This window comes from Colletotrichum navitas, assembly GCF_030913465.1.
Source record: "Colletotrichum navitas strain CBS 125086 chromosome Unknown LY79scaffold_116, whole genome shotgun sequence".
NCBI lineage: Eukaryota > Fungi > Ascomycota > Sordariomycetes > Glomerellales > Glomerellaceae > Colletotrichum > Colletotrichum navitas.
This window is the reverse complement of record NW_026850662.1, coordinates 43,694-109,587: the sequence shown is the minus strand read 5'-3', so window position 1 is coordinate 109,587 and position 65,894 is coordinate 43,694. Positions and strand designations below refer to the sequence as shown.

At 51.0% G+C, this 65,894-nt stretch overlaps 20 protein-coding genes across 20 annotated transcripts; 10 read left to right on the top strand and 10 right to left on the bottom strand.

The window, feature by feature from the left end:
• Nucleotides 1–1,968: 1,968 nt before the first annotated feature.
• On the bottom strand, nucleotides 1,969–4,122 carry LY79DRAFT_674303 (uncharacterized protein; the record flags this gene model as incomplete). Its single annotated transcript, XM_060564278.1, has 4 exons — nucleotides 1,969–2,079; nucleotides 3,648–3,746; nucleotides 3,805–3,967; nucleotides 4,040–4,122. The coding sequence occupies 4 exons, from the start codon at nucleotides 4,120–4,122 to the stop codon at nucleotides 1,969–1,971; spliced, it is 456 nt and encodes a 151-aa protein (XP_060408198.1).
• Nucleotides 4,123–9,109: 4,987 nt separating this feature from the next.
• LY79DRAFT_678574 (uncharacterized protein) lies at nucleotides 9,110–9,931 on the top strand (the record flags this gene model as incomplete). The annotated part of the gene is made up of 3 exons (XM_060564504.1): nucleotides 9,110–9,228; nucleotides 9,316–9,703; nucleotides 9,878–9,931. 3 exons carry the CDS (start codon nucleotides 9,110–9,112, stop codon nucleotides 9,929–9,931), a joined length of 561 nt encoding a protein of 186 aa, XP_060408197.1.
• A 417-nt stretch (nucleotides 9,932–10,348) lies between these two features.
• Nucleotides 10,349–11,115, top strand: LY79DRAFT_643021 (uncharacterized protein; the record flags this gene model as incomplete). The annotated part of the gene is made up of 2 exons (XM_060562390.1): nucleotides 10,349–10,363; nucleotides 10,436–11,115. Coding segments are annotated over 2 exons (314 nt in total), but the record flags the coding sequence as incomplete, so codon positions are not given.
• Nucleotides 11,116–13,902: 2,787 nt separating this feature from the next.
• On the top strand, nucleotides 13,903–15,621 carry LY79DRAFT_527676 (uncharacterized protein; the record flags this gene model as incomplete). Its single annotated transcript, XM_060555952.1, has 3 exons — nucleotides 13,903–14,613; nucleotides 14,717–14,985; nucleotides 15,090–15,621. The coding sequence occupies 3 exons, from the start codon at nucleotides 13,903–13,905 to the stop codon at nucleotides 15,619–15,621; spliced, it is 1,512 nt and encodes a 503-aa protein (XP_060408195.1).
• A 904-nt stretch (nucleotides 15,622–16,525) lies between these two features.
• On the bottom strand, nucleotides 16,526–18,972 carry LY79DRAFT_674300 (uncharacterized protein; the record flags this gene model as incomplete). Its single annotated transcript, XM_060564277.1, has 5 exons — nucleotides 16,526–17,025; nucleotides 17,269–17,387; nucleotides 17,455–17,618; nucleotides 18,205–18,591; nucleotides 18,649–18,972. The coding sequence occupies 5 exons, from the start codon at nucleotides 18,970–18,972 to the stop codon at nucleotides 16,526–16,528; spliced, it is 1,494 nt and encodes a 497-aa protein (XP_060408194.1).
• A 5,228-nt stretch (nucleotides 18,973–24,200) lies between these two features.
• On the bottom strand, nucleotides 24,201–25,772 carry LY79DRAFT_584334 (uncharacterized protein; the record flags this gene model as incomplete). Its single annotated transcript, XM_060560394.1, has 1 exon — nucleotides 24,201–25,772. One exon carries the CDS (start codon nucleotides 25,770–25,772, stop codon nucleotides 24,201–24,203), a length of 1,572 nt encoding a protein of 523 aa, XP_060408193.1.
• A 699-nt stretch (nucleotides 25,773–26,471) lies between these two features.
• Nucleotides 26,472–27,299, top strand: LY79DRAFT_527692 (uncharacterized protein; the record flags this gene model as incomplete). The annotated part of the gene is made up of 1 exon (XM_060555954.1): nucleotides 26,472–27,299. The coding sequence occupies one exon, from the start codon at nucleotides 26,472–26,474 to the stop codon at nucleotides 27,297–27,299; it is 828 nt and encodes a 275-aa protein (XP_060408192.1).
• A 490-nt stretch (nucleotides 27,300–27,789) lies between these two features.
• LY79DRAFT_56015 (uncharacterized protein) lies at nucleotides 27,790–29,757 on the bottom strand. Its single transcript, XM_060558307.1, has 3 exons — nucleotides 29,506–29,757; nucleotides 29,129–29,421; nucleotides 27,790–29,056 (listed from the first exon to the last, which is right to left on the bottom strand). The coding sequence occupies exons 1-3, from the start codon at nucleotides 29,542–29,544 to the stop codon at nucleotides 28,009–28,011; spliced, it is 1,380 nt and encodes a 459-aa protein (XP_060408191.1). The 5' UTR covers nucleotides 29,545–29,757; the 3' UTR covers nucleotides 27,790–28,008.
• A 214-nt stretch (nucleotides 29,758–29,971) lies between these two features.
• LY79DRAFT_674296 (uncharacterized protein) lies at nucleotides 29,972–31,003 on the bottom strand (the record flags this gene model as incomplete). The annotated part of the gene is made up of 1 exon (XM_060564276.1): nucleotides 29,972–31,003. One exon carries the CDS (start codon nucleotides 31,001–31,003, stop codon nucleotides 29,972–29,974), a length of 1,032 nt encoding a protein of 343 aa, XP_060408190.1.
• Nucleotides 31,004–31,553: 550 nt separating this feature from the next.
• Nucleotides 31,554–32,596, bottom strand: LY79DRAFT_570683 (uncharacterized protein). The gene is made up of 2 exons (XM_060559180.1): nucleotides 32,161–32,596; nucleotides 31,554–32,070 (listed from the first exon to the last, which is right to left on the bottom strand). Exons 1-2 carry the CDS (start codon nucleotides 32,394–32,396, stop codon nucleotides 31,869–31,871), a joined length of 438 nt encoding a protein of 145 aa, XP_060408189.1. The 5' UTR covers nucleotides 32,397–32,596; the 3' UTR covers nucleotides 31,554–31,868.
• Nucleotides 32,597–34,014: 1,418 nt separating this feature from the next.
• Nucleotides 34,015–35,489, top strand: LY79DRAFT_570679 (uncharacterized protein). Its single transcript, XM_060559179.1, has 2 exons — nucleotides 34,015–34,031; nucleotides 34,082–35,489. Exon 2 carries the CDS (start codon nucleotides 34,088–34,090, stop codon nucleotides 35,255–35,257), a length of 1,170 nt encoding a protein of 389 aa, XP_060408188.1. The 5' UTR covers nucleotides 34,015–34,031; nucleotides 34,082–34,087; the 3' UTR covers nucleotides 35,258–35,489.
• Nucleotides 35,490–35,929: 440 nt separating this feature from the next.
• On the bottom strand, nucleotides 35,930–37,320 carry LY79DRAFT_594563 (uncharacterized protein; the record flags this gene model as incomplete). The annotated part of the gene is given in 3 exon segments (XM_060561701.1): nucleotides 35,930–36,016; nucleotides 36,193–37,273; nucleotides 37,283–37,320. Coding segments are annotated over 3 exon segments (1,206 nt in total).
• Nucleotides 37,321–37,563: 243 nt separating this feature from the next.
• On the top strand, nucleotides 37,564–38,447 carry LY79DRAFT_570670 (uncharacterized protein; the record flags this gene model as incomplete). Its single annotated transcript, XM_060559178.1, has 2 exons — nucleotides 37,564–38,023; nucleotides 38,103–38,447. A coding segment is annotated over exon 1 (398 nt), but the record flags the coding sequence as incomplete, so codon positions are not given.
• Nucleotides 38,448–39,993: 1,546 nt separating this feature from the next.
• LY79DRAFT_584330 (uncharacterized protein) lies at nucleotides 39,994–41,736 on the top strand (the record flags this gene model as incomplete). The annotated part of the gene is made up of 3 exons (XM_060560393.1): nucleotides 39,994–40,033; nucleotides 40,799–40,978; nucleotides 41,585–41,736. 3 exons carry the CDS (start codon nucleotides 39,994–39,996, stop codon nucleotides 41,734–41,736), a joined length of 372 nt encoding a protein of 123 aa, XP_060408185.1.
• A 6,379-nt stretch (nucleotides 41,737–48,115) lies between these two features.
• Nucleotides 48,116–48,638, bottom strand: LY79DRAFT_527696 (uncharacterized protein; the record flags this gene model as incomplete). Its single annotated transcript, XM_060555956.1, has 2 exons — nucleotides 48,116–48,432; nucleotides 48,530–48,638. 2 exons carry the CDS (start codon nucleotides 48,636–48,638, stop codon nucleotides 48,116–48,118), a joined length of 426 nt encoding a protein of 141 aa, XP_060408184.1.
• A 478-nt stretch (nucleotides 48,639–49,116) lies between these two features.
• On the top strand, nucleotides 49,117–50,812 carry LY79DRAFT_707666 (uncharacterized protein). Its single transcript, XM_060565059.1, has 2 exons — nucleotides 49,117–49,362; nucleotides 49,533–50,812. The coding sequence occupies exons 1-2, from the start codon at nucleotides 49,300–49,302 to the stop codon at nucleotides 50,691–50,693; spliced, it is 1,224 nt and encodes a 407-aa protein (XP_060408183.1). The 5' UTR covers nucleotides 49,117–49,299; the 3' UTR covers nucleotides 50,694–50,812.
• A 971-nt stretch (nucleotides 50,813–51,783) lies between these two features.
• On the bottom strand, nucleotides 51,784–52,926 carry LY79DRAFT_643012 (uncharacterized protein; the record flags this gene model as incomplete). Its single annotated transcript, XM_060562389.1, has 2 exons — nucleotides 52,835–52,926; nucleotides 51,784–52,762 (listed from the first exon to the last, which is right to left on the bottom strand). Exon 2 carries the CDS (start codon nucleotides 52,657–52,659, stop codon nucleotides 51,784–51,786), a length of 876 nt encoding a protein of 291 aa, XP_060408182.1. The 5' UTR covers nucleotides 52,660–52,762; nucleotides 52,835–52,926.
• Nucleotides 52,831–53,166, bottom strand: LY79DRAFT_527695 (uncharacterized protein; the record flags this gene model as incomplete). The annotated part of the gene is made up of 1 exon (XM_060555955.1): nucleotides 52,831–53,166. The coding sequence occupies one exon, from the start codon at nucleotides 53,164–53,166 to the stop codon at nucleotides 52,831–52,833; it is 336 nt and encodes a 111-aa protein (XP_060408181.1).
• A 992-nt stretch (nucleotides 53,167–54,158) lies between these two features.
• LY79DRAFT_527677 (uncharacterized protein) lies at nucleotides 54,159–55,229 on the top strand (the record flags this gene model as incomplete). The annotated part of the gene is made up of 4 exons (XM_060555953.1): nucleotides 54,159–54,261; nucleotides 54,366–54,415; nucleotides 54,493–55,014; nucleotides 55,080–55,229. The coding sequence occupies 4 exons, from the start codon at nucleotides 54,159–54,161 to the stop codon at nucleotides 55,227–55,229; spliced, it is 825 nt and encodes a 274-aa protein (XP_060408180.1).
• A 4,550-nt stretch (nucleotides 55,230–59,779) lies between these two features.
• LY79DRAFT_584326 (uncharacterized protein) lies at nucleotides 59,780–61,484 on the top strand (the record flags this gene model as incomplete). Its single annotated transcript, XM_060560392.1, has 6 exons — nucleotides 59,780–59,806; nucleotides 60,036–60,146; nucleotides 60,306–60,336; nucleotides 60,800–60,905; nucleotides 61,140–61,162; nucleotides 61,474–61,484. The coding sequence occupies 6 exons, from the start codon at nucleotides 59,780–59,782 to the stop codon at nucleotides 61,482–61,484; spliced, it is 309 nt and encodes a 102-aa protein (XP_060408179.1).
• Between the last annotated feature and the right edge of the window lie 4,410 nt (nucleotides 61,485–65,894).

The following is a 65,894-nucleotide window of genomic DNA, read 5'->3' as shown; positions in this document are numbered from 1 at the left end:
ATTAGAACTTAGAATCGAGGCTGTAGCGGTAACTAATGCTTCAGCTAGAGCCATATATATACTATATAGTATTGGAGGAATAGGCCTCTGCACTTGGGTGAGTCTAGGCCTCGTCAACGCGATCCTGGTAGCTATTAAGCACGACTTTCGCGTCCTGATCAGCACTAGCAAAGATTTATTTATTTTAGTTCTCTTAGTTAAGGAAATGATTGTTGCCGGTACACGCGCAATCAACAGCGCGCAGGAACAGCTCAAGAGGTTACAAGGCTACAACCGCCAGGTCGAAGGCATCGTCTGCAAGACGCAAGAGCGGCTTGCCAGGTTCTAGACATTCAACTCGTCCCTATCTATAGACATTGCTACTGCTAAGGAGCTCAGGCTGAGGGGCGAGCGTCGAGGCATACAGAAGCTCGGGGCTTAGTAGAATAATTCAGGCAAGGAGCAGGAAAGCCACAGCGAGATCTAGCGCGGTATTATCTTGGACAGGGTCACTGCACTTCTAGAGCTGCTGCAGACTCACCAGGCTTCCCTTACCTTACTTATCTAAGACAACAAGACCTAGAACTAGTTAGTAACCTTATATATTAATTGTCTTACTTCTGACCTGTGCCTCTTGTCTACGAAGCTAGCAAAACAACGTAATCTTTTACACAGGGACTAATATGAATCTCTCCTTATTGACAGAGAACTGCCAATGGCTAACGAGGCTGAGAATGATGAGAGGCAAGAAGCGGAGACAGCTAAGTAAGAGACAGCAACAGCCTCTGTATCCAGGCTCTGCGTCATCTGTGACACAATGCGTATAGTAAAACAGAACTATGAGAACTATGAGGAGCTTATAAAAGCGATGAAGACAGTTTGTCTTGTTCCTAAGGCTGGTTGTTCCCCAGCTTCCTGGTCCGCACTGAACATTTTTTGCTGACACATGGGTGTTTCTGTATAGAACATCTATAAAGTGGATGAGGTCTGGAACGTCGAAGTGAATTATATTCGAGTCGCTATAGAACAGAAGCTCGACGTGACACTGGAGAGCTCTGAGGAGTGGAACTAACAACTGATTGACATTGCTTGGGATTACTTAAGGGGGCCTGAACAGTATTCTGAGAGAAGAGGCGTGGCGCCCCCTATTTTATAGGTTGGACTTCAACTTGGGCGTTGCTTTTATCGACCTATTGATCTATAGGAAGAGCACAATGCTGCATGGGTGTTGGCGGAGGTCTAAAGATATCACGATTACTAAGATATCACTCATTACTTGCAACATTGCCATTCTAAAAGGGCATATCTTTCATACCTTTCTATTCATAGAATCAAGCATCCTTTACTTAAACCCCTATATGCCATGCTATGTGCCCTAACCTGTGACAAAAAGTGACTATAGTTAATAAGAAGACTTCCTAGGACCTAGATAAGAAAGTAACACAGGTTAAAAAGCCCCTAGAAGCAATCTTATGACCTAGCAGAAAGTATTACTTAAGCAAATACTAAGCTATTAATGTTAAACCTAGTGGAGATAATGAAAAGCAAGATAAGATAAAGCTATTAAATACGAAGCAGTGGAAGATAAAGATATTAGATGTGGGCCAGGGAGATAAGGCTAGACACATTCAAGCTAGGTTAACTCTACCTCCCTCAGACAAGTGGTAGGTTGGGCATGTTGGTGTCGGTAGCTGGCGGCCCTGTAAGTTTCGGATCATATGCCTTGATACAAAACGGTGGTATTTATCGGCAGCCACCCAATGAAGTGGCAGCACTGGTGATAAGTGTGCACAGTTGCAAGCGTGTTCCCTTGCTATGCCGAATTGCCCTAGAGGCTTAACCACCCTGCGAGCCTGAGACTACCGGCGGTGAGGTGCTTGTAGTGGACGGAGCTCTATGTGTGGTTGGATGGACATGGTGCAGGTGGATTAGACGGGGTCCGAGACGAGCATAGGTGGACAGTACCCCATGATGTGGTTTTTCTATGACTTAGATGTTTAGCGGATGCCTGCGCTTGTACGAGCACAGGTTCATGCAGGCACGCAGCCCACCATGGAGCGGTTCGTCCATGAACTCCTCGTGGTTCATGGGATGCGTGCGCTTGTGTTGGGGTGCGTTGACAAATACTATGCATTACCTCTCTCTTAGAGCCCTGTGTCTCCTGGCTTCCTTCTCCTACTAGGTCGTAGTATGGCACTCCTATCCTGCTCTAGTTCTAGAGCGACTTTTGTGTTGCTTCCCCTCGTGTAGACAGACGACTTTGATGTTTTCAACGCCCACATGATGACTTTAATGTCATCTCTAGTTCACCATCATATCCGACACCTCCAACAGTTTAATACCAGTCGAAGGGATGCTTAAGCTTCAAATAATGTCCACGTTCGACTGTCCCCGGCAGCCCTTGGTGAGTAGCGCCGGTCTGACGCCCTGAGCTTGCCATCTTTCCGACGGCCTAAAATTATGCTAAGCAAAGGTAATGGCAATGCCATCGACATATTATATTTGCCTGAAGCCTAAACATCTGCAACGGTTCCTGTTGAACATGTGATTTGCTCCCTTGACAGGCTTGACACCTCAGCGCTTGGTGTATACCGGCGTTGCTCTTTGTGACTTGGATGCTAAGTCTTTGTATCCTTAAGCTGTTAAAGGTCAGTATGTGGTGGGTGACAAGCCGACTTGTGAAAGCGGTTGTGTCCTCCTTACTTGACAGGATTTCTTACTTTATCTTAGAGCTTGCACTTCCGATGGGTCGTATTCAAGGAGCAATGTAATTTCTGATTCTTTTACGGTTTCCACTATTCCTAACATATGACAGGAACACTTATACATTTAATACGTTAGGATGTGGTGCAGTAGCACTCATGTTTGTCTCTCCTTGGGCGGTTATGTTACAAACAGCGTAGTGTAGGCTAAGAGCTTACAGGGATAGTGACGGCAAAATCAGCTGAAAGCCGTCAAGTCCAGAGCGCGACGTGGACCTCCAAGATTGGGGCTGAAGATGAAGAAAGAGCACCAAGGACTATTCAGAAATCACGCAGACGGCATAATGATGTGCGAGTGTTAGAGTAGTGTTCGATGCCAGAGGACGGCGCCAAACAGCCGCAGATATAATCGTATATAATCAACATGAAAGCAAAACAATGTGGCATCGCGCCACGGGGTATCATAAAATCAACAACGCAACAGCCAAAACACTAAACGTTCTCGCATGGAAAGAAACAAAAAATACTGATCGAGTTTCCACACAGCATGACGACGATCATTGCGAAAGTCCCTGGCAAACAGCAGACGACATGGAATAACACACCAGAATCACCCCCTACGCTTTCGAGGACGGTCCTCGTTCCCATCCTCCTCTGCATGCGTCCGTTTGGGCTTTGGTGGGGGCATAACCTCTGACAGACGCTGCCGAAACGCTGTATGTGGTTCGTAGGCGATGGAAACTGTAGAAATCTAAAAGGTTGCGGTTGGCGAGGGCCGATCTTGAGGACAGGAGAGTTTGTCAAGTAAAGTTTTGGGAATATTAGCAGTGTAGACCAGCAGATAGACTTATTCTGGACACCACTGAGGAGGACATGGACCTGTGAGACCTGTTATCGCGGGTTGCTTCGCAACGAGCATACGGCAGGCAATCGCAACCTGACGGCATTTGCCTAAGGGTCGCGTACCTTGAGGCTAGATGTAGTCGCGGCCGCGGACTCGCTTAGCTGCCGGTGCTGTGCCAGCGCAATCAACACAGCGAATATGTAAGGATCGTCCGTGCCTGGCTTGGGGATCAAGCGGGCTAAACGAGTGGTATAGATAGCGTGTGTTGCCCCAGCAGACCAACTCCAGATACTTTTCCCGGGCCGATTGGATCTTGGAGGCATCCAAGTATGCCTTGTGGATGGCGTCGGATGGTGCGTGTTGAGCGACATGGGCGACAGAGACCAGTACGGGGCAGGGGAGGTGGACTTTATGGGTTTCGAAGCGGAGGGTGCAGAATTTACTGTTGGGCGAACAAGTTAGTACGTGTCATCCTTAGAACTGCACTGGAAGAAGACTGGGAAGAAAAACGAACCTTGACTTCGCCTTGACGAAGTTTTCGGATATCAAGGCGGCGATAGCAGCCTCCTTTTGTAGCCTCCTTTGCAGCAACGACATAGCTTTGAGATAGAGTCCTAACTAATAAGTGTTGACTGCAGCTAGGGGCTGGTGGTGGGGTTGACGCATGAGTCTGCAGCTTTGACCAGGGAAATGCAGGGGTGTGAGAGACGTCGTGCAAGTCGGCAACGGCATCGGTGAAAACTGCTCAAGCGTCGCCAGTTTGCTAGCCACCGAGAGCCGACCGGTGACATAGTGGAGAGCACTGCTGCTGCTTTGCCATTCTTCGCGTTGGTACCGTGTTTCTGGTTTCTCGGAAGTCTCGCCAGTCATCTTAGAGTGGCACCTTGGGGTCAAGGGGCCGCGATGCGGAGGGCTGGTGGGCGGGATAGTCAAGACGTTGCGACCGTAAGAATTGAGGACTGCCTTGTGCAGATAAAGCGTTCATGGAAAGATACCGACAGGTGTTGGTGACAGACAGATTGTAGAAAAGCGACAAGATTGATGACGAGTTTGGCCCCGGGAGAGAAATAAAAAAGTTGGTGACAGAACTTTCCCTGTTGTTCAGTGGCTTGATGGTTCTGTCTGGATAATCGGGACTTTTGCTACTCCACTGGACACACAATGGAATGAGGGGAGCTGACGGAGGCGGGGGTTAAGATGGTGAAGTAAGTTATAGCGATCTTACTGTGTTTGGGACTGCAGACACAGAACGGGGATATTAGATTCCATAGAAACAGTGCCACACTGCTTTGGAGTAGGCGAATTGTAGTAAAAACGCTGACAATCGTCTGTGCATGCTAGACAGAGACGTAAGGTGTCCTAAGGTTGCTGTCCACTGTCATAGCCACAGGGGCCCTGCGCTGGGTCGGCATGAGAGTTGGTCAATCTTGGCAACATAGATCAAGCAGTCTTTAACAGGTCTGCTGTCCAGCAACGTGAACTGAGTCCAATGGCCAAGCAACTTTTGTGTAATACGCTGGGCTGTAAATGAACTAGCTGTCCCCTTCAAAGAGATGATGATTGTAAATGAGTGTGTAAGTATGCAAGACAACTATCATCATGGGTCCTTGATGAGCAAATGGGTGATTGTAGGTGGGAAGGGGAGGTATCTGAAGATTGACTGAAAGTTGGCTCATTGCTGCAAAGGTTTCAAGAGCCATTTCAAAGCTAAATGATGACGAAGGAGGGCATTAAGGACAATGCCTGCCTTATGAGAGGACTACTACTTAATCGATTCATCTTTCTGCATTTGTAAGGAGCTCGAAAGCAACATGGGTTGGGAGGGCAAACAAAAAGTAGACTTTCTAAAAGCGATGGCTAGAAGGGTGCATTCCTTGATGCGGGCCCGTGTAGGGAGCAAACATGAAGTGCCGAGAGTATTGATTTGGGTTATTGACGTTCTTAAGGGGAGACATTGATTCTTAACCCGTTCCTGCGCAGGGGAAAGGTATGTGTCGAGGACAGCAACAGGCCGTGGACTCTTTCGATTTCGAGACATCGGGTCTGGGCTCTGACTCGTCTCGGGGGAAGGAGTGAATGTCGAGGGTATAACATTGAATTATTAAACGCTCTCGATGGGGTTATCTAGTCTTGACCCGATCTCGTACACAGGGAGGAGTGGAGGGGAGTGTCGAAAGTATTGGATCGAATTGTCGAGGACATAGCATCGAGCTGTTGACTGTTTCACAGGGGAGACATCGGTTCTTGACCTGTGATGGGTTAGGAAAGGAGGAGTTGTTGAGAGAATTGATTTAGGTGCCAAAATACCTGTTACTGGTAGCAGTGTTAGTAAATAGAAAATAATAAAGAGCAAGCAGAAGACAAGTGCCTTGGGACACGGCCATGATAGATGTCAAATGCGGTTTGGAGGGCAGAGGTTTGGGGAGACGGAGAATCGGAGCATAGATTAGTAGGGACTTAGATAGATTTCAGTGTCCCTCGACTTACATTGAAGTAAAACTGAAGGACAAGCAGGGACTGCTGACGAAAGGGGTCAGTGGAACATGTCCGGAAGGTGTCAGCGGTGTCAGGCAGATACCGACCTTGTCTTGGTTCCGTTGCCTGGTTTTATACCCAAAGGAGTGCGGAACACAGGAGCAGTATCAAGCTAAAGCAAAAAGGTTGATTTAGATCAACACAGATAGTTCACGCCGTCAAAGGCATCGTGAGAAGAGGCAAGCTGCGCCGGACAGGCAGGATGGACGGACAAAGCTGGAACTTGGACGTGTAAGCCCCCAGTGACGTGACCAGTTGACGTGCTTCAACTGGATCCCGGGCAACATCGCAGGAATCGAGAAATGCTGTTGCCATGTGGCTATCTGCTACCATTAATCGTTGCGCATCCATTGCCCACACTGACAGAACAAGGTGTTGTCAGGCAAGGGATCAGTCTGCACTAGCGCGTGGAGGGGAGATAATAAAGTTGTGGCGGTGTGATGGTAAATTTCAGGGACTTCCCGGCCTATGTAATTAGTTCCCCTGTAGTAGGGGCTACGCTTAGGGTACTTGACATTAGGTGGTAATGCATGCTAAACACAAGACCGCAGCTGCAGCGGACGACATTCGCACCGTTCGCCAACTACTCCTCCATCATGTTCTCGTTGATGCCATGGCCTTTAGAAGCTGTCTATGTCCTTCTCGCTATATTGACATGCTGACGTATCCCGATTACGAAAACTAGTCAGTGGTATATGAGATGCCTTTGGTAACACCCCTACACTCTGCTATTGCCCATGGCTCAAGTGAAGATGTTATCCTTCTTCTTATCGACCAAGGTGCCGTTTGTGATCTCCCCCTCGTCTATTCCCACGGCGTCACCGCCCTCCATATGATGGCTGCCAACGGCCGCACAAGCCTCCTCTATAAGATGGCCGCCTGCGCCCTCAGCGGACGTGAACTGACCAGGTCATCGAGTACTGCACTATGCTGCCTTGTCCTCTACAGCCAACGTCGAAGCAGCATCAGAGCTTGCCAAGGCGCTTATCTGCGTAGGCGTAAGACGTATGTATCTGTTGTTGGCTCTAAGCCTATGAGCTTCGGATGTTCTGGGGGCATAGACTGGCGAAGCCTCTTCATTCTTTGGAGGATAGCCGTATCCATACATTTTGCGTCAGGAGAAAAGAAGAAGAAAAAAAAAAAAAAAAAAAAAAAGAGGATGTCGTGGATCGCCTTACTGAAAGGTGGAATGCCCACTGCCTTGATGAATGCCGTATCTGCCATTGTTAGATGGCGATGCGCGGTAGCCCCACAGAACCACCTGAACGACAGACAGACAGACAGCATGACCATAAGATGAGCAGAGAATCACGTCGCATGGCGTCTTCAGTAGGGGATTCACTCGGACTATGACACAATGGTCCTTCAACCGGCCACACCATGTCCACGTGCTGGCTGGGAACGGAACGCCGACGCCGAGAGCACCCAAAGCATGTGCAATCCAAAGATTGCTCGTAAATACCCGTGAATCATTCTCAAAACTCATTTTATAGCAATCCCCAAGCCTGTGTGCTACTGGTTGATATTCCACAACACACTAAACACTGCAACAAGCCTATGTTTATTTCCTACAATCTTCAGCTAGTAACCTGCTCGCTCAGCTAATTCCCCTTCAATTAAGCCGCCAACTTGTTTCTTGCGTCCAACAGTTCCAACTTCCGCTGTGAGATGCGATGCAGCATCAAGATCCAGATAGCATTCGTGCCCCACAGCTAGTCAACGTAGGCTTCTTGTTCACAGATAAAGGACCAGCCACAGCCAGAAACCACAAGATTAGAAGCCATGTCTATGCACACCAGTGTATTATAGAAAGGAATCAATTCTACAATATTAGGGTTTTTATAGCAGATCACAACGTATTCCAATAGTGTCTTAAGGATGCTCTTATTCGCAAAAGTGGCCTCGTGTAGCTCCAAGACACACCTCACCCACTGCAGGTGGCCTTCAAGTATTGTCACAATTGAGTCTTCGCATTGCTGGATCCCCAGGGAGAGAACCTTACGCTTGATCAAATGCTCGGGTGGTGCCCCCAAGATCCCGGTCGCTGCGCTGGAACAGCAGATCATCCTGATGCCTGCAATTCGCAACAAGGTTTCGCTTGCTATAATGCGTAGTTCTAATAGCTTCTAGATAACACACGACTTTGTGACCAGCTACTGCTTCATTCTTCAACATAAATCTCTACCATCAACAACAGCCAGCAGCTCAGCCCCCTTAGCAAGCATAATAGCAAACTCGACGACGTAGACACCACAGTCCCACGTGCTGGGTTGCCTCAGGCACCGCACTCTCACCACCTCTTTGAAAGGCATCTGCAGCCTTTGCAGGAGCCAGCCAAGGAACAAGACAACTCATTGCACTAGACGGCCCAAACCCTCAGTCACCTCTCCGAGAGGATCATAAGCTTCGAGGCAACAATCCTGACGACCCCAGCAGAAGAGCACCTAATACTTCCGCTGACGATCGCATGCCGGGATCATCACCATGTCACAGTCGCCTAGTGAGGTTAGAATATTTTGCCACATCCTGTCAGTCTTACTGTACGACTTAAACAACACTGGATATACAAGCTACTGTGACTAAGCGCAGGCGGCTAACCAAGGCGTTAACGACGACTTCATTCAGCCATCGCTCACTGTCTAGTGTGCCCAGACTATTCACAACCTGAACAAGAGAGCTCCCATGGTGAGTTGCCCGGTTGGCTGCTGTTGTTTGACGATTTCTTTTGTTTGGTCGGTCGGCATGCTTTTCTGGTAGGGTGACAGAGGCTGACGTTTATTCTCCGGGGAATGCCGTCAAGTGACGCCGTTTGGTCAGCGGGACCGGAGCCAAAGGCATATTCATGGGATTGGCTTGAGCCACGGGTTGTAGTGTTGATTCGGAAGTAACTGAAAGACCAAGGGGGGTTTCGTTGTCGTCTTTTTTGTTCTCCTAGTATGAAGCGTCAAATAATGGCGAGATGGAAGGGTTGGGAGAGCTAGAAGGAGGAGTACGACAACGGGGGACATTTGGCGTCTCGGGGACGGGGGTGGTGGGAGTAGTTGTAGCCATGGCGGGAGTTGGCAGAGGAGGGACGGGATGGTCGCGTATCGACTCTGCAGCGGCCGAGGCTCGGGTTCGTTTCGATGACCAGATGTCTTCACTGGATGGAGGGCGCAGAGGCCGTCAGTAAGTACGTAACAAAGTGAAGCAGAGGGGTAGGGCAGAGCGAAGGGCGCAAGCAAACGGCGTTGACTTACCCCCACTGACGTATAGTATCACGACGGATGGAGACTTTGGTATCGGAAGATGCTTGGCAGGCGATGTAAAGGCGCATAGCAAGCTCAATCAATGTGGGTGGTGGTTAGCAGCGCGTGAAGAGACGGCTCAGGGCGTCAAGCAAAACGCGGCTTACGACGCCGTCCCAAAGGACAAAGTAGAGAACGGGAGGCGTTATACTAAAGGCTTTGGCAACGTAATGGCTGGGTTTTTTGACGTCGGAGGACTGGCCAGTGTCTCAGAGTTCACGGTCGTATCGAAGCTTGTAGGCAGCAGCAAGAACACCAGGGCTGACTTTTCTGAGGGCCAAACTGGCGAGATGGAGCTCAACCTCATCGGTCCTTGGGCAGGATTAGGCTCCGCGGAAAGAGGTATAGTCAGTAAGGTAATACTGTACCAAACGATCCCATAAGGAAACAAGGTGAACAGTTGCGTTCGTAGAGAGATCTTCCAAAGACGCGTTATTGATTGCATCCACGATGCTGTCAACTAGCATTACTTTGAAGAAAAGGGAAACGCATGCGCGAACGAGGCGGGTGAGGCGTGGGCGTGTGTGTAGTGTATTACTTTGGAAGAGAATCGGGGAGAACTGGCCAAGGGTCCCCCCAAGTAGAAGCTGTCGGGGTGTTCGTTATCACAGACGGATATACCACGGAGTATCCGTACACACAACTGGAAGTTCTTATGGTCCCGAGAATGACGTCATTTGTCGCTTATTCAGCTGAGTCAAGGCATGTTACGTATCGTTCTTGCTGTGGTCAAACGAGCTGCTCCATCACCTTTCGCAGACCAACTAAAATTCTCCAGCGCCAGTTCATCTATTGTATGTACAATACTGCTAGCAGACTGCTGTTAGCATTAATAACATTAGTTAATTTGGGTGGGGGGGGCGCGCCCACGTGGCAGGTGGGGCACAATTTTCTAGGTGTGGTTATCCGTACATTTTCCAGGTTGGGCGAATTTTCTGCTATAATCCTAGCAGCTTTCTAGTGTATGTACCTACACCACGCGGGGCATAGCTTCTGTGACAGCTTTTCTACACTAGGTGAGGATCCCCTCGCCCCCGCCCAACAGACTTTTGATAGGAAGGAAGTGGGATAGATAACCCAATTGATAGATGGCAATGGCATTCTCTGCCCAAATCTGGGTGCTCGTTTGCGATTCCAAAACTTCCAAACAGCGATCATCACAAAGCTGAGAGAGCAGGTGTCAGCGTCCACGCTCAACCCCACCAACCACAGCGACTATCGCAAAATCAAGAAAGGGTTGCCGCTTAACCAAAAAATTGAATACGCAGACGCCTGGTCGGTGGTATTCCGGATCTGTTGCGATCAACGTACCTTTTTCAAGGACGACCGAAACGGCGGCAATTGCGCGCAACGTCGCCAAGGACAAGCAACTGGCGAGTGCATATAATGACGCTCTGCACCACGGAGATATTCACGGATTTCAAGCCACCTCACCCGCCCCTCCCGCCGCCAGAAGGTAATCCCCCCTCCGTATCCAGGTCCGCTACCGGACACGGACGCAGGCCCATTGCAAACGCCGCAGGTACACTGCAGGATCTCAGCGCGTCGCAGAACCGGATGGGGATCAAGCTCGTTACATGAATTTCTTGCACGGTTCCAGTCAGACAGAGATGGCGCTTTCAGGACCCGCCCGGCTGATATCAGCGAATAATACAGAGTGGAAGTCAATCGGTCCAAAGGGAAAAGCAACTATGATGCTCAGCATCAACCAGCAGAGCGGTCTTTTGCAGGTGCATGCATCATTATAGGGGACCACGTCAGGAATAGGATCAAGAAATTCTTACTGCTACTTTTATACAAATTTCCCGAATCGACTGGGGCATGCGTAGCCATGAAATGTGCGCTCTGCTCGGGCATACCGTCAGCGAAATATTACTTATTGCCTGGGTTGTCGCATCGTAGCAGATAGATCAGCGCCACACACAGAGAAGCTGCCACTGAAAAGCCGCCATACAAAAGCCGCCACAGAACACCTGCCACAAAACTTCCACCTCTTTGAATGCCACACCTGTGTGGTCTTTCCAGCAGACGTCATGCGTAAAGACCATTTTGGTCTTTACGCCCCACCGAAATACGAGTGGCCAGGGAATGAACGAGACATGCTTAGTTTGATGACGAGGAAAAAAGACGTGTGTGTTTGCCATCTGCTCACACATGTTCGCCCAGTGGCTCACTCCTGTGCGCTTTAGTTATCTACGCCCAACAAACACATTACTCCCAAACGCCAAGTCGTTATCAACACTGGTATCATCGGGCCAGGTCGGGTCCTAACACGTAAAAGTACAACGCCCTAGGCAAAGCATTCCCTAATCGTAAAACCAAACGCAACGTCGACGAGCAAGCAAGCACGCATCCCAATACCCATTCAGCTGTCATGACTGCCTGTGGAGCAAGCCTGGAGGGAAGGAGGAGAAGCAAAGTGTGTGGCTTGGGTATTGCGGGAGCATTCGCTGAAGACGGAGCCCAGCTCCTCGGAAATTGTCTTAAATCCTTGTGTTTGGTGACCATGAGGTTGCAGTTGCTGCTGGTATTGCGGTTTGGTTTGTAGACTAGGTTGCGTCAGGCGAAAGCAGACCCCAGAAACAACCTGCAGCCATTTTTTATAGCCATCATGGTCAGAAGATATCTCGTCCAAGCGCAGCTCGAAGCGCGTAACGAGGTGGATCGTGGGGTAACCGGGGTCTTGGCTGTTGATGTACATTTGAGAGACTCAAGCCGTGCCGCTTGTGAACATGATGACGGTAGATTGTGACCAGGATAGGGTCAGTTGAAGATCAGGCAACAAGAAGATGGAAGGGGATTGCTCAATTTACGGCGACATGGGTATTGGCAGGGTTCTTGCTCAGCTCGCGAGCGGTGAGGGCAAGGTGGCAGAGCAGCTCGCCCCGGCCGTAGACATCCTTAGGGAGAGGTTCGTAGGAGTTGTCGGCAGCGATGCACCCAACAGCCTCGCCGCCATCGGAGGCGTTTTTGGCCAGGAGAAGCGTCAGTCTGTGTCGGAGACGGGATGCGCCAGGGTAGCTGTCCGTCCCGTTTGTGTAGATACCGAGCGTCTTCAGCGTCTGTTCGTCAAGCAGAATATCATGTTGGAGGATGGTCACCAGAGCGGCCAGGACCTTCCTTGTGATGGTGTCAAAGGGGACGGCAGCAGATCCGTCCATGGCGAGTGCGACAGTTCCTTTTCGCGGCTTTGTTGTAACTGTCACTGGTGTGCACTTTGGTGTTGCAAGTGCGTGGATTTCTCGTCGGTCGGTCGGTCGGTCGGGTGGTGTCGCCCAAGGAAGCAAGTGATGGTGTGTGTGTTTGTGGCAGCCTTTGTTTGTTTTTTTGGTTGGTTGGGGCATCTTGTTACATTTCGTATTGTACTTTGACATCATCGTCGTCGAACTCGCTCTCCATTTCCGCTCGCAATAACTCTAGTCCCGAGGCAGGTCCTCGTAGATGTCAGTCAGTGGCTTGCATGTGTTAACAATATTCTGTCGTTTAACAACCTCGGCACCATCGGGTCGTGTGATCAGTACCGGTGAGTCAACGGCAGTCTATAGTTGATCTATTATGTCAAGGAGTTACCCTGCAGTACTGAGGGCATCCTACACGTTCTACGCCAGTCTGGGCCAAGCGTCACTACTGCAATACCTGCCCTGATACCGAGCCCCGACAGCAACAAACCAAGATAGGCCAATACTTACAGCCCTAACACCCTCATTATCCAGCCCATATATATTCAACAATCAAGAAGCTTTCTATTGTTACTAGTCTTGTCGTACGATTCCTCCTTGTTAGTATTGTCTAAGGGTTTCTGCGGCGGGCGAGGCGAACTCACACGTAGGTAATTCAAGCCGTTTTCTCATGAATTTTCCCACCTCAAAAAGTTCCACGCAACACTTTAGACGTGTGCACTTCTGCCTCGCGGGTAGTGTCAACCATTGCGTCCTCTGTTGTCATGGCAAGTTAGATGGCGTGAGTTATTATAAAACCGATGTGCACACAAGCTGTTACTGGACAAAAGCTCTAGCAAACCTGGAGATACCGGGATAATAGAAGGCCCTGGCAAAGTATGTAAGTATCTATTACATCTCTCAGCCCATGTTGTCTCCGTCTTCACTTTTAAGCCTTGTGGTTCATATTCCATTGTCTTACAGCTCCCATAATGTGTGTTAGTGTGTTAGGTCCTGGTATTTTCTCCTTAGAATCTAGTCTTCTTTTAAAAAGATACGACAACGTGACAACCAGTACAGTGGTTGTAGTATAGAGGCCTATTGGAGAAAATCTGGGCATCTGCGATGCCTCGCATTGCTACCTATTCTTCTTTGCATATCTAGATTACGTAAGTGCTTGGCCTCTTGGTCTGTGCTGTGTGGCCGTGGGGCGTTGCAGGGGCTCCTTTCCGTGGCGTAGTGTGGCGCAGTGTGGCTTGTGCTTACAGCATCCTCGCGTTACCGGGCAACGAGATTGTGGCAAACCACTGCGGCCATGGGAAATCCGTCCGTCTTCTCCAACATATCGAAACTTCTTGTCCCGATCCCAATACCGTCGCCCCTTCTGCCATGATAGGATGGCCGCCAGCGACTATCGACTGTCAATCCTCGACTGGCTCACATCGATTGAACCCCTACGCCCCGATTCGACCGACAACATCGTCGCCGCCGCCGACGGTCACGTCTCGGCTTCATCATCATCGTCGTCGTCGTCGTCTTCTTCTTCGCCGCGCGACTACTCCCGCAAGCGCCGGCGAACCGGTCCCTGTCGAAACTCCTGCCGAAACTCCTGCCGCAACGACTGCTCTGTGCTCGGCCAGCAGCCTCCCCAGTTCCTCCCGTCTCCATCCATCTCTTCGGGTCGCTGCTCCAAGTCCAACCCGCGCCCGCCGGCCTCCTTGATGGAGGTACGAAACACTCCTACACGTGCGAGGAAGCGCCCACATCGGGACGGTGACAACAGTGACGACAACGTCTTCGGCGGAGATGACTTGCTGGGTGGTCTCGAAGAGGCGTCTTACGACTCGGACATGGTCACACCGAGGGCAAAACTGACTTCGCGCGCAAGCTTGTCCTCGGCTTCTGTGCAGTCTGGTAGCACCAACAAGTCCGGTAATCAGTCTCCCACAAAGCAACTCAAGGGTGCTGCGCTAGACCAAACCGGCTTTGTGGTCAAGAGCTTCCTCGACACGTCTATCCCCTTGCCGGCCTCGCTCTCGGGGTTGAAGCAGGACTTGGACAAGATCAGATTCGGCATTGACCTGTTACCAGCCCGATATCGCTCTGAGGTATGCGGGCACCACATCACACAAACCCCCCTATACTCTCCCACTTCAAGCAACACAACGGACGGACCGTAACTAACTGCGGCTGCTCTTGGCTTCATCGTAGCTCCATCATCTTGTCTTCCCCAACGAACGATCCTCAATCCCCCCGTACGCTTTTCGCAGCGACACCGCTCCGAATGTACCCTCGGCCACAGGCGCTGGTGACTGGCGTATTCCGTCCCTTGCCTGGGTCAACAAGACGGTCAAGGAGGCTGCCAAGTGCGAGGCACTCCTCGAGGCAGAGGCTGCCTGGAACAACAAGGTTCATGATCGGATACTTTCCTGGCTCTTCCGAGCCGACGATGCCGAAGATCTGCTGGACTATGCCTACTGGTGAGGCCCCTCCTGCTACCTCCTTGTTCCTCTCACCTGGTACTTTGCTGCTGCTTCCCTTTCGTCCGGATTGAACGCGCCGCTGATCAAGCCATGGTTCCCAGCCCCTCGTCTCAGATTCTCAAAAGGTTCAAGCCCTTGTCGGCCCCTTCCAAGATGATTGACTACTGCTTCATCCTCCGACCCGATTGCGATACCCCAGACTACAGCAGGCCCGTGGACGTCATCCGCGACCGCCGTGCCGGCAGGTCCATCAACCACACCGACCTGGGGGAGCTGGACCGGAGCCCAATAGCACTCTCGATCGAGACTAAGCGTTCCCGAGAGGAGTGGGATAAGGCCACCCTGCAGCTCGGCACGTGGCTTTCGGCGCAGTGGAGGAACCTTGACGATCTCGGGTGGAAGCCGACGTCGGCAATCCAATTCCTCCCAGGCATCATCGTTCAGGGCCATCACTGGCATTTTGTAGCGGCTCTGCGATGCCACTCGCAGGTGATCCTACTAAGCGACGTTTATATCGGTAGCACCGCAGACCACTACGGTGTATACCAGATTGTCGCTTCCCTCCAGGTCCTCGCCTGTTGGTCTCGTGAAGTATACTGGCCGGCCTTCAAAGCAGAACTGCTTCCCTCGTGAGGCATCACTAGAGCTCTCTCGCCTAGTTGACATGTCCTTCCGCACCGAACCTGGCGGTGCCTCATTGTCCCTTTTTCCATCGATTCGAAGACCACAAGGACGGCGCTGATACGACCTCGTGTACTTCCTTACAGCTTCACCACTCAGACATGGCCCCGCTACTCCGCTGACTAGGACGGCGTATACATGAGAAAGGATCGATGGCTGGCCGCTAGGCTAGAGATGTACCGTTTCCTGTGGCCCAAGAAGTCCAAGAAGTCAGGATCCAGGACCATGCAAGCAATATCCAAAAGACCTATACAGCTATGTAGTAGGTATTTGTGGCTGTTGCCTTTGCAAGAGTATGGAAGATGGTACAGGAACAAGAGGCTAGGCAGGGGGGGCAGAGCATATATCATCAACGTCAGTCACAGATATCTAGAGTACGTGACGAGATGAATGAATGCCGAATAGCCCCACGTGCACAAGGATGAGTTAGTCCTAGTCACAGCCATTAAGAGGTGGCCAACAAAACCAAACGCGGCATTCAAAATAAAGGGACAACAAGCAATCCTAGCAGCCTAGCCAGCGTCTCTTTCCTGCTTTTAGGATCTATAGGTTACCCTAACCTTCATTGGTCAGCCTCAGTCTTCTTCCTGATCTGTTTGCCAGACCAGCTCCACTAGCAGACTTCAGGTAGCTGTTGGCGCTAATCATCTAGCGCCAGCTATTTCTTAATGCCTATTCCCGTCCAAGGGGAGACCCCTAATTGCTAATCTGCCAAGAAAATTCAAAGCTCCCAAGAAAGCGCCTAGCTATGCCATGCCTTCAAAATGTGTCATACCAGCTTCAGAAAAGATGTTTCCCCATGAATCCGCCATCAAGTAGTCAGTCACCTCGTCAACTTGGTGTGGCATCTCCTGCCTTAGCCGTCATACCTGTGGATGCCCTCACCGTCGCCCCCACCTTGGCTAATGGACACCAGCATGGCCATTTGCTCTTTTTCCTCCTCCAAGCGGACACGGCGCTCCGTTTCTACCAATGCACCTTTGATTCTCTCCACCTCCGCCTTGCAGTCACTGGCACTCGTTCGAGCTGCCGTAGTCATGTCGTGTGCCACGACCATCTCTTGGCTCGTTTTCACCGTCGTCATCCTTTGAAACTTGGTCCTTAACAGCATTGTCTTCTGCATCTTAGTGATTGCCTCCTTGGCCACGTCCGTATTCTCTTGCGCTTCTGTAAAGGTCGCGTTGAACGTTGTCGCTACGTCAAGGAGTGATTTGAGCCGGGCCTCTTCCACCTTTGCTGCGGACTTGACTTTGGCTTCGACTGACTCTAGCTTCCAAACGTCGTCTCGTCGGCGCTGTAGCTGTGTCTCCGCCTCTCGAAGCTGAGCTCGCTCCGTTGTCATTCGCTTCTGCACCTCTTTGAATTCGCTTGCGGTAGCAGGTGGGTGTCGCGCAAGCAGGGCGGCGCATTACCCAATGACATTTCGTGTTGCCTCTTGCTCGTCTTGTAACGCGAGAGGGCTATCGGCCGTTGTAGCTGTCGCATGATGTATCTTGTGCCCCCATCGCGCATCCGTCTGTGTCTGATTGGATTTGTATGCTTTGGCGGGTCGCGTGCGGTCGTCGTGTCCTTCAACGTGTTGCCATTCCTCGGTTGTACTGAAGCGTTGCTTCTGGACGGTCGAGTCGTGTGCACATATCCTCGCCTTTTCGGCCATGTGACTCGAGTCTGACATATTGTTCTGGGCGGATTGCGCCTCTGCAACGCTGGCGACTTTCCTGCCACAATTTGTTAGCCTAGAGCCCGCGATTGCCAGGTGAGAGAGGCATTAAGGATTCAACGTACCAGGGAAACTTGGCGTCGATGTATTCTGCAGCCTTTTGGGCCAGTGCTTCGCGCGTGATAGTTCCAGCGGCCGAGAAGTCGATGGGATCGCGCACTAGAAGACACTCGAGAGCTGCTACAACGAAGGCGCCGCAGCTGCTTGCGTCTTCTTGCACGGGTCCATCCTGTTACACGGAGTATCAGCCAGCCGCATGCCACGAAATGATAGTCAAGAGATGACAGATGGTTGACCAAGCGCTTTATAGAGAATGTCACCCCAGTTTGCTGTTGGATCCACGGTCGAATGTGCGACCAAGTCTCTTTGAACCTGTGCTCGACGGGCAGGGGATCGTAGTGTTCGCATACGGACGCGATAAAATCAAACCTGACTAGCGACCAGTGTTCCTCCCTATGGTGGAGCATGGCGCAAAGGACGTTGAATGCCGCAGACCTTTTGGGCAATCTCTCTGGCAGTTGATTGGCGATCTCCAACCAGCAGGGGTCGACAACGAGAGATTGGCCGACTGTTGACAACGGGTGGTTGGACGCGTGGTGAATAGCGACGGTCTGTAGGGCCTCGATCGAGGTAGACGTTAATCGCCGTTTGGGATCGCGAAGTGTCAAGATTGCTTCTTGGATATTTTCAAATTGGGCTCGTCATCTGGCGGGCTCGGAACAATCAAGAATCACATGTCGGACAGGGCTTGAGCGTGGTTTGGAAACGCCGGCATCCTACTCAGCGGCTCTTTAGGTAGCTTCCCCGTTGTGTACCCCATTCGTGATCATCTTGCCGCGAACGCTATGGGCGTGGATGATGTCCAGGTCGTCGTGGTTTGTAGGGACGTCAAGGTCTTTAGTGCTCTCGGGAGCGAGCCAGTTTTGGGGCAACGCGACAGGGCTATCCGGCACAGGCGAGAAGTCTATTACTGGCTGCTTTGCGAGAGAGATGGGGCTTGCGGGGTCAAAGAGAGGTGACGCAAGACTTGTTACCCGCGCGTTCTCTGGCGACTCATAGTTTAGGCTGTCGGCGGCATCCGACTTGTGGCAGTCAGGGTTCTTGATTCTGTCGATTTCCGAGTCAGACCCAAGTGACGAAGAATCCTGGTCTTGCTGACCATCTTCTTGTTCCAATTGGTCGTGCAGCAGGCTGAGGGCAGCCTAGGACGTTCCTGTAGTCCAGACACAGGGATTTCCTGTCATAGCATCGAAGAGCACGCCGCCAGGCTGCCAGAGCGAGGGGAGGTCAATGCCGTGTTTGAGAGCGATATCGGTAATGCTGCAGATGTAGTGGAGGTCTTTGAAGCCCTTGCCCTGACTCCTGCTGTTGGAACAGAATAGCTCCGGCAACATCCAGCCATCGCCATGCCAAGCCTCCTCCAGGCAACGGAGGTACTGTGCGTGCCGGTTGCTTAGCTCCTGCTTTCTTCTCTCGGCGGCGGCTGTCTTGCTCGCCCCTTTGGCCGCGTTCCTGAGGAGAGGAACTTGTTCGTTGAGCTTTTCGGCGATGGGGTGCTTCTTAGCGTCGGGGTACGCTGCCATGATGGAACAGACACGTCGAGCGAGAGGCGATCCGGGTTCTGGGACGTGGTGGCGATGGATGCCACAAGGTCGAGGTACTGCAGGCTCGAATTAGGACAATCTCCCTTGCTCTCTGATTGTGAGCGAATTGGTGACGGGTCAAATGGCAATTGATGGGGGGCTTAATAATAGGCTTACAACGCACTAGATCGTTGGTGGTTGAGTTGGTGACGCCTTGTCGAATGTGGCGGGGGAGGGGGATAAGAGGTTGGGCGGTCCTAAGTCTAGCTTGGCGGACCATCCTTGGACTGCAATAAGAGAGAAGGAAGGAAGGATGGGGTGGATGCCGAGGTATTCTCACGTTCTTGGTGCGCCGAAACAAGGTATTACATCCCGTACCTTGAACACGGTTGTTGAAATGATTGACGTGAGATTGAGGAACGTCAGCGTAGGTGGGCGTGGCATGTCTTTCTTCCAAGTTCCGTGTCGCAAGGCGTTGATAGTGGTAGCTCCTGCCTTATGTAAGCAAATACTCCTCTGTTATCTAGGTACGGTATGTATCTAGCGCGATCTAATAGGGCTGACAACGATCTGAACCAAAACCCCTGGCAGTTCGCAACCTTAATAGGTGGAGTAGGCGGAGGAGGTACTACCTTCCCGCGGCATGGCATGTACGATGTACCTGTATATTTATCGGTACATCTACGGCGTCGCGAACCAAGGTACTTCCTCAAGATGCTTGTCTTATGTCATCAGCTGCTGAATTGCACCACAAATTGTGGTGCATTTTGGCTGCCGCCTTACCTACCAGGCCACCAACACACCTGTGCATGTGGCAAGATGCATTCAATACGCAGCGATTCACGTCCGGGGCAATGATTTTATCTGACGAACAGTGACGGATGTGCGCACAGTCGGGAGAGCCACAGACCAGCAATTGCCAAGACCAACCACGACCACGAGAAATGGCCGGCGGGGCAATTTGGAGCACGAGGGCTTGGCTATGGATCTGCGGGAGGCAAGCTATTCCGGCAGGGAGGACGGTCCCGATTTCGAAAAGCTCGTCAAGAAATGGAGAATTCTTTTGGTACAGGGCGCTAGTCGGGGTCGTTGACGATGTTGACGTGGACAACAGAGAGGATGTTGATTCAAGTTAGAGTTGCTGATTGGGTAGAAAGGCTGTATCGAAAGAATTCAATCATTTATGCACCTTGACGGTGTTGATTGAGACTATCGCGTGAGAACATACCAGAGGGACTTGAGAATCCGAGTCATATAGGCGGTGATTGAGGATTTGGACCTGTTCCAAGTGTCTTGGGTGTATCAATGGATGTAAGGCACGGTACCTCTGAGCGCGCTTGACAACCGGGAGAGCCTTGAAATAATGATCCGAGATGGAAACTTGGAAGTAAGTAGCTGGGAGTGATGAAGAAAAATGTGTGTCCTTGGCTGACGGGGCGGTGTGGTGTTCTTCCAAGGTTCAATTGCAACCTGTAGGTTGTCAGCCTTTGGAGGGCAGGTTGCGTCACGCTTCGCTTCTTGGTCATGGCGACTCCTGGCGGCTAATGAAGGAGACCTGGGCAAAATCCCGCTTCAACTTGCAAGTGTTGAATGCATGTTGATGAGGTGCTGTCTTGTCGACGTAAAGGTGCGTCTCTTGGATGCTGAGCATGGCGACAATAGATGGCCCCGACAGGGTACTGATGACTGAAGCCTCTCTGTACGCAGTACTTCGTACTCCGTACTCCATAGAGGAAAGACAACGCCCAAGAAGGTGCGCACTAATGAGCGCTCAGGACTAATTATGTAATCTGGCAAGGGAGAGGTGGGGTGGGGGGCTGATTATGTAATCTGCAGGGGAATTTTCTCCTACAGTTCTCCACAAGTGTGTGTGGCTTTGCAATACGCCACAGACCAGGCAGGCCCACATCTATTGGTACATCGGAAGGTGGTACCGGTATTTCCTCCACCTACTACACCTACCAGTTGCGAACTGTTAGGGATTTTTCTACTGCAGTTCCCCGCTTACTCTCCTTGATTGGTCCAAATCACCCACATCTAATCCGCCAAAGTTTAACCCCCTGGTCAGGTGAGTGTGGCCGAGATTTTGATCATGTCAGCAGTAGGTACTTCGAGGCTATTGTGCACACCCAGCATAAATCTGGCCAGTGAGAGTCTTAAAATCCATGGGTTACAACTCCACACAACTCCACACAACTCCACACAACTTGTGGCACAGTACGTATCTCCGGCTAGACTATTAGATATCCCGGCTCCGGCAAAATCTCGCGAAGGCACCGCAACATAAAGCAGGCAGCCACTGCAACAGCCTTTTCCAATTATTTAGCAAGACACAGGCCGCTCTCTATGCAGGCCCTGCGCTAGGCTTTTTCTTGCCCACAGTGTTCAAGGTTCTCCAGGTCCTACATCAAATCCACTGTCTCTAGTATTCACACCAGAGAGGCAAGGTTTTCTAACAGGGCAGCCAGGAACACTCTCCAGACCTTCTAACGCGCATGCACCCTGTTAATGTTGAAGCGTAGGGCAATTGGCTGGCCTGAAAACACCCGAATGCCTAGGCCAAAGCGGGGCTGAAATGCTGAGTGCATTAATTAGATATATTTTTCTACACAAAGTGTAGAGAAAACGCCCACTCTTACTAGAATGCACACACAGGAGCGTGGAAATTGGCTCCTAGACCTCTGCGCAACATATCCCAATTTAAATCTGGGTCGATTCGGGCGTTGACCAACCTACTCACTACCCAGCTGGGTCCATTCAGCAGCAATCAACCCGCATCTCGGGAGTAGTGGAATTCCCCACGCGCCTTCAACTTCTCTGTGCCAGGACCTCCCGCCTCCACGCATCCCTAGCCCCAATGCATCTTACCATTAAAGGTGCAGTCACATTACTTTATCAAGACTAGATGCTAACCAGCCACCTATTAACACCCTCGCCTACTCAAGTATCTCTTCGTCAGCCAGCCAGCTCTTCTTCATTCCGTTGCCACCACCACCACCACCATCAACATAGACCTGCCCACACGATCAGGTGCACAATAAAGAACTTAACTCCAACCCTTGCCCTTCGCTTCCATGTTCTCGCGCTCAAGTCGAATGCGGTCGCTGGGTCAGTGTGCAGGGGAAGCCAATGTTGAACAGGAAGTCGTTGGGATCATTAGCAATGCGTTTGTTTGTCTTGGTCGACGGGACAGTAATGCGAGTCAGGGGGGAACGAAAAAGGTGAGGTTTTGGGCGTTGGATCTTGGGAAAATGGCAACTGGAGGGCGGTAATGGAGGAATGCATGCCTTGCGGGGGCTGGTTCGGAGGGCTCTTTTGGTTTGGCACTGGAGGGTGTGCCTGGATAAAACATATATCAGCAATGAATTCTATGCAATCTTGGAAGCCAATTGATAGTCAAACCAACTGGATTAATTGTATCTGCGAGAACTGAGCAGGAGGAATTACGCCGTCGTGCAGAGTCGCTTGCTTCTGGGAAGATGGTCAACGATGTTGATCTAGTGAGGGGTGGGGGAGAGGGAGATAGGAACGGAGAGGGCAGGAGGGCAGAGGCGCAAGAAGCGGGAATCCTTGGAGGTGCAGCAGCTTTTTGGTACGGGCAGCTATTTCTCATAGCAGCCTTTCAGATCCTTAGAAGGTAGGTACTTGGGTATCAAAGTCATAATCGTTAGGAGGCAGCCCAACCACGGCCACTTCATGGAATGTTACCCGCGTGCTCCCAGGCCCAGGCAGAAGCCACAAGACATGCAATCATTGAGACAAATTCCAAAACCGAAGCCAATTGCCGACAAAGATGACGTCACTGATTCCATCCATGGACTGCATCAACACAATGAGACAGGTACCTAGGTACCTGGGGTCAAGTACGGATAGATGGACAGACAATTACCTACAGCAAGCATTCTTGGCCCATGCTGTCAAGCAGTCCAGACATCTATCTGTGATGCATCCATCGCATTGCGGATGCGTGGCTGAATCTTGGTGCACGAAAAAAACATCAATGGCGTCAGGATTGGCGTCCAAAGGTGGCAGGTGGGCAGACAGCAAGCAGCATCCTTACTGGACCGTGGCTGGTAGGGATCGCAGCCACGGACCCACCTTTTTAACGGTCGATTATATGAATGAGTGAGTGAGTGAGTGAGTGAGCTCAGAATGCAGTGGACAGGTGACCGCCTGACTGCCTTCTGAGGGCTGAATTTGTTTCCTTCTTGTAAGTCGTCGGCGATAGAAGAAGTATCTTTTCTTCTTCTTTTAGCTATTAGCCCAAAAGAAGGGTGCAGAACGAGATGCGCAGCCTGATGGTTGGTCCCCAACACCAAGACGTTCAAGAATTGCTTGATCGTGTACAAATCGTCTACTGTCCGGAGTAGTCTCACCCAAGTTTCTTGCCAAACTGTTGGGTCCTCTCCTCTAAACTACACATGGCATTCCTTGCTCTCCAACCATTAAATCTCACTCTGCTCAACTGCTGCTTTAGCCCAACCTTCCATTACACACCATGCGCAACTGTCAACTCTTATGAATCCAGAAAGAAGGCGCCCAATCAAAATAAACCAAGACTCATACCCTCCAGGTCTTGACAATGGTCTAGAATGTGTTTGATGGTTCAAATGGACTCTGTATGTTCTGGAAGGATCGGAGCAACCGCGACCGGTGCGCGTTTCCCCTCTAACTCTACGTCTTTCATCTCGTGCCCCTTGGCCCTTGTCATGACGCAATCTGATGATAGCATGCGATGATGGTCGTGACTCGACATGTCCGAGTTGTAGGTGTTGGGCTGATCATGGGGTCCTTGTGCGGCCGCTGAGGATCTGCCTGTCTTGTCGTTATCACTGGTAGTATGAGGTAGCTCCGTAAGCTGGCACCAAGCGATGGAAAGAAAAGCGAACATTTAATGGTAATGGGTATCTTTTTGTCAAAGAATGTTTGGCATGTTGTCAATAGCACCAATGTGGCGTGCCTTGTGGGACAGGATCTATAAGTGCCTATTCTAGCCCTGTGTTGAGGGCGCGGGGGGGTGAGGGGGGGCGGCGATCACGTGACCCCCACATTGGCCAGTCTCGGCCCCTCACCTTTTGGCCCACCAGCCAGCCCATGGGCTAGTTAGCTCTTTTCCTAGCTTCACGCATCATCACTACCATCACTTCGGTGCAATATACGCAAATATTGCCCACTTCGTCGCCTCACCTCCCACAGCCTGTGTGCTCCAGCAACGGCCGCTGCTGGGTCTACCACGAATTCAACCTCTCCGTCAGCATCCCCAGGTCCTTAATCACCGCCTTACACGCGCGGTTCAGCTGGAGTGTGTTGTCCGCCACGCTGCGCCGTACATGCCCTATCGACTTGGTCATCCTGGTCAGCATCTTGACGTCGTCATCCATCTGCTTGCGTTTGTCTGCCATTTCCGACCCAATGTCCACAATGACGTGACAGGACATGCGCAAGCCGTCTTGCTGGTCTTGCAGATAGGTCTCGAGGACATGGGCATCCATGAGAGGTGACCCGGCCTCGTCCGCGTCGGGCACCGTCTCCCTCAGGCCAAGACTGACATAGCTAAACCTGTCGCCCAGCCTGCAAACCAACCTGCTGACCTTGTGCATGACAGGTGCCGTCATGTGTTTGTTGTACACACTGCTCCGGTACTCCTTGGCCTCAGACAGGAAGTCGAGGACGGCTTGCATCTGCACGTCAAACCGGTCTACAGACGCCCTGCATGTTTCCAGACCGCTTAACAGAGGGACCCGACACAGGAACCGGGGCAAAGGCACCCGCTGTTTGCGCCCTGCCCTCTCGGCAAAGTCTTGGAGCTGCAACGTCAGGTGGGACAGGCCTAGCTCTTCTTCTCGGAGGTGTGCTATCCAGTGTAGATCAGTCGCCTCATACATGTTGAACAGGAAATCCATGGCAGAATTCAGTTGCGTGTCCTGCTGCACGCTGGTTGTCATCTCGGACAGCGCCTTCACACCTGACCCGGTCCGGTGGACGACGCCGAGGACGGTGCTGAGGTCGGGAACCATGGGGGAGAAGTCGGCGGCGGCGGGAGGAGAGGAGGGGCTCCAGGGACTGGCATCGTGCGCCGACGGGAACAACAGACCCCACGCAGAACCCATCAGGCCTGAAAGGGCGGCCTGCGGCCATGCGAGCGGCGAGGAAAGCAAGTCCGCCAAGCTTCTTATTCGGGTCTGCACAACGTCACAGAACCAGGCCAGCGCCGCCCACGAGATGATACCAAGCAGGACCGCCAGGACGACACAGTAGTGCCGGATGAAGAAACGCACAAGACGCAGCAAGAAACCCGGCCTGCCAGGCTTGTTGTTGTTGTTGTTGTTGCCGTGGCCCGGGTGCGCAAATTCGGGACTGCCAGCGCCTCTGCAGTCCTGGTGATGCGACGTCGTCCAGTTGAGCGTGGCTCCGCTCGCGACAAGTATGGCGTCTCGGAAGGTGTACTTTTTCGGGTTCTCGCCGCGATGGCCTCCGGCCGGCTGCTGCTGCTTCTGATGATGATGATGATGATCCTCATACAGCTCTTGACTGACGGCCGTTTCCTCGTCGTCTTTGCTACCCCAGTCCTCGCTGCCCTGTCCTTTGGGTGTCGATGCCGTGTAATGAAATGTCTCTGGCGTGTCCGAGAACCTCACCTGCCTCTGCTCAGCCTCGTCGAGGGCTGGTCCTCGCTGTTGAACTTCTGCAGCGGCCTGACGCTTGGCTTCGGCTTCGGCTTCGGCCCGGACCTTGGCTTGGAGCAGTCTGTACGTCCTGTTCTCCCGTTCTCGGTCTTCTCTCCGCGAGATGGAGGGCATGATTTCTATCCGGCAAGATGTTGAATGTTTTGTTGTTGTTAGGTTTTGTAACAGTAATTCTACTTGAAACCAGAGGATTCAATGCGTCCTGTCGCTAACTTATATAGGGACTAGCATGCCACGTATGATGGGCAGACATAGAATCAGTTGTATCCCGTGGTTAGAAGCATCAGTGTCTTGTCATTCACGCAGACCCCAGTCACATAAGTCTCTTGGCAAAGGTTGAGGCCAGTAAGAGCGACACATCACATCCACGGCTTCTGGACGATTCGCGACTGAACAGACGGACCAGTTGCTCTCTCTTTCTCTCTCTCTTGTTTGAAACCGTCCGTAACTGAGCGCCCATCAAGAATCAAGGAAAGAAGGACAATGGACAGGTTTCGGAATGATTCCCATGGGACCAATATGCTCAGGGCCGGCCTGTCCTTACCATCTTGTGTGGGCTTCGCGTCTCGAAACGCAAACAAAGGAAACAAAGGACGGAAACTAAGCCGACATGTTATAATTCTGAAACTAATGGTATTTCTGTTCTATTGCCAACGATGGCGTTCGTTTTTTTCGCTGAGTAGAAGGGGGACAAAGTGGAAGAAAAACATGTTGTTCATATCTGTCGCTGCGCCCGGAGTTGGACAGTCAACCTGCGCGCACCGCTCATTCACTTCAAGATTCCTTGGTCCACCACGTACGACGCCTTCCACCATGGGGCCGTTCGATAGTCCTCATCCTCATCGCAGACTCCAGAGCCAACAGCGCAGCAGCCAGCCACACGCCACCGCTATACCGTCCGACAGCAGGTACAAAACGCATCTTCCATCACGGGGCCCGGTCCCAGAACAAACTCCCGCCCCTTGTAGTCGGCGCCGCCCGACCAAGATAGGACTCGTTGACCGCGTGGTGCTTGTTTTGCTTATCGGGCTGGTCATCTTTTACTTGTACGGCCCGAGCAATAGCAGAGATGCGGGCGGGGACTCGACTCAACACGGTCTCGATAGCCTCAAGAAGCATCTGTCAGAACCACCGGAAAACAGGAACGGCCCCGCCGTCACCCCGACACGCGCCCGCATCTGCCGCGTGATCCGCCGGCTCCACGCCCGTCGCCAGCAGACGCTCCCAGCGGGGGACACCCCGGCCACGCCGGTGCCGTACCCCGAGCTCTTCAAGTATCTGGGCCTCGATCCGGACGCCGGGCCGGGCCAAGCCGCCGTCTCCAAGGCGTGGACCGCGCGCCTCGTGGACCTGGACCCGGCCGACAGGCCCTGCCAAGACGAGGCGTGCAGGTCAAACAACGCCGCGGCCGTTCGGCAGCTGATGACGGAGGGCTTTAGCACGGGTGGCGGCGGAGGCGGCGGCGTCGTCGTCGAGGAAGAAGGGCTGATCCACGCGGTAGCGTCGGTTCTGTGGGAGGACGGCGCCCGCGCCGAGTACGTCAACCATGTCCTCCCCGTGCTTAGGCCGCCAGCGTCGAGGATCCCGCTCTTCGGCCGTTCCAGTGGTGCCGGCTTTGAAGCCGTGTGCCCGGGTGACTAAAGCCAGTTTGGTCCGATCAGAAGCAGGTCCAGCAGACACCCTGAATAATCCGAGAGCTTGCTATGAGGAGGTGCATAATGTGTCATCAGAGGCGGCGGGATCTCATCAAAGGATATGAGAAGCTCTTCTTGGACCTCTTCTGTCGCACAGTTGCCCAGTGGTACGCTACCAGAGGAAAAGCCGATGCTTGCAAAGGTGTCAATGTGCTGGGGATTGTCAGCGACAAAGGCGCAGAGGAATGCTTGGTACGTCTTGTTGCGCTCTGCAGCATTGAGGATGCCTATCTGGAGCTCCTGCAACTGGCTCTGGAGGGGCTCTTGGTTTTGTACAACTCTGTCATACTTGACCTTGAACTCTTCCAGTTGTGTTTTGTTGTAGTCGAGTTCCTCCTGCAACAAAGTCTGTCCATGTACGCCGCTGGCTAAGGAGGATGAAATGGGGCGAGTACGCACAAGAGCGGATGGTTGACTGAGGGAGATATAAGGGAAACGAGAGAGGCATGCGGATCGATACCTAGCTAGAGAGGATCGTGGTGTGTAGACAAACAAACGCGGCGCTTCGTGTAAATCGGCCGTCATCATGTGCTGGTTTTGGGACAGGAACCCAACGTCTTCCTCCGATTTCTTTTGCATCAATGTCACGGAAGAAGGGCTCCAATCAGCAGAAAAAAGACGAACAAGAAAGAAAAAGCGCGAACAAACAGACGCTTTCACCTCCCACCGCTCCATGCCAGCCCGTCCGAAGCCAATCCCAGAGATACCAGGGATAAGGCGGCTACAGGTCCGAGCCCTTGTCCGCCTGACGTGTAGCCCCTCTTCTCGAGCTCGCGGTCAAGATAGACAAGCCTCGAGCGCACCTCGTAGGCGTCGTCTGCAACGATCTGCCTCGCTCTGCGCATCCGCGCCTCGGCCATCTCGGCGTCGGCCAGGACGAGGCACTTGACCGCCTCGACCTCGCAGAGCCGACGCTCCATGTCCAGCTCGACGAGCCGCATCATGGCCGCTTTGTACTGCTTGAGCATCTCGTGCGTGACGTGGCAGGGCGTCGCGAGTACCAGCGCGCGCCGGCTGGGCGAGGACCCAGCAAACGCCGCGGTGGCAGTGGCTGCGGCGGCATCGCGCGTCGGGTGTTGTTGATGAGCGAATCCCGGGATCGGTGGTGGTGGTGGCAGCATGGGTACCCCCCCGCCGATGACCAAAAGAGGGATCTTGGAGCCGCCGGAATGGAAGACGCGAGACCTGCGGAGGGCGGCCCGGTGATGAGAATCTTGGCAGGCCGCCGAGCCCGCCGCGTCGGGTCTCTGGGAGGGACGCAACGGCGGCGGCGCCGCGCCTTGAAATGTGAAAACTTCCTGCCCAGTAACAAAGCCATTCTCATCCCTGCTCCGAGGAGGTCCGTTGGGGCACCTGAGCGGCCGAGGTGGTGATTTGCCCAGGCTTCCCGCTGGAGCTGGAGCCGGGCTGGGCAAAGGGATGATGACGGGAGCCGGAGTCGGGGGCGAGATGATTGAGGCAGCCGAAGCTGCTTCCAGCTCGATGCGCACGACCGAGTCATCGGCTTCGCGTCCGTCCCAGACCTCGCCCTCCTGCTGCTGTCCCTCTTGCCCCGGCTCCGGCTCCGGCTCCACCTCGTCGTCCAGTATCACGCAGGCCTCGTCTCGATCGTCGGACTGCCGGTCGACCTCGTCGTCGGGTGGGGGCTTGGACATGTCGCCGTCCCAGCCGTGCCGGGCCCAGGCATCCATGAACTTGGGGTAGCTGGACCGGGAAGAAGTGTCAGTCAGTATCATCCATCACCAGACAACGGGAAACATAGAACGCGCGACGTACAACCTCATCCGGCCGCCCTTTTCGACGACGCCAACGAGCATCGGACTATGGTCTGGGCTGGACCTGAGTTCGTCGATGCGCGCCCTCAGCGCGGTGTAGAGGCGGGGGTATATGACCTCGATGTACTTCTGGCCCATGTTGCTGATGCCGAGCCGGCGGTGCAGCTCCTGGATACGGTAGTCAACGGACAGGTTCGTCAGCTGGTGCTTGGCGATGTGACCGAACATGACGATGCGTTCCTTGAGGTTCCAGTGAATGCGCATCTGCGGGTTGATCTCGAGGCCGTGGAAGTGCTACGTGTGGAAGGCCCATGGTCAGCGAAGCCGCTTTACGTGAGGAAGGTCATGGGGGTTTGTTTGTTTAGGTGGTTGCTTTACCGTCTTGGTCGGACGAGCCGCGGCGTTATTGAGAGGCATGATGGAACGGGTTGTTGATGAAGGTGAAGACGATGAAGATGATCATGTAGAAAATGATGATGATGACGATGATGATGATGACGACGTTGATGATGATGATGTTGATGAGGCGAAGATGGGGTGAAGATGGTTTGTCCTGCCTGACGGGTGAGGAACCGACAGGTTCGTTTGCATCCGCTTCACCAGCTGGCTCGTAGACAATATTGGATTAGGTCGACAGAGTGATTTCCTGTCAAAGGCTGTCGCTCGCAAAGACGCAGAACCTGTCTCAAGAGAAGAGCAGCAGGAATTGCAGCAGGCAGACCAGGTCAAGACACAGCCAGCCGCCATCCGCTCTTCGCAAAAGGGGGGACGGATTTCTGCAGCACACGACGGCGGGTGCGTGTTTCGATCGTCGGCGTCCTGTTCCCCCACGGCCCTGCGCATGCTAGGCGTCAAGCTGCTGCTGCTGCTGGTTGTCCCGGAACGTGAGACGGAGCACACAGGCGCTGAGATGCTTGATCTCTGCATCGGCGTCGACCAAGGCCTGCGCGTGCTTCTTGTAACTGCTCTGGGCGCTGACGAGCTCCTGCGTGAGATGCTCCAGCTGCGCGCGGGCGTCGTTATGCTCGTCCTTGGGCGCGTCTCGTGTGAAAGGTTCGGGTTGTTGCAGCTGATCAGGGCGGAGGAAGGCTCTGGGACCGTTGTCGTTTTCGGAGAAGAAGAAGGAGGAGGAGGAGGAGGAGAGGGGGGCCACTTCTTGGACGTGGGCTGCCGCAGTGCCAGGAGAAGCACCAGCGACGCTCGGTGGGCGCTCGTCGTGGCGGGTAGACGACAGCGGCGGCGGGGGCTGCGGCTGCGGCAGCACGAGGCCGTCGGTGTGATGGAGGAAGCCGGCGGTGGAGGCGTTTGATGCCACGTCCGAGACATCTGAAGGGAGGGCCCGTCGGTCAGGCATAGGTTCGGGGGGTTCAGGGGGCATCATGATGGCGGCCTGCTTGCGCCTGGACGACTCACCGCCGCGGGTGCCGCGGCGGGTCCTGACGCGATCGGTGACGCGTCCCTCGCGGACCTCGTGCTCCCAGAGGTTGACGATCTTGGCTGAGTGCCTGGGGATCTGTTGGGCGCGCTGCTCGAGGTTCATGTCGGTCAGCGTGGTAGATGGGGTGCTTGGGGGCGAGCGGTCGGACGGGGGGCCGGCGGGGGGCGGGCTGTGGCAGGTCGTCTGGGGCTGGGACTGGTTGAAACGGGCGAGGAACTGTCTCTCCTGGGGGAGCAGATGCTTGCCGGCCACCTCGTTGAGGGCGGCGACGTAGGCACGCCGTTGACCTGCGGTGCTGTCATGGTGGCGATCCACAAGTCTGAGACGGTGCGCGTCGCTGTAGTCAGCGATAGACTGGGCGGCCAAGGGACTGTCGGTGAAGGCACGGTCGGCAAAGAGACTGTCTTGCAAGCCCTGACGTCTAGAGGGAGTCGACATGTCGGCTGTGAGAGAGAGAGGGGGAGGGAGGGGAGAGACAAGGGCGAGACAGGCAGACGGACAGATGGAGACAGGCAGAGGCCGATGAGGTGAGACAGACGAGAGAGATGTGAGATTCAGAGTCGGAGAAACATGCGTCTGGGAGTCTCGGAGAGATGCTGGGCGTGCTGGATCATGACGGGCAAAAAGGAGGAAAGGAAGAGGAGAAAACAAGAAACGGTTTGGAAAGATGGATGAGGGGTGGGGGGGGGAAGGAGGGAATAGGCAAAAGAAATAGATGTAGAGGGGAGGTTGGTTATCAACCAGAGTAAGAGAGTGTGATCACGTAAGAGTGGGTGAGAGTGGGTGAGAGTGGGTGAGAGTGAGTGAGAGTGGGTGAGAGTGGGTGAGAGTGGGTGAGAGTGGGTGAGAGTGGGTGAGAGTGAGTGAGAGTGGGTGAGAGTGGGTGAGAGTGGGTGAGAGTGAGTGAGAGTGAGTGTGAGAGAGACGAGTCGTCCACGACAGTACATAGTACAGATAGAGAGACTTGTTCTCTCTGGCCAAAAGGAGTAGCAAATAGCGAACGGCTATGTACATACATACATGTATGGTTCCGATAACGACCCATCCATGTGCTGATCCGAAACCGACTCATTTGAAGATGATATCCGCCGCCATGTCTCCATGTCTTGATCCATGTGGAATTTCCTCTGCCTCATCTGACCTCACAGCGAGACATCCAGTGAGAGTGAGATGGAGAGATATAGATGATATGACGCCTCGCAAGCCCCCATAGACTAGTTTCTGACCATCTCTATCAAAACGCAGACTCATCGCCTCTCAAGAGGAACGAGAAGCAACAGAAAAGTTGATGCAAAAAAGAATTTCAAAGAGAAAGACCAACAACTCTTTCACACACACACACACACAAACCACCATCAAGAACAGTCAGAGCACTCATCCAATATCGTGCTGCTCCTGTCCTGCGGCCTGGCATCCTCCCAAGACCAGCCACCATGCAAGGCGGTTCTAACCCGTCCTTTGCAATATCCGCATCGTCCAAAGCCTGGTCAAAGTCTCCATGTCCCGTAAGTGTGCTCCCCACCCCCCCCCCCCCCCCCGTCATCGATATGCCGTGTATGTCGTGGAACTGCCCAGACTGACAGTGCCGTGCTCAGATCCGAGATGACCAGCCATCCCACCAGCCAGCCAGCTGATCCGCGAGCCGTTCCCCGAGCCGATCCAATCCATACACAAACTTGCCATGCTTCTTCTTCTTCTCCTCTCCACGAGGCCAGCCGGAAGAAAAGAGCCGCACGAGCGTCCACATGTGTCCTCCTCTACTCCCTCCATACATGCACAACTGGAAAAAAAGGACACGCTCGTGCGACCTGGCAACGGCTCGGAGCAGCATGATCCCCCTTCCTCGGCGGCGCGGCGGCACAGGCGTGACAAGAGGCTCTCGTCAAGCGTCAAGTGAGAACCCAAGAGGAACCTCTCGAACCACCAAAAAGACTGTCTGCCTGGCCTGCCTGCCTCACATCTCCCACATCTCCCGTCATCAGAAATTCCTCATTCCCCCCGGGCCTGACCTTTCCCCCGCCCTCCCACCCCCTTGTGCGTGCGCATCCTCTCAGTTCAGGGCAAACATGCCGGAGTCCTTCCCTTCCCCCACAAAAGAGTTAGCGCGGTCCGGGCAACGCTGCTTCTCTCGCGTGGGCATGGGATGGGTCCCGTCTTGTTTGCTCCAGGCCGATAGGAGGTTGCAGGCATCAAGAGGTAGAGAGGTGTCGGCACGAGACGGCTCGGCAGGGAACACGGGAACCGACGGGAAGGGGAGTGCTGCTGCTGAGATGAAATGAAAGGCCCAAGTTTGCGTTGCCGTCCTTTCGTTCCCGTCTTTTGTCGCTAGCGCCACATGTAAACAAGCAAACATGTACCATCGGCTGCTGCAGACAGACGCGACTTGACGGTCTGAACCTGACGGAAACCTTTGCACCTCCCACCTTACACAGACATCAGTCAATAAGGCAGGCATTGCAAATCCTTGAATTGCCCGCCATGGGACGAATCCATGCAAAGGTTTCTGCTCAAGACAGACGGCAACCTGGCCGGCTGGCTGGTACCCTCTCCCCCTTTTCTCTTTCCATCTGCCTCTCAAGACTGGCAGCTCGCCCCCTAACCCCTCCCCCCTTTGTAGTCGTGACGCACCTACACACACAAGAACAACCGTGGATGCCCGGACTCGGTTCGTTCTGGTGTGATGGAGCGCTGACTACGAGGGGGGGGAGAGGGGTGCTGAGCGCCACTTGGGGGGGAGGGTGAGGTGAGGATTGGGGGGTTCACCTCGCGCCTCGTCGCTTGTGCCGCGTCATGGTTTGGAGAGGCCTGGTTGCCCGGCCCGTTGTCTCTCCAACCAAGGCTTTGGCCAAGGACGATAGCGCAGTGCCCTGAGGACAGAAGCAGGAGTAATGATAAACCAAGGGTGAGAATGGCGAGGGGCAGGGGGCAGGGGAAAAGATGCAAGTATCCGCCCCCCCTGTACAGGCAAAAGTAGGTAGACAGTATACAATAGACAGTATACAAAGACCATCTCGTAGACAGTAACAAATCCATCTTGTCCGGGAACATCATGGCACACGTCCACAGTGCGCGGCGTACTGGACGGCGTTACACGAGGTTGAAAATTCTTACCCTGTCCATGTCCATGCTTCTTCTCCTCATCTGACCGCCTGTGTGTCCCGTTTGTTCGTTTGCTTGCGAGGACATGACATTTGCTTGCCGGGACCGACACCTTTGCCATGTCCCCCTTCCCCTTCTCTCTCTCGGTTCCTCTCTTCTCATGCTTCTTCACCTGCCCGTCACCGCCGTGGGGAGGTAAGCTCTCATGCCATCATCTGTCGTCAACGTCAACCTCGGTCCTGTATCCTACTCGGTAAGCCCCCTATCACGCCTCTTCTCGTGAATGAACGAATCTACAGGTCACGCACACACACACAGAGAGAGAGAGAGAGAGAGAGAGAGAGACAAAAGGGTCTCCCCCTAAACGGTCGGTGCGGCGCCTCTTTGGTTCTGATGCCGTGTTTGCTGATCAGCCAGAGGATAATGACGCCGCCGTCTGGCCGTAGCCGTAGCCGGACACGCATCGATCCAGCCATGCGGGCTCGCCAACTCCGGCGATTCCACAAGCACCTCGACGCCCAGCGACCCAACCACCAAGACCTGCTGAATTACTTCTCCGCCGCCGTCCTCGACCAAATAAATACCCTCATCGACCACGGTGTCGGCTGGGAGACGCCGGAGGATGGCGAGACGGACTGGGAGCCTAACTGGACCAACAAGGCTTCCTTGTCGGCCCAGCTGCAGCACGTCTCGAGGTGGTACGACGAGAAGAAGGCCGGCGACGATGCCGATGCCGATGCCGCCGCCGCCGCTGCCGCTGCTGCTGCTGGCAACCACGCGAACCGCGATGACCAAGGTGCGGCGGCGACGCCACCCGTCCGGCCCAGTTCCGAGCCTCCGTCTGCCGTGCTGCTGCCGCCTCTATCGTCACTGGCAGCACGACCCAGCGAATCCGAAACGCTTCCGAGAATCTTTTCTGGCTTGAATGTCCAGGGATCACCTCCAACGACGGCGACGAAGACGAAGACGACGACGACGATGAAGACGACGAGGGGCACCTCTCTGCCTCCGGCACACCGGCGGCGGCTGCTTGATCGGTCGCCTGCTCGCGCAACCCATCCACCCGTGCCGCCGCCCCTCTCGGCCGCTGCTGTGTCGGACGACGACGCAAGGGACATGGAACGCATGCGTCAAGAGATGTACAGGTTCGAGTCTGCGTACCAGAAGATGGAACCCGAGTTCCTGGCCACCCTCGAGGCCACCAAGGCGGCCTCCCTGGCCCTCCAGGACCTTGCGGACAAGCGCGAGGTTCTCGCCGCCGCGCGGCGCGAGACGTCTGACAACAAGGCCGCCATGGAAGCTTGCAAGGCCGACGCCAAGCGGGCCAAGAGGGCGGTAGCGACGGCCACGGCGACGGCGACGGCGGGCAGCCCAGGCGGTCCCGGCAACCCGTGGCAGCGGGAGGACCACCGGGACGAGCGTCGGAGAGCGTGGCGGGAGGCCCGCGACGCGTGGCTAGATGCCCTCGAGCGGGAGCACGGGGCGTACGATGCCGTCACGCAGGCCCTCGAGGCCGCAGAGCTTGCTGCGCGTGTTGAAGAGAAGGCTTTGCAGGAATGGAGCCAGGTGCTGAAGAGCCGCCGCCAGCGTTAGTTGGTGCTCTCTCTATCTAGACGGCTGGATGGAGCAACAAGTGAGTGACCGCCCTGTCGGCAAGGACATATTGCATTAGAAGGACAGATGCAGCAGTTGCAGCAATTGTAGTAGTTGGAGTAGTTGCAGGTGAGAGAGGGCAGTGTGGCACTTGGCCGGCAGAGAGATAGATACACACACACACGCACGAGGAAGGGAGAAGAAATAAAATAAAAACGAGAATTCCGTGTCATTGATGTTGAGCACGGTTTCTATCTTGGCTACCTTGGCTACCATTCCCATGCCTGATGAGCGTCGCATAACCATATAAAGTTCTGCCCGCTCAAACCGTCCTCCCTCTTACACCAGCCCAGGACCTTCTTAAAGGTGGCAATGATATCTTGAACAGGTGGGAGGTACCAAAAGGTACACGTAAGGCCGCCTTCGCCTAGCTCGACCCATGGAGCAACAGGCGCGTGTTGTTGTCGGTCATGGGCAAGGCGACGATCGGGTCGCGTCGTGGACGAGGCGGCGGTCGGCCCCGGCGGGACGGCAACTAGGGCCAAGGTCTGGTTTCCCAGCCGCTCCAAGACGTCTCTCACGTTGGCGAGTTCTTGGTGGGTAAAGGCGACAATCCAGACCAAGGTGGTGGCCGTGTTGATGAGGGAGAGGAGGCGATTGTATCTGGGTGTGCTATCGGCCAGGTCCACGCGGGCAGTCTTTAAACGGCAGCCGGACATCCAGGAACACGACGATTTTGCATTGGCTTGCTGGTGAGCTCTAGAAGCGGGAATGAAGCTGTCGCGAATCATGCTACTGAATAGAAGCAGGCGGCTATGCGCTTCCGTCAACTCCCTCTCAAGGGCAGCCGTTATCCGGATGGCATCGTAGACAGGGTGTGCGAGATGGGCAAAACCTGGGCCACCGAACAGGGTTTGTTTGAGAGAGCGAATTACGGCGTACGACGTTGTGTTGTAGAAGCACATATTGTTGTTGTCGGATGAATCAGCATAAGCGTCGGTCCCGTCGTGTTGCTCAAGGGCATTGACAAAAGAGGATATGGCAGTGATGGACTTGTAGGAATACGGAAACGACATGAAGCCGCTGGTCTCCAGCCAGCGCGTCGGCAGATCAACCAGCGAATCGTGGATGGAGGAGCAGAGCAGGACGAGGCCATCTAGCATGGGTGACTTGGATTCCAGAGCCCAGTCGGTGGCGTCGTCGCAAAGGCCGGCCGAGGTCTCTCGCAGATGAATGAAGAAGACGGTGATGGGGGTCGAACCGCGGGTCGGGTCCGACGAACCGTGGCTGGCGTTGTAGTGCTGGTCGATGACGGCCTGAGCAGTGACGGTCAGGGGCAGGGGAGCATTGACACGACGAGTGATAAGCGCGGCCAGGTCGTCAAACAGCGTCAATGGTGCGGCGCGTTTGTGTTTACAGACGGGAGGGGGTGATCTCGTCCCGTCCATCTCACGGCCACAAGGCGGGGGGGGCCGAACAAGAAGAGGTGTACCAATCGAGTACAGGACGACGATGACGGCGGCGGCGGCAGCGAGCGTGAGTGCGATGGCGCCCAGCAGCAAATGTGTGGTTTTGGGGGGGTTAGCCCGGAGGAGCCGAGAACCGGCGGCTTCTTGGGCAGTCTCGGGCTCGGTGTCGGCTTCAAACTCGGCAGGACTAGGGGAGGGATCCGAGGCAGAGTCAAGAGCAGGATTCGTGGGGTTCGTGGCACGACCAATGTGGACTTCTTGGTTGATGGTGTAGAGATTGTATGCCGTGACCTGGGGAAGGCAGTCGACTTCACCATAGACGGATCGGACGGGCCCGCGACGCCGGACATGGAGGCTGAGGGGGACATCAGGGGTCGGGACGAAGTCGTGGCCAAATGCCATGTTGACGACCTGCGTGTCTCCGTATCGGGGAGCAGTGGCGGCAGAGGCGGCCGGGGGGAAGCAGAGGCGGATGCGCAGGACGGTGCAGGAGCATGAGGGAGAGGATGGAGATGGCGAGGATGGAGTCGGCGAAGACAGCCATGTCCTAGATGACGGGACCGGCCGCGACTCGGGAGGGGGCGAGGTGGACATTTGGACAAGTGTCGAGGCCGTTTGTTCTTGGATCAAGCGAGCCCTTGGTTCCAAGAGCTGAGCCGACGGAGCAAAGGCGACGTGAACGAAGGTGAAGACGATGAGTGAATGAATGAATGAATGGAACAAGAAGGATGCAACGCCGGGAGCCGGTGGTGCAAGGGGGGACGATGGTGATGAAGTGAAGCGACGTCAAATGTCACAATTCGGCGAGGAAACCTGAGTTCGTATTATTAATATTGCTCACCTCCCTCGGCAGTGGAACGAACAATCAGATGGATTTGATTTACCTAATTTTCTGCGTGCGTACGTGTCCCTACCTACCTCTTCTTGTTTGTTTGTTTGTTTGTTTGCTTACCTGTCCGGTGATGGGAAAAAAGTCACCGGCGCCAACTTGTCAAGGGATCGAAACAAGGGTCTCCCACAAAATGAAGAATTGTTTGCTTGCGTGGTTCGAGACGAGGTCGAGTGTTGCCAAAAGGTGCCCACACACCCATCGTTATCCATCCACCTCCATACATCTCCCGGCACTTTTGGCAGCTGCATGCATGCATGCAGGCATCGCGATTCAAGGCGACGTAGGAAAGGATGCTGGGGGTGTGATGCGAAATCGATGCGTGTCTAGAAGCAGAGTCTCAGTCCATCGTCATTTACCCTCGTTGCAGTGCAGTGAGTAGTGGTATTGCACTAATTTAATGAGAGACTAGATAAGTACGGCAAGTGTCAGTCAATGATGACACTGTCGCGAAGCTGTCACGACCTTGATGCTAGGGGAACAGTACTATCATGGCCGTTACGCCAGTTACGCCCTTGTTGGAGTCTGGCTTGCCTCACTCGTGTTGGTAAATCATGTATAACTTGTGGTGGCAAGTCCTTGTTCGTTCGGTCTGGTTGGCAAGGTAGATGATGTCTGAATCGGAAGCGATAATGGTAAGTTGACAAGATGGAGGCCGCGTCGCTGATGTATTTTCCTAAGGGTACTTTTTGCCTGGACCTTGTCATTCTGGTTAGCACAAGGATGCGAACTAAAAGGACGGGGAGCAGAGAAAGAAGCTCTGATTAGACAGACAAGAAATAGAGAGTTGTAGTGGACTTGTGACTGTGATGAATTGGTCTGTTGCGTTGGGTGAGAATTAAATGATGCAATGCCCGCCCATTCGAAGACAGGCGATAAATAGCAAGCAAGGGTCTACTGCCAATGACATAAGCACAGGTACGTACCTTTAATATCTGCCTGGGTAGGTGGCTTACATACGTAGGGCCTGCCTATCGAGGTGGTACATCTCTATTCCCGCCTTACGTAAGGACGGAAGGCGGAACAATTTCACCCGTCCAGCGAGCCCATCAACGTGGCCTTCTGTATTGTTGGCCACTCGCGCATAAAGTAAAGGTCGAGGTCGGTCACCTTGTCGGCCGTCTCGTTCTTCAGAATGTCAAAAATTCCCTTGAGCTCTCTTTCCTACAAGACCCTGTGCATAGCCCACGTTTGCAAACCTTCTGGTGACTCGCCAACGGTGAAGTCTAGACATGTCATCGACCCCATGCTCGCCCGCGTAGAGTTCATCGTCGCCTTCAGCTAGGAAGCACGTAGAACGAGACGGTAGATGCTGCATAATTGGAAAACATTCATCCTTCTGGGTAATATCCCATCTACTCTCCTATAAACATTGTACCAGTGATGAGAATCAATAAACAGCTGGACTTTCCCATGTTTCCACCTGCTACCATCCAAGACGACAACATACCTATATTCATCAGGTTAACCTTTGTACTGGAATACCAAAAATGGACGCAAAGACCTTGTTAGGAGCTGACATGAAGACATCACGGCTTGTTCCTCCCTTCTCTTGCCCACCGTCTTTGCGACATCTCCCATAGTTAGCACCCCATGAGAACAATCCACCAGGGCCAGTTGGACTCATCCTTGAGTTTATGGATAGTTAATAAGACGGTACAAGAGGTGCCGTCGGCCATGATCGTGGTAGATCCTCCCGTTGGATGTCGTGTACACACACTTGGCGCCTATATAGATGAGTCATCTACGGCCTCTGGTGTCGATGCATGCGCCGACTCAGGCTATACGACTTCCTGTAGCAGCCTCTTATGGAGTTCGCATGCCGCAGCTTGTATAGTTGTCGGGGGCCATGACGTACTTGAAAATGCCATGGCTAGTATGCTGCGGCCAACGTTGGTGGTCGACTACGCCTTGACGGCCAACCGGTGATGGCTGATTCTGGCATAATGAACAAGTGATCAAAGTGACAGTAACAGTAAAGCAGCGGTAGTGGCTGTCAATAAGGTGACGACAAAGGAGTCGTAAGGCCAGAAGATGGTGACGATGACAATGGCTGCACAAAGCAACATATGTTGAGAGAGCGAGCGGGTGAGACAGGCATTTGGGTTTGGCTAGCGCCTGCTTGATGTTGATGAAACGAGATGATGAGTTAAGAAGAAAGGGATCCTTCCAGCAAGGCCTCAGCAGCGGCAGCTCTGATCTTTTTCTTCTTCCTATCCGTTTGCTTTGCCCCTCTTATAAATCTCCCGGTTCCTGGCGTAGAGCCTTGCTTGGCAGCGATGACGACAAGCTTGCCCAGGCATGGTTGAGGTTATACCAGCTGGACAGAAGCGGGCTTCTGGGCGTACCATGGCATCCTACTTGTTCCAGAGCCGACGATGGCCATGTTCCAACGCTGGAAGCTTTCTCTCGTGGTAAGTAAGTGCTGAAAGCCATGTGGCTTGTCCATCCGTATAGTCATGATCCCCCATATCCCCATCGCGATCCATCTATCTTTGTGTTATCGGCAGATGCTCTCTGCCTGGCTGGCAGCTTCTGTGGTTTGCTGGTCTTCTGGCTGGGGGGGGGCAGAGCTCGTAGATGATGATATCTAATGTTGCCTGAAGAACGAAAAAGAAGAAGCAGCATTAAGTGTGATACAGCAGCTGGATACAAGTGGGATCCCGATGAGACCTCGGCATCCAAGTAGTCCCAGATCCATTTCTTAAGAGTATGGGCTTGGGCTGGTTGGGAAAGATCATAGAGGTTATCCTCAGACAAGTGTTGGATGGCAGGATGCTGCTTGACGTGGCGAAAAACAAAAGGGGTGTTGCGAAATGCGAAGTGCAGGCAGTCAAGTTGGCAGCCCCCATGGTTTCTGCCACTGGCTTCTGTTGCTAGTCAATGACTGCCCCGGAACCGCTTCGGGGCAAGTTATTTCCTCGGTTGAGTCGTCGTTCAAGAGGAAAAAGGAAGAGATGGCGATGCTGTCGGGGTAGCCCCCGATCGCTTGTTTGGGTATTCGATTGCTTCTTCGTTGTTGGAAGGGCTGAGAGTGTATACCATGTAGAACGAGTCTAGAAGAGCATCAATGTCGGCATGATGGCGATTTTGGTGGGTAGTGTTGCCTGTGGAGAAAACGTCAGCTGGCTGATCATATCTTGCCGGGAGCTGTTGGAGCGGCTGCAATACAATCATCTCTAGGTTGGCTGAACCTGGTGCTGACGGGACCAAATCCACTGGCCGTGGCACACCACGTGGTCCATGAAAGAGACTTTGTGGTCTCTGTCGGCGGCGGTATTGGCCCTTTGGTCTCGTTCTGTGTCCAACGTGGTACTCATGCCAACGGCAAGAATGGGTTCGTCTTGGATGGAGTCGATGATGGTAAGGACGAGCTCGTTGGGCAAGGCCATGCTGATTGTCGTGTGTGCTGGGAGTCGTTGGTCCATCGGACTGGTGGCGATGGATGCATGAGCAGGGTGTAGAGGCAAGGGACTCGTGGGGTGAGCCAGATTCATCATTCAAACGACGTGTTGACGCGACGGTTCGGCATGTGAGTCGTAGCGCTGCACGAGAGCCGCGAGCCGAGGACCGCAAGTTGGGTCCGAGAAGTCCTCTACTGTCCTGTTGGGTTGGCAGGTTGGTAGTTCCCCTAGGGCAAGACAAGGAAGGCAGCAAGGCAAGAAAAGATCAGCAAGTCGCCGGTCCCTTTTGCTGTTTATACACCGCACCCCACGCGTTGTTTCCCCCAACCACCAACCGCTAACAAGCAAAAGAAAAAAAAGAAAGAAAAAAGAAAGAAATCAACTAACGAATCGATTCGAATCTTGTCGATCTCAACTCTCCTACTCACTCACACATGGGCGACCAAGAGTCCCCCTTTGTTTGTTTACTTCCTCCTCCATTCAACTGCCCTCCTGTCCTCCTCTTACTGCATTTCTACTGGATCTAGACCAGACTGTTCTACTGACTTCAATTTCTTCTTCGCAGTCACCCCCATCAATCCAAGCGCTACCACCTGGAAGAACGAGAAAGAGCTTCCCCATTATGCCCTTGGCGCTGTGCTGGACTACTGGGCCTGTTTACCAGGTGGCAGTGATGGAGCCCTCCATTACGACCCCAACAACCTGGCTACCACCTAGGAAGTCTTTTGAGTCCTGCAACACCGCAAGGCTGTTAGCCACAAGCCTGCCTAGTTCTGGATGTATTAACAGTGTTATCCGGCTTGCAAGGCAAGCCTGGGCGCCACAGGATGCCATTCAACAAGACGTTCCCGAGATAGTCAGAGAGTACTGGTGATCTGTTCGCGGTAACAAGTGGATGAGGAATCAAGCATATGCGACATCATGTCGCCCAGCCAGCCAGTCAGCCAGGCAATTTGGTCCCCCTGTGGAAAATCTGTGTTGGTCTTTGTTGAGTATCCGTCACCGCCGCATCTCACTGACTAATGGCGTCGACCGCCAGCTGTTACTTGCTTCCGTCCTTGTCTGTCCCCTGCCCGCCAACACCTATGCTTTGTTGCAATGATGCCTCCATGTATTCGACGTGGGCGATTTGCATCTGTTTATCAAGCTCGACTTTGGGCCAGGACAACTTCGTGTGGATAGGCTATCCTCCAGGCTGATGGCTTTTCTATTTCCAACACTTCTGTGGTCTCGGTCTTGTCTCTGTTAACTGGTATGCCAAAATATGTTAGGACGGTCTTGACGAGGGGCAGACCACAAGATCAGGCCATGGATGCATGGATAGGTAGCCTGGCTGCTGTCGGTTCTAAACCAGACACCCCCCGCCATCTCGTAGCCAGCAGCAGCAGATCCCATTTCCCCCACATGATTACCTGTGTCTCTCTGCCCCTTCATACCAGGTACACGGATCGTCGACAGTGAATGACGGTCGTGTCAGTGGGTTCATATGGTCCCACCAAAGAGCCATGGCCCTCACGTGCACTGTCACATACGTCTCTGGGTCGTCGAGGTCGTAGTCTGGGTCAGATAGGGAGAGTAAAGGGCGATGACAGCGGCGATACGGGATCGGAAACCAAACCCTTAGACGGTCCATCGGGTGGGAAGCTGGCTGCTGGAACGGCGTCAAGCTTAACGCCATCGGGAGTATTAGCCGGCGACGAGGGAGTGGTAGTGGCGCAACGTGCAGAGCTCGTTCAGAAGCAATAGGCGTTATGGTTATGAGCATGAGGTGCTGTAGTTGCAGTAATTGGAAAGGGGGGAAAAACGAAGAATATCCATCACCTTGGGAATTCATTCTCGTCCTCTATATCGGAGTCGGGTCCGTCCGCCTCGTGTGCCAGGAAGCCCTCAAGAGGATCTGCCTAAAAACGTCGTAACTCAGTCAAGCCGGCCCTGTAGCTACTCAATTCGACAGTCAGACAACCCTATAGCTATTGATCGAGCCAAGCTCAGGAATGAGGTGGATTCTTCTACATTATTACCTATCTACTGTCATCAGTACACACACGTGCCAACATGTTCAAGGCGTCTGTCCAGCTTTACTTCCACTGGAGCTTCCTTGCTCCATTACCAATCCTACTTCGCTCTGCACATCATTGCGAGACATCGCCACTGAAGCCGTACAGAATCCTTGGCGGGGGTTTGTTGGTTTTGTGGAGTTAATAGTGGTTCTAGTAGGTAGTATCATCTTTACGGTCTAGCGCATGATTATAGCTAATAAAGCTAGAAATACGGTTCTAGTGGCTGGACGTTCCCTCTAGGGCTAATATAGGTCCTGTAGCACTTTCCATCAAGATACGGCTCATCTAGCCGTCATTAATGGCGTGCTGGATGTTCTAAACAACATATACGGCGCCATCACTTTTCTAAGTGATCTCGTATTAGCATAATCGGATAGATATTCAAGGAATGTTGAGGAAACTTCGCTGTTCGGAGGTCGACCTCGCTTGGGGCACTGTCCTCGCGAAACTCCGCGGCCCAATCGTCGTTATGCTACTGAGGGCAACAATTAGCAATCCACGGCTTGTCGACAGTGATGTCGAGGTGGCGGAAGTTGTACTTGGCGCCCTTGAATGCGTTCTACGCGCCGCTCGACCAATCTGGGCTCAGGGTGAAGTATAAGTCCAGGAAGCCATACCATTTTCCCTTGGGCGAAGATTCTTTGATCTTCTTCACCTTTTTCGTGTGGGCGGGTTTCTCGCTTGACGCGCTAAGGACGACGTTCGGCTCTTTGGCATCGCTTGCCTTGTTGTCGATGTTTTCGGGCGCCGCAGGGCTGGAGGCGGGGGCGGGTGTGGGGGCGGGCGTGGCAGCAGCCTTGCCCTTGCCCTTCCCCTTCCCCTTGGGCGTGGCCTTCTTGAGAGGCATTGGGTTGGTGGGGTCGAGGGAAACGCCGCGACTTGTTTGTTAAGAGCTGTGCCACGCCGGTTGGGAGGAGGGAGGGAACGTTGCGCGAGGTCTGTTGAGAGCTATTTGGCGTCACTTAGGGGGCCGGATCGGAGGGGGGAGGGGCTTAATACTCCATGCGATACTTTCAGCCAGGTGCTATGAGATAGAAGTAGTTAGGATAACAAGGCTGTAGGATGCAGGAGTATTAGGAGTCTCAGGTTTGATACGGCGGTGTTGTTTGATGGAGAGGTTACATGCTAGACTGAAGAATGTCTGTGAACTTGGATGAGACGGAGGGACTCAAACGTGTAGGATCTTCTCTTCGAGCAAGGTGAAGGCTTTAGAGCCTGTCGGAATAGAGAAGCAGAGGCAATCAAATTAACAAGTCACAATGTAGCAGAAGCCACAATAGCAATTGCCAGTAAGGGGCAGTGCAAGGCCATAGGAGTAATGCTCAGTGGGCTGCAGAACCGAGGTTTGACAGGGAGGTTGACACAGTACAACGTGGGTCGGTCTATGATGCTGCCTTAATATTAATAACATGAGGCATGGTGAGGATTTGCGTGAGAACGCGAGGGCTGTGGGTGTGATACCATCAGCTCGCACTGCAGGAATCATGTCGAAAGGAGGGACGAAGAGAATGGATGACACAATGGAATAATAGGGAGAAGAGAAAGGGAGAGGGGTTACGGAGTGGCGAGTCTGAGAATCAAAGAGGTCTGGCTGTGCGCCAAGAGAACGGGGTTGAATGGTATGTATAGTGATTCGGTGGAAGGGTTAAGTGGCCCCGGGCCGTGAGTGAACGGGGATTAGGGTGGCGATCAATAATAAGAATGGTCACCTTGGAAGTATCGGGGCATTGCCTGCTGCAAGAGATCTCGGTCAGTACTGCGGCGAGCCGGTGAGGAGGCTGGATGACATTGACTGTTCTAGTCTGAAAGGTCCCGATTGCCGTAAGACCACTTGAGAGGTAGTGGGCTGTTGCTTTAGAACGGGGTGGAAGGGTGTTATCATCTGGTGACCGATACCAAGGCACGATTGCATCTTGTACTGCAGTAACCAGTTCAATGGTGTGTCCGAATTAGGCAATGTCGCGATCGAAGGGCACTCCTGCGGTGGCCGAGGTCGGAATCTAGAGCATAGGCAATGCCAGTCGAGGGTTTGCACGACATGGCCCCAGAGCGACGACATGCAAAGAATTCTGGCGCAGGCGCGACGGGTATGAAGACGACTCGAGGCAAGCAACAGGATTCGGTAGGCTAGGCGCAGACAGACGACGTGGACAGGGCATAGGCAAAAGCAGGTTAGCTGTTTGTGGTCAAAGTCAGCCGAGGACAAATTAAGGGTGGAAGATTGACGAGTTTAGGTTGGGTTCGAGTTGGAGAACCAGAGCTGGGGAACGAAGGTACTCCGTATGCAGAATGGGCATGGAAGGTGAATGGGGTCGTGTCGTTTGGACTTACGGGCCGGTTTGTCGACATCGACGCAGTGGTTGCGGACCGGAAAAGTAGTTGAGAAGAAGTTGGAGGCTTTCTAAAACGGATATTGCATCGAAGTGGGCAACAGCATGCCTTGAGACAGCCAGTCAGTCAGTAAGTGGAGGTGACACAGGTGCGGAATTGATCATGGCGTTGACATACGTACGATACGCAGCACCGTCGAAGTCTGTTCTTCTGGGCTGCTTGTGGAAGCGCTAGCTACTGTGGTACGCAGCATTGATGCGAATCATCATTTGGCGAGCAGCGCCGGTTGTTGTGGGATGGATGCTTTATCCAAGTCAGCGAGTTCTCACGAGGTGCACGGGGGAAGAGGGAGGAGGGAAGAGGGAGAAAAAGAAACACGCCTTCACAGAAAGACGCGAGGCACAGTGGTAGGAGCAGACGCGCTCTCGTCACCTACTCTTGCGTGATGCACCGCACGCGGCCACACTGGTCCAGCCACTGGGGGGGTGTCGAGATGTGGCGTTGGACGAACCATGTGCTTGCTGCTGCAGGGCATCCAGAAGCCAGGCTGGGTAGGTAGAAAAGGGCAGTGGGCCACCGTCAGGGACGAGATCCGCTTGACACGCTCGGGTCATGGAGGAGGCCTGCCGTCACAGCGCGTGACGCACCTTGGGCGTGAAGCTAGCGGACGCTGGGAGAACACGGCGGCAGACAGCCAACGAAAGCTGGTAATCATGCATGTCTCTTGCTAACATTGACGCGCGTTGATTGTTGTGGTGGGAAGCCAATCAACAACCTCCTCAAGGCCAGGAGAGGGAGGACCCGAGAATGAACAAAAAAAAAAAATTTGAAAGGGGAAACGGCAAAAACACCAAAAAGAAGAAAAAAAAAAGCACCTCCAAAAGACCGGTCATCGTGATTGTCAATCCCAACTCCAAGTGACGAAAAGTTGCTGTCAGCAGCAACTTGCTGACAACATTGCTAGGCCTGGCTGTGGAAGTGGGAAGGCAGGCGCAAGGATATGTGTGGTCTCGGCAGTTCCCCACCTGCCTCTTCAAGGAAGGCAGCTGCGCGTGGTAGTGGCAGTGAGTGATCACCTGGTCAGAGCAAAAAGCGATGTGTGGCTTGACCTGGCTCTTCCGACAAGAAAGACCCACTTTTACGGTTCTGAAAACCGTGTAATTCAACCGTAGCTGATATAATCATGTGGCGCGTTCAATCACTGCCACCTCAGCCAGCCACCACACTTAGCCTCAAACTGTAGAACTGCACCAACTTGAGGGGGTAGGGGGAAAAAAAAGGAAAGAAAGAAAAAAGACAGCTCCTTCCCTCCCACCGAAGCCATTCCCACAACGTGACATTCCACGATGCAGCCAGCATAATCCATCGCCGGACATGCTGACTGGCGACACCCGACCCAGCTTGCTGTTGCTGTCGTCGCTTGACGATGTCAAGTTTGTCGCTGGTCTGGGAGAATGTGATTGATGGATGCCTTTCGCTATTATGCGACACGCAAGTCGAATCTGGGGCAGATGATTAATCGATTTCGAGGTCGCGGGCGCGTTCGTGCCATGCCGGCTCGGTTTTCTCTGAGCCTCGATGCATGCAGCACGGTGTCTCGCCGCCCGCCGATGCTCTTCTGCTGGTGGTGGTGTTGAACAAAGGGATGCAACGTCCGAGGGCCGACTAACAGTGCAAATGCAACCAGAGAAATGTGCGGTGTGTGTATGTAGGTGCTCCCTCCCTTCTTCCCCAATAGCAACATCCATAGCGGCTTACCTAAGCAGACTGCGGTCGCCATGGAATGTGAACTCGACGAAATAAGCCTCTTGAACGAGCTGGTCTGCATGCATCGATCGCTTTGGATGCGCCAACGGCCTTCACCGAACGACTGCTGGGAATTCAGGCTTCAGACTCAATTTCCACATCAGGGACCGGGTCCACCCTCCACGACACCGCGCTGTGACCCCCGTTCGTGTGGTGCGTGTGGCGGCGCGTGGGATGCTTTCTGCCAGTGCCAGTGCCGTAGTCGCAGTGGTTCTGTGGGTTGAGGGGGTGTTGCACGCCCAAAGACTGCAGCCATGTGCCCCTGTTGAAAGTCCCATGGTGGCCCGCATCCGCACACCGTGCCAAGCAAGGTGGGTGGGGGGGGGGGGGGGGGCTTGTCTACCTTATTTTGACGACGAAACAGACAGGAACGCGTTGGCCATTCCGGTGGTGCGCGTCAACACCAACGTCGAGCCTCTCTCACTCCGGTGCTCTCAAAATGTTGTAATTTACATGCAGGAATAACACCTTCATTACTATCTGCATTTCAAACCATGGTGCTGGCTACGTTTGAGACCGCAAAGTTTGATGGCCGCCGAAGATAATGGTGCAGCAGTGTGTCATGTCAACATCCGGGACCGCGAATCAAGTCCCAAGTCAGTCGTCTTCATAAACACGAAAAAAGCAGACGAGCGTGTTATTGAAATGTTGGCCGTCGAGCCATTCCAGAGTGTGGGCCGAGAATCCCCCCTTCTCTCTCTCTCTCTCTCTCTCTCTCTCTGTCTCTGTGAGTGAGTGAGTGAGTGAGTGTGTGTGTGTGTGTGTGTTCGCACATTCACTTGGCCAGGTTCTCAGGATGGGTTTCAGTCACTTGTAATCATTGTACTCAATTTCATAGGGTGAAGACCATGAAGCGACCAAGGCAGCCCAAAACCTTTTTGACCGTCTTCTTATCTCAACTATGCGATATCATCCTTCTCTGGAATCCTCCAACGACCTGTAACGGCCCCGTCGTTGCGGTATATCGCCACTTCCATCACATCAGCGCCCCATATCACCGTCGTGTTCCCCCCTCCTGTTTGGTGTGCGATAGGCACGGTCATGGCCTTTGGATTGCTGCTTCCTCTGGCATCTGCCACTGCTTTGGCCGACTGGCGCACTCGGATGATCCAGAGTCCCAGTTCGTAAAAGTCACGACAGCCGAGATGCTCAGCAACCATGCTGATTGTGATGGGGCCGTAAGTCTTGGTCAGGAAGGCCCACAGTTGTTTGACGTCTTCCTCCGACCAGGTGGTTATGGCCTGTTTTACATAATGTTAGCTGTCCTTGCATGACACGATCAGGGGGACAGTTGAAATGCTGTAGCGACTTACGGACGTAGGAGAGGGCGGCGGCGTAGGAGAAGGCGGCGGCGTAGGAGGAGGAGAGGAGAGGGGGGACGACGGTTCCTCTGAAGGCTGCTTCTCTGATGAACTGTGACATCCCTGATGTGACGAAGAAGCCTAGTCTTGCCCTTGAACAGGTGATGCCATTGTGGTGGGAATGTGATGATGATGGGCAACAACTAACACATCATAGGAGTGAGAAGAAGGAGCCAAGTGAGTGAGGCTACACTGAACGCATTACCTGTTGATCAATATAGCGGTTTTTTTTTTTTTAATAGTCGTCGTCTTGCTACTGAAAAGATGCTTGGGGCAGGAATTGGCACTGAGTGAGACTGGATACTCAGTGAAAGGGTCACTCACTGAGTCTTCTAGCCCAGTGGAGTGTCAATCCAATAAGAGCTCGTTGATTGGGGAGGGTAGGGTAGGGGGCCAGTCACGGGATTCGCTTCGCTGGGCACAGCCGTCGGGTTAAAATGTCACTTTTTCCAACTTCAACTTTTCTTCTTCTTCTTTTTTTCCTGTGGGCGCCGTGTCGAGTCAAGTTCTTTTTTTCTTCTCCGTCTTCGTCGTCGTCTTCTTCTTCGTCTTCTTCGTCTTCTTCTTCTTCTTCTTTTTCTTCGTCTTCTTCTTCTTCTTCGTCTTCTTCTTCTTCTTCTCCTTCGTCAGTCAGTTTGTCCGTCCCCTCGCCTTCGCGGACGTCAGTCATATTTTTCTTCTTTCGCCTCCTGTCAGATTGTTTGTTTTTGTTCTACTCCACCATGTCCGACCACCAGAAGAACCAGCCTCCGAGACCCCAACTGCCTTCGCTGGGGCAGTCAAATGTAAGTGTTATGTCATCGCCAGTCCCCGGTGTTGAAATCTCTGTCCTGCATTCCAAAGTCTACAAAGTTTGGCCTGCTGGCAACGCTGGTGTCTAAACCGTGTATCCTTGACGCCGAGACAAAACTTGAGTCCTTGAGTACGTTACAAGGCTGACTTAATAATGATATAGAACTTAATCAACGCCACCAACTACCATCAGTACCCGACCGACGACAACTTGAAGAAAGCCGCAAATGGCTTTCGACCCACCCGCAACCAGCTCGCCGCCTTCCAAGTGCACACCGAGCACACATCCAGGGGCGTCCTCGCCAGCTACAAAAGCCAAGGACTCGCCCCCACCGCCCGCGACACCCTGACGCACGAGAACCTGGCGTGGCTTCGGAACCATTGGCCCGCATGGGACAATGGCTTGCTCGACATGGCCAACGACCTGCCCCGCCGCGATCTGGTCAGCGCCATGAAGTCCATCGCCACCCGGTGGCTCAAGCACGCCCCTGGCCTCCCGCTCTCGGACCTCTGGGCAGACAAAGGCATCATCCCCAGCGCCATACAGTCCGCCGGGGGTGGCTTCACCCTCAAAGCCGTTCAGCTGGCGTCTCGGCGCCTCAACGAACGTTTCGGCATCGCCAAGAAGTCCAAGTCCAAGCCCAAGGAAGCCGAGGCCAGCCCCAAGCCCAGCACCGAGGAGGAGGCCCCCGAAGTCGCCCGTGCCGACAAACAGGCCCAAGACGCAGCCGCCGCCGCCGCTAACTCCTCCCTCCTGGCGGAGACATCCCTCCCCCCCCAAGATGAGGATGTCAAGCCCAAGGACAAGGGTGCCGCATCGCCTCTGTTTGAAGAGGCAGGCATCGACTGGGTTCAGTTCCAGGTCGAGCCTCTCGCGTCTGTACGCACCCCCTCACCTCCCCCCCTCCTCCCAGGCACCGAGGCCTCGGACTCGGAGTACTCGGTCGACGGTGTCATCGGACACCTCTTTTCGCGCGCCGAGCTCCCGCTGCAACCATCCGCGTCCAAGTACCGCGCCATCCGGCGCCAGGCCCTTGCCGACGAGGAGGAGAAGAAGCGCGAGGAAGAGAAGAAGGAGGAGCGCCGCCGCAAACGGGGCGAGCAGAAGCGCGAGCGCCAGCGCAAGCAGGCAGCAGCAGCAGCGGCAGCAGCAGCAGCAGCAGACAAAGGGGAGATTGCCAAGGGGTACGCGGAGGCGGCGAGGCAGGCGGCGTCACGTGTTGGCCGGGAGAGATTCAGAAAGCAGCTCTCCGGAGCGCAGAGGAGGAGAATCACAAAGGGGGTTGGTGACGTGGTGAGGAGGGAGGTGGAGCGGCAGCTGTGAGGATGTTTTGTTTGGGGTGCTTTTTTGCTGGTGGCGGGTGTGTTTGTGTGTCGGTGCTTTTTTGCTTCTTTTTTTGCTTCGGGGAGACTTACCGCTTGCTTTTGGTTTTCGAGTAATACACTGTCGCGTGCGTTTGCGTGCGGCGTCTGCGGCCTGACGAACATTGGTCCCTATCATTTGGTTGTGTCGTGACTGTGATGATCTCTTACCCTTCTTTTACGGGCGCCATGACATTAGTCTTTGGCTTCTCCTCTGTCTATTCTCCTGTATAACTTTGCGACCTTCTTTCGCTGCTCCTATGGAAGCAACTGTGGTCTAACACTGGGAACAGCCGGTGCGGAATTCCTTTAGAACAAGTATCGGCATTTGTCTTGCCATGGTTGCTTCAGTTGCTCTGGATGAGGCCAATGAAAGATTGTCATTATACACTGGGATAAGTAAGCTTTGCGGTGCGCTCCGGTTTCCTCGTGAACATGCGCCTTGTCAAGGCTGATTTCTAAAAAAAAAAAAAAAAAGATATAAAAAAAGAAAAGAGAAGAAACCCCAACACCTCTGTGGCGGCTGTGGAAGGCTTCAAGACTACAGGTTATTGGTGCTGTCGGCAATATGTCACGATAGCTTCATGCATCACTCGTACTTGACATCAGGCCTAAAATGTGTCATTTCCAATGAGTTACACTCCAATATACAGGACCACTCTTTTCATATCTTAACACATGGGTAATTGAGCCACTTTCATCTCTATTCTCTTCTACGCTGCTGTGCGCTCTAACTCGTGACATGATACCTGAGGGTCCCCTAAGATCTCCTCTAGCCACGCCATTCATTCATGAGTTTCATAGCCGAGGAGTGCCAACCATCGAATGACCGTGACCAGTCCAGGCCTATCCCCACTGTTTCTCCCCAAGAATGTGCGAAGCTCCTGGAAAGGGCTATCTCAACGAATGTGTTATGTCTGTGACAGGTCGCATGCGGTTTTGAGGTATTGCCAGCACATCAGATACCAAAGTTCCCTTGGCTGGCGCTGAACTCTCCCTCCTGCAATGCATCTCGCACGCCCTCGCACGTATGCATACCAACCACCTTGCGCTCAGGCGCGTTCCGCCCGGATCAAAGATGCCTCCTCGATAGCCTCCTCGATAGCCAATGCGACTGCACTGTTGCCGCGTCGCAGAGCGTAGTCGGCAGGCGTTGGTCTCAAGGACCACATCTCCCCCATGAAGGCGAGGCCACGGCGGAAGCGATCAGTCCAAGCCATGTATGAGTTGTGACTCAGCCGGTCTCGGCAATCCAGCCTTCTACGCAGCTGATTTCGCTCAAGCACGATGTTGCAGGCAAGCCTTTCACGGTCCTTGGTGTTGGCGATGGCCCCGAGACGCAGCAGGCTCTTGACCAGGTTCCTGGCATTAAACATATCGACTTCAAAGTGCCCCGTTCTTGTGGAAGCTGCAAAGGTGGCGTAGTGTAGGCTGGATCGGCCCCATTCGTCGGGCCAGTCGTGAAGCGCGTTGCGGCGGGCGGTTGGTTCGTCCACGACCCAGTTGATGAGGTCTGTCATGCCGTTGGCGGCCATCATGTGCAAGCCCGTCATTCCGGCTGTGAATGTGAACTCTCTGTCCCAGACCGCGCCGCGGGACATGAGTATCTTGGCCGTAGACCCGGCACCTGATGCGAGGGCCACGTGAAGGGGCGTGGCGCATAGGCTGGGCTGCCACTTCTGTCGGTACTGCGAGAACTGCATGTGTGCGGAGGGACAGAGGCACCAGAGGTATGCCTCGCAGTCGACATCAACATCCGAGATGTTCTCCAGAATCCACTCGACAATGTGGTCGTGGCCGCCGCGGACTGCAGCGTGGAGGGCTGTGGCGCGTGGCAAGTCTGAGTCGACAAGTCCTGCACCGTGAGTGCCAAGTGGGCATTGCCAAGGGACACTGAATCGATGCGAAAAGAGCGACGCCAATGTCATGTCAGGCTCGGCGATGGAAAGGTGTTGAGAAAGGCGTTGCAGTAGTGGAAGATTGCCTGAATGAGCGGCAAAGATCAGAACCGCTTCTCTCCGTTTAGGCAGTCTATGAAGATGGGCATCGTCAGTAAGTGTGTTGCTCGACGAGGGGAAGCAAGCGAGGGTCGGGTAACGTTACTGGTCGAGACGAGAATGCTGCACTGCGTCAAACGAATGGCGAGGCGGCGACGGGTCCAGGCGCTTCAACTCATGATGGACGGCTAGGTCGGAACGAACGGCCAGGCTGTGCAGGAGCGGCCCGACGATCTTGTTCCAGAGCCGACAGGTGACGAGCAGTCGGGTGAGCTCGCGGAGGGAAGTGCTGCCGCTGGGGTCTTGAGCTAGTTGGCTCGCAATCGCGGTCAAAATCTCGGGCGTGAGCCTGAAGACGCTCGGCTGTGATGATTCCGTGGCGTTCGCCGTGGACGGAATCTTGGCTGGAGAAGATGAGTCTCCAATCATACTGGCCATGATGGGCGACTTGGAGGTTGCTCTTTGGTCGTTGGTGGTGGTAGTGATTCGGATGAAAAAGGAACTTGGAAGGAACACGTGGAGGGCCCGGCCCTGATGGAATATTCTGCACCGGAGTAAAGGCGTCAAGTTGTGATTTTTCTTTTTTGCTTGCTGCGAGAGAAAGGGTTCTTGTACGTGTAAAGCCCAAGTTGGCTGTGTCTTCGCCGGGATGTAGCTCAGAGTGAGTCTTCTTTCCTTGCCCTCTCTAAAGTGAAGTGGAGAGAGAGCACATTGATTACGTAACTCACTCACCTCCAGAAGCTTGAGGGTGAAGTGAGGTGATGAACCGCAACAATGTCAGCCGAGATGAAGGCATTCAGTTAGCAGGCATATCAAACGTTGGCAATCGTTTGTCTATAATCACGTCACGCAGAGTTGAGTTTGGTCTGCTGCTATGTCGATAATGATACACTTTTGCCGTCGAAAAACGACGAGGAGTCAAGGACTGGAAGTGAACGCTTAAGCAAATAGAGAAAGGTGAGACCATTTCCACCGCAGATTTAAGGCAATAGTTTTACGCAATGAATGTTGCATATATCTTAGCCAAGTATCAAAAGGGAAATAACGGTTTATGGTGACCGTCATGAGGCTGGGGTGAGGCTGAAGTAGTCGTTGTTGGATGGGAGCAAAGATTCAACCGCCATTCTGCACCGCCTTTGGTCGACTCATCAAAGTGCTGCAAATATTTTCTGTCAACTAAATTCGAGTTATCGTCTCTTTCATCAGTCTTCACCTCTACTATCCATCACGCGTCACCACGGCTTGTCTTTCTCACAAATACACCCACCACCTGTGCAAAGCCCGCCGCATCAACCGCCTTTTTGTATTTTTTATCTCAATGTATGGTTGTGACTGTTGATTAATTTTCATTTCCATTTTCATTTTATTTCTCAGATGGATATGTGTCTAACAAGTTATATAGAAAGAAACAGTCACTATCCGTCGCCGCCATGTCAAGGTACAATTTTCGATCGCGCCCAGCAAAGGAGGATCTGCCGCCGCCGCGCACCTCAAAGAAGCGAGTCAAAAGATCCGACAGCATCAGTCACAGCGGTAAGTAGCTGTTGCGCGTGCAAACAATGCTAGAGTTCTCAGACTAATGAATGTGCCTCGCGTTGCAGACCTTCCTATCTTGACCGCCGACGTCCTTCGGAAAGCCCTCCAACAGCATCCAGACGTATCATTCGTGTCTCGGCCCTCTACTCCCGTACGTTCAGTGGTGCTTTTATACGCCGTCCATCAACTCGCTGTCAAGACCTATGCTAACACAATTCATGAACCTAGATCGACGCAGAGGTCAACGAGCTGCCCAAGGAGAGCGGCATCGCCCTTACAAACAAGGCGGACGACACAATCGTCCTGTCTTCTGACTCGGTGCCAGCCACCCACAAAGATGCGAGTCCGACGAAAAGTACAGGGGTTTGGCATGATCTCCAAAGCTTCGAGCCAGGCGCCTGGCTTAACGACGCTGCGATATTTCGTGTCGTGACAAAGCTTGCTGCGCGAGACAAGAGCTTTGGCGTAGTCGACCCTCTCATTGTTGAGAACTTCAACCGCTTGAGCGGGCCTAACTGGGACGCCAGAGATCTCGCGAGGGATTATTTCAATAAGCCCAAAGTGTTGCTTGTAGCAAACCCCCTCGAGTCACACTGGGTGCTCTTCCTGTGGGAGCGGGAAAACAAGCAGCTCTACCTGTACGACTCCCTGAGGGGAGGCACCTACGAAGCTGCCGCCATCACATCGGTAGTAAATCTAGTCAAGGTCGCTTTCCCAAACGAGGAGATCCCAGAACCCATCTCCAAAGAGGTAGGCTATCTATCTGCCCATAGGTATAGCCTAAGCGTTGACTAACCACACGCCATATGATGCAGTGCCCTCGGCAGCCAAACGGTTTTGATTGCGGACTTCATGTCCTTCGGAACGCTGACATGCTAACATCGGCACTTATGCCGGGAGTGCCCGAGCCGCCCCTGGACCCCCAGGAAATGCGAGCCTACTACAGACAAGTTTTCTTGGACTAGTCTTGAGCGAGACATGGCTGAGTGCAGAGAAGCTGAGGATTTTCGTGTTCGTCGAAGACGGTAGTTGCGTTGTGGATAATGAAGTTATAGCTTGCATTAAAGAAAGAATAGAACCCGTTTTAAAGTAGTTGCTGCCACCTCTTACTTCCCAGCTTTTATAAGTATTAAGGGCCTATTTATTATAAGCTTAGTATTAATACCTTAGGCAATATGTTAAAGCTAAATTATTCTAGGTCTTTTACAGTAAGACTGGCATGATTCCACATGGTCCCTGGCGTGGGACGGAGGATCGAGGAAGTGAAAGGGGGTAGTGGTGGTTGCCTATCTGTTGCCGTCATTTCCATCACCTTGGCTTCTACGGAGTCGTTTCGTTAGGGTTAGTAATTCAGACTATGTTTTAGCTAGGTAAATAAAAGGCATTAGTTTATTTATTAGCAGTGTCAGCATCACTATTGTGTGCCTAGGGAACGCGATTATGGTGACTGGTTACCTCACGGTCTCACCAAGTTTGTACTAATTGTTTGAAGCAACCTGGAGAAGAGAGATGGCCGAGGGCCATAGCCAATAGGTCAGCAGCAGAGCAAGAGTATAAATTAGCCAAGAGGGAGTGCCGAGGAGATCAGTACCGGGGATAATGGGATGCTAGGCAAAGCAACCTGACCGCGTGGGTGTAGCTGGGTTGGCTAGATGGCGTCAAAAGACTGCATCATATTGACGTATATATGGTACTTACAGTCTATTTAGTGTTCTCAACACGCATTGTCCAGGCCCAAAAGAGTCAAGACACAGTTAGCCTATACCTTCAGATCGCGTAAGTTAGGAATCACAGAAAGGTGTCTGATTCTAGAGGAAGGCAGATATTTGTATACACTACCTCTAGTCTCGCGTCACTTAATCAGGAGACAGGCGTCAGGGAAAGCCAAAACTAGCTAGGCTTGACGTCCGCGTCATTACATAATTCAATTGCTTAGCATCAAGCAAGGGATTCTTAATAGTTACAAGCTATTTATATATAAGTCATCTGTAAAAGCAGTGCAAAGTGTGATTTCTGAACTTGATGCGAATGAAGCAGCCTGATCTCCTTACTCTAACCGTCTAAGAAGGCCCTTGATGTAGGTTACCCGCACAGCTACTACTTCCAATCCCAAAGCAGCAGAGCAGATGCTGCTGTACATGGGAGCATTGGCACTAAGGCTCGTGGAGCCAGGTTTAGCAAGCTTGTAGCAGCTTCTTATAGGCTGTTCACCGCATATAGGATGGAGTACTTTTTGCCTATTCCCAGTCTATGGATGTGATTCGGTCTTGTGTCGGCTATAAAAAAAGTGGTTGCTATAGCTGTTATTAAAAATGTCCTTGTAGAATGTCTCTGGATTTAAGAGAACAGAAAAGTTTCAAAAAGGGGGTGGCCTAACGCCGCGGACGCCATCTTTGTACTTATAGGCAACGCCCTTTTGTGTAGAGGGATGGACGTTATTGTTATCTTGGTGGCTCTTGATACTCTCTACATTTAGCTTATACTTGGGATGGGCTGCCCATTGTCTCCTTGTCCTTGGGTGTGACTGAAAGTAGGTGTCAATAGAGGTAACTATATCATAGAAAATAGATTGAGTGCTGAAATATTTACGTTTGAGATCGAATTGAACGGTACTTGGAACGATGGCGGGATAGAGGAACATGAAATTGTGGCCCGGGATATGTTAAGAGGTAGTGTTATTATCTGTTGATCTGGGTGTATATCCTTCCCTGTGACGAATAGAATAAGGCCTTTGTGGCTTAAAAGTGATACCATAGTTGCTATACTGTAATTGTGGCTTAAATCACCTTTGTGACACTTCCTTATGCCTAGCGTAGAGGTTCGAAGTACTGTAGTGGCTGGCGGTAGGGGGAATCAAACCAATGCTAAGGCTCACGATATGTATAGGCTTGTCTGGCTAGGGAATCATTAGAAACTTGCAGTGATTAAAGAAGCAGCTTGGATAGTGACTTGGTAAACCTTTCTCTCTATTGCTGACTGTGACTGGGAACATGAAGAAGACAATCTTGGCTCATGTGCTAACACCCCTGGCGAGCGATGGTCTTCTCCTCCAGATTGGTCTTATCCCAGGCTAACCGATCTGAGTTAGGAGGGATCTGGCGGTGTAATACCTAGGAACCAGTCGAATAGATTATGTTAGATATCTGCTCTGGACCTACTATGTAGAAGGAGGTTAGTTACCAAGGCGCCCAACTGCATCAGGCCTTAACACCAAGTGCCCCCCCACCAACCTCCCTGTCCAGCAAAGACAGTCAAAAACCCACCCCAAGTCAAAGGAAGCCAACCAACCATAGCGCAAGACCTTGAGACAATGATGGTATACCAGCTTCAACCGTCAGGGCATCTTTATAGACGGTATGAAACCCAAACGCAAGGTCGTGGTAATAGAAATCATAGGCACTTCTATTTATCATCGGCGTCGACCTAGGCAAAAACAAGCCAGTCGAGAAGGGTGCGGCGGGTGTTGGTGGGCTTCCGCATGAATGATATACCCAAGATTGAGACCGTGTTTCCATTAGCCGAGATGTTTTGCTTATCAGAAGCAGGCCTAGCCCAAGGAAGGACAATCTCGTTTGGCTGAAGAGCAACACCATCTTTGAAAGGCCAAATGACTCTGCGCAGGGTTTGGGAGGACCCCATGCGCTGCCGCCCACCCATACGGCGCAGGGTGTCGAGTGCAAGATGCATGCAGTCTAGACGCAAGCCAACACGTAGGTTCTGTCGCAAGTGTACACATCTTGAGTCTACAAAACGTCTTGTAGTCTCACAGTCTTGCGTATACAGAACTTGCCTAAGATATCTGCCAATCTCAACTCTGTGAAATGTTAGTCCCAATCCAAGAGATAAGCCCAGTGAGATTTTAAATAGCGCAAGGTCTCCACAGTTATTTACATTTATATACTAATTACTGGAATAGTGATAAAATTTGCTAAGGCTGTCTGAAGTAAGTGCCGTGTATTGCAATGGGTTTGATATTGAGCCTTGACAACACGCCTACGTCAAGGCTCACGGCAGCGGAACGTCTGTTGGGATCCCTTGGACATTACCTCTACTGCCAACTTTAAACAATTTAAACCCACCATCTAGACTATTATGTCTGACGTCTATTTCCTGGCCTATCCCATGAGCTGGCTAGAAGCCAGCGTCTGTGTTCCCGTTACGTCTTTATCAGCTCTTTTGGCTACAGAGGATCCAATGCTTATCAAGTCATGTCACAGTGGACGATGATACTTCTAATCACTTACGCATACGCCATCTCCAGGGGTGGGCCGCCGCCGCCAGTCTTGTTGACGACGGCAAGCGTCTTAATCTATTAATAGTCACTCCTTTCATGCTAGAAACCAAACCAATAACACAAATAGGCACAGTGTTACCAACGGTACAGATTAACAAGCAGTAGAGCAGATGGCGGCAGCAACTCTGCCCATGGCAAAGACAGTGAATAAGATGCCTCTCTTGTGCTGCTAACTTTCTCTGCAGCTAAAGAGGTCAGTCTACAACAAAAAAAAGACAAGTATTACAGAGATATATCACCCTTAACACAGTAATTAACCAGAGAATAGGTTCTTGGTTAACGTGGCGTAGACCCTCTCCTACCGCAGCGCTATAGCCTAGTGTGTATTTTCAGTAGAAATGCCTAAAGCCTAAGCGTCAAGGTACCTCATTAATACTCTGTATTCTGCCTACTACACGCTTTTGTCTAGGACATCTCTAACTTAGCCTTTATATCTACCCAATAGGGAGCTTAGTAGGCGCACATAGGTGTGTTAGCCTAATGCAGTACAATGTCTTCTACTACAGCCTCTAGTAACCAGAATAGCAGGGAGTCTAGCTAGAGTTTATCTGATTAGGTATAGGGAGAAGCTCTGGATCCTAGACTACGCCCTTAACGACTCCTCGCTCTAGCTGGGCTCCAGAACATTGTTAATAGCCACTAAGGTAGCAAAGCCTGGTCAGGGCTCTCTCCCAAACAAGTCGTAGTAGGAAACTATTCACTAAGAGACTACACAGGGTTCTAGATGTCTGCTCTAAGAGAGAATACCAGGGCGTCAATACCCCTAAAAAAGAACCGGGAGGGGCATAGACCACAACACTATACTATTAAGATAGTATTACATCTATCTTCTACGCTTGCTCCACAAGCCTTCTAGCTATCCACCTGTCCCTTTCCAGCCAGATTAATATATCCTGCGTAGCTTTCTACATTTTCACTAGCAAGTCGCTTGTACGTTTCCACAAGTATGCCTGAGTAGGTAGTCACTGGGGCGTAGGAGCCTCCTATTCTGACTGGACGAGATGCGGGGCGTTAACGTGAGAGTCTATCTATCCTAACACGTTGTTGTACATGTCATGTAGACCTTGATAGCGCCCATAACGCCAACCGTAGACTAACCTCTTATGATCACCACTATACGTTCCTGGGCCTACTGACCTATTGAACATTGTCCCCCCCAGAGGTCAGTGAGAAAGTGCTTGCTGGCCAAGAACTTGCTTTCCTACGCTGACATTGATCATAATGCCTAGAGAAGCGCGCCCAGCTTTGGTGAGAAGCTTTAATGGGCAGCTTTGGCAGTTTAGTGGTAGGCAGAATGCTGCCTGCCTGAACTTGCTCGTGAAACGTACCTGTACTTATCCCTACCACCCTCTCCACATTTTGCCTCACGGCTATCAATCAGCCTTAAGGCATACACACCTTTTTAATCCACAGATAAGGCTGTTTCAATCCCCAGTACGCAACAAAATAGTTAAGAATCACTCTACAGGTTATCTAGACGGCCGGCATTGTCACGGAACTTGTCCTAGGCGGCTTAGCCACTGCTGCCGTGGTCCTAGTATTACGCATGCATAGTCTAGCTATTGTTGCACAGGGACAAACAGGAAGGGTACTTAGAGCTTTATCAGCTGGCAGGTTGGGCACGACAAGTTTTCGACTGTGACAGAATGCACTCATCACATCGTGGGTCTCTGGCAGTGCAGGAGGAGTCTCTCTGGCAGGGGAATAGGTTTATGATAATATGCAGATGCTGAACAATATGCCATAGTTTAGCAGACAAAGACCGTCATCTGCTAAAGGTATACATATCTCTCAGTCAAATAAGCACCGCCAAACACAAGGATGGATAGATCGCGATAGGCAAGGAAGGATCACAATGATATGTAGCTTTCAGCACTTCCTCACTACAAGAGAGACTTAGCAGTATTAGAATATAGCCATCATCGACTCTAGACCAATCAAGTGCCATACTAAGGTCCACCTAGTAGTTCACTTCTATCTAGCTATAGTTGCCTTAATTATACTATCTCTTAAAACTCTCAATAGTTCTTTGTTTACTTTGTTTATTAACCATCTTTGGCCTAGATTCTTCTCTTGAGCTTTAGGTTTAAAAGCATCACTGCGCCAAGGGTCTATAAGGATAGCAAGTATACAAATACAGTTCATAAGCATTTTACCACAGTGAAAAACGCAATAGGAGGTGCTATTAGCATTATTGTTATTATTAACAGGTTTAAACTCAAATCTGCTAACAATAAATAGTCCAGAAACCGGTGATTGTTTGCCCTGCCTACTCTGACCTCTGCTATGCTCAATACCAACGTCAGCTGCCACACGTCCGCCCTACCCCTAAAGGCGCTAGGGCAAGGTATTTTAGCGCACTAGTCAGCAGCCAGGTGAAATGACGATTTTGACATATGGCACATAGAAACCACTCAAGGCACAGAAACAAGATGAAATAGGAGAAGATGGACATAGGTTCTAGACCTTCTACGACTTAATAGGCCATCTAATTCTTATCTGGTCCTATATAACATTTTATTCACGCGTTGTATAGTTAAGAACAAATTTAGTTATTACTAAAATATATACCTTTTTATAGTTCTCCTGTTTCTATAGACAGCTGTATGTAGGTAAAAGAGTTCTTATAATGCCTACTACGGTCTTATAACAGATACTACAGCAGAATTTGTGTTAGGGTCAGTATTAGAGCCACAGGGGATTTAGGCTCCCAGGCGCCATCACTATGTTTCATAATTAAGATTTCAGGGCCATCCATCTATAAGGTGTTTAAGTCAGAATTTAACTTATTAGTTTATTTTAGTAGTTAAGAAAGGAGAAAGGGGAAAGTACCCTTTTATCTAATAATTTTCAACTTAAAGATAATAGTTATATTAACCTATAATAAATAGTTAAACTAAGCACTATATATATAGACGTTGCCTAGAAGTAAGACTTTATGTAAAGGTTTACTAGACAGTCTAGGTAGTCCTCTAAGACAGAAACTTTATAAGACATAGTGGCTAAGGTCCTGTTGTCTACAGCATTATTTTTTTTGTTGTTTAGCTAAGTATTACTAATAGTTAATAAGCAGGCGTGTTTATAGTTCCCTATGCGTTTACACTGCCTAAGTAGCTTTATTATTACCTTTATTGTCCTAGTTTACTTGTGCAATACTTACAAAGTAGGCACTATTATCTTTATCTTAGTTATTGTTACCTTTATTAGCTTTTGATCCTAGAGAGGCGCTCCTACAGTCAGTAACACCCAGCTTTCTGTCTATCTCAACTTGATATTAGCTCACTTTAGACTATTAGGGTCAAAGTATGATCAGAAATATTGCGATAGACTTGAGGCCTTGTTGCACGGACTTAGAGCCTCGTCACGTGGGCTTGGAGTCCTCATGGTGTCTGTTGTGTGTAAAGACAAAGGTACTGTATCTTAAGACAGAGGTACTATGTCTTAGGCTTATGTATACAGGGGTAATAAACGGCGAAATTATAGCGTTATTGCTAAGAGGTCATCTATATTATGCTGTTTTGACTTCTAGAAATTGAGATGTGTGTTCAAGGAGGCAGCTTGTGTTTAGGGCTGATTGTGTGTTATTGCTCTGTTATGCTAATTGACAGAATTGTTGTTCAGCGGTCAAGGCAACATAACCATGTATAGATTATTTGCTATTAATCATCTCAAGTAAGCGACCAGGGCCATAGTACCTAGCGCTAGGGGGAAAGCCATTTTTCCACGTATCCAAGTTTAAAGAATTAGGTAGGTTAGGTCTAGAACTTGCGGTACTCATTAGACGCCTAGGCTTGAATATTAATAGAAATGCCCTTGGCTTCATTAGGACAGGGTCATCTGGATTACAGTCAAGGTTGATATCTTCTGGCGTACTTTGGGGAGGTGGAAGACGATTTCTCAGTAGATAGAAGCAGACTCTATAAGGTAGATAAGACCTACACTTTAGGTACAGAATTAGTAGTTACTATGAATCCTTATATATTATTATTATTAGCTAAAACGTCTAGAGTATAAGACTCAAGTTTACAACAGGGGTCCTACTAACTATAACTATGACCTCTGCTGGCATACCGTTAACAAGACTAAAACTAGCCCTAGGCACTTAGAAATACATATTATTTATGCCTAAAGGTAAATATATAATAGAAAGGGAACTCTTAATCTAAAAGCTTTAGATGTTATAGCCAAAGACATATACTAGTAGGCTTATTATAGAAGCCTTATTTAGCAAGGGTAATCACAAGGATGTTATTACTAATAGGCAATATAATAAATTAGCTAACTAAGGCAAAAAAAGATATTTATTCTAGGGAATTGATAGGGGGGCGTCGCAAATTGATACAGGGGCGTCGCTCTTACGGGGGCGTCACTTTCTAGCTGCCTAATTAGTTAAAAAAAACAGTATATCCCTATAAAGGCGGTGAGGGCAATTGCACTAACACGGCTATTCTACTGTTCTATTCTACTATTAACTAATTAACCTACATAGCTATAGGAAATAGGCTCTATAAGGGGGGTTCTTTTTACAGCTGTAGGAAATAGCCTCTACAAGAAGCGCTATCTTTACGGCCGTAAAAAGAGCCCCCTTATTAAGCCTGCTTTATAGCTGTAAAAAGAGCCCCCCTATTAAGCCTACTTCCTATAGCTATAAAGGTTACCCCTTTTGCTAGGCCTACTTCCTATAGCTATAAAAAAAGCCCCCCTATTAAGCCTACTTCCTATAGCTATAAAGGTTAGCCCTCTTACTAGGCCTACTTCCTATTTACCTTAAGAAAAGTAACCTTTTTTATATTTAAAATACTTACTACTTAGCTACTTTCTTATAATATAGCTATAAGGATTTATTATTACTACTAACTATTTTTTACTAACTTTATATCCTCTATATACTAGGCTAAAGTAGCTATTTACTTATATAACTACCTATTATTTTTTCTTTACTAAGAACACTAGACTAGCTTTTTATTTATTACTAAAATAAGGTTAAAATTTAGCTTTAACTTAGTTAACTTTCTTCTTATAAAAACCTAGCTAGTGTTAACTTATTATTTTTACTTTTAGGTAAATAACTTTACTTTTTACTACTTATACTTTAGCTTTTACTAAAGGTATAGGTTTAGCTAGTTAAGTAGCCTTCTTCTAGTAAAAATAGTTATAATAAAATAAGCTATACTATATTCTTTAGCCTACTATAAAGGGATACTATAATCTTAGGATTAAGGATCTAGTAGTATAGATTAAAAGAAGATGTCTCTTAAAAATACTACTAGGGGTATACTTTTTACTTACTAAAAGCTACTAAATTAAGTATCTTAGTAAAGATCTTATAGTAGTATAAGATACTAAGCTTAGTTAAAACAGTATAGTCTAGACTATATTCTCTAATAAGGTCTAGGAATAGTCTTTTACTAAAAGGTATTACCTTTTTTACTAGCTAGTATTACTTTTTAATTAACACTAGACACTTTAAGAAAAATAGTATATAAAGTTTACTAAAAAGCTTAAGGTAAAGACCTATATACTCTTAGCCTTAAAGGATTTTATTCTTTATATATACTTACTTAAAGTATAGCCTTTAGTTATTATTTATATTTTATATAATATTAATAAGTTAATATAAGTAACTAAGACTATTTAAAAGATAGCCTTTAATATTATTATTACTTAATTCTATACTAAAGGTAATATAAATACTAAAGTTCTAGTATTTTTAGATAAAGTAGTAAGCCTACTATACCCTTAAGGGTAAGTATATTATATAAAGGTACTAGAGGATTAGGCGTTAGTTAATAAACTCTTTATAAAGCTTAGTCTAAGCCTTTTTAAAGGTATACTTAGTCTTAGTAAAAATAATAAGCTTTTATATTATTAAGACCTTATAATATATATAAGGGGGAGGCTTATCTACTAGTATAGTAATATAGGCCTAGTCTTTATTATTAAGCTAGGCTATTACTTATATTAGTAGCTAGTAGGCCTTATTATTAAACCTACTACTATTACTACTATAGGTGTAGTCCTTAAGCTACTTTTACTTAGTCTTAAGTATAATATTAAAGTTAATATAGTAAATATAGAGTTATTACTAAGCACTAAAGAACTACTTATTTAGTATAGCCTTTATTTATTTATTATAGTCTATAATAATAATAGTAAGGTAATAGACTAAGTGTTAGTCTATAAGTTAGTAAATACTAACTAAAAAAAACTAAAAACCTTTTAGCCTTTTATTATTAATAAGGCTAAATATAGTATTATAAATAGACCTAAGGTAGGTTTATCTAGTAGCCTAGAAAAGTAGAAGTTTAAAATAATTAGTATTATAAGTGTTATTAAAACTAATTACTTTAGGGAATTATTTCTATATTTAAAGACAGTAAAAAAAGGTCTAGATAAGGCTAATAAGGTAGTCTAGCTTATCCTTTGCCTACTTTACTATATATAGGATATCTTACTTATTAAATAGCTTAATTAAAGCTATAGTTAGTAAATACTTATTTAACTTCTCTTAGTTTATATAAGCTTTAGTGTTATAAATATCTTACTAAGTAAATAAGGAATCTAGGAACTACTCTTAAATAATAGTATATATATTATATACCTAGATACTAACTTATTAGCTTATTATATTAATAGTGTCTATTATAGGCTAAGTAGCCTTATAATAAAAAAGATATATAAATGCTTTAAGGCTTAGGCTATAGTTATACTAACTATACTAGGTTACTAAATAATAATATAATAGCTATTTGCCTTTCTCTTAGGCCTCTATAATAATTTACTATTAATAACTATATTTCTAAGATATATACTATTAAATACTATTACCCCTTAGTAGTCTAGGGCTCCTAAATTAGTTATATTAGAAGGTATAGTATATAATTTAGCCTTAAGCTTTATACTAGTTCCTCTTTATAATACTAAATTTATTAGCTTTTATAAAGGTATTAACTTAATTAAAGAAAGTATTAAAGGTTTATTCTAGATTACTAAGTATTAGTAGGTTTAAGATAGTTAATATAAGAGGAGAAGAGGATTAGTTATATAAGGTATAGTAGAAGGCTATAGTTTAAAAAGACACTTTACTTTAAGAGGGTAATTATTATTAAGGTAATAAATAAGGTAGTAGATTAGCTTAAGAACTTTATTATTTTTACTATTAATAAATATACTTTTATTATTAGAAAAGTACTATTATTAGCTATTAATTAGTCCTAATAACCTAGTAAACAAGGTTAAAAGTACTATTAAACTACTATATAGTAAAATAAGAAGGTTACTAAGACTACTTATAAAGGAGAAAAAGGCTATACTCTAGAGAAAGTTAAAAAAGAAT

Excerpts from the sequence above, each read along its gene's own strand:
- LY79DRAFT_56015 (XM_060558307.1), bottom strand. The coding sequence starts at position 29,544 with ATGCCTCTCAATAACGCCGCGGCTCGTCCGACCAAGACG. Across the intron at positions 29,422-29,505 it reads CGGCTCGTCCGACCAAGACG|CACTTCCACGGCCTCGAGAT; the intron begins GTAAAGCAACCA and ends TTCCACACGTAG. Across the intron at positions 29,057-29,128 it reads AAGGGCGGCCGGATGAGGTT|CTACCCCAAGTTCATGGATG; the intron begins GTACGTCGCGCG and ends TTCCCGGTCCAG.
- LY79DRAFT_570683 (XM_060559180.1), bottom strand. The coding sequence starts at position 32,396 with ATGCTGCTCCGAGCCGTTGCCAGGTCGCACGAGCGTGTCCTTTTTTTC. Across the intron at positions 32,071-32,160 it reads GATGGCTGGTCATCTCGGAT|GGGACATGGAGACTTTGACC; the intron begins CTGAGCACGGCA and ends GAGCACACTTAC.
- LY79DRAFT_570679 (XM_060559179.1), top strand. The coding sequence starts at position 34,088 with ATGACGCCGCCGTCTGGCCGTAGCCGTAGCCGGACACGCATCGATCCA.
- LY79DRAFT_707666 (XM_060565059.1), top strand. The coding sequence starts at position 49,300 with ATGTCCGACCACCAGAAGAACCAGCCTCCGAGACCCCAACTGCCTTCG. Across the intron at positions 49,363-49,532 it reads CTTCGCTGGGGCAGTCAAAT|AACTTAATCAACGCCACCAA; the intron begins GTAAGTGTTATG and ends ATAATGATATAG.